At 38.7% G+C, this 67,783-nt stretch overlaps 2 protein-coding genes across 7 annotated transcripts; one reads left to right on the forward strand and one right to left on the reverse strand.

The window, feature by feature from the left end:
- Positions 1-2,171: 2,171 nt before the first annotated feature.
- Positions 2,172-27,975, forward strand: LOC125241403 (mitochondrial thiamine pyrophosphate carrier-like). Of its 6 annotated transcripts, none has more exons than XM_048149869.1 (9): positions 2,172-2,335; positions 3,484-3,628; positions 4,124-4,224; positions 6,010-6,109; positions 6,644-6,739; positions 7,704-7,825; positions 10,977-11,083; positions 14,078-14,176; positions 26,927-27,975. In XM_048149869.1, exons 1-9 carry the CDS (start codon positions 2,253-2,255, stop codon positions 27,238-27,240), a joined length of 1,167 nt encoding a protein of 388 aa, XP_048005826.1. In that variant the 5' UTR covers positions 2,172-2,252; the 3' UTR covers positions 27,241-27,975. The 6 variants fall into 6 exon arrangements, with proteins under 6 accessions (XP_048005826.1, XP_048005830.1, XP_048005827.1 ...); XM_048149873.1 differs by having other exon boundaries at positions 10,977-11,079; positions 26,927-27,166; XM_048149870.1 differs by lacking the exon at positions 26,927-27,975 and adding an exon at positions 19,951-20,566.
- Positions 27,976-43,902: 15,927 nt separating this feature from the next.
- LOC125241873 lies at positions 43,903-66,511 on the reverse strand. Its single transcript, XM_048150557.1, has 4 exons — positions 66,436-66,511; positions 65,215-65,273; positions 47,477-47,785; positions 43,903-44,855 (listed from the first exon to the last, which is right to left on the reverse strand). The coding sequence occupies exons 1-3, from the start codon at positions 66,451-66,453 to the stop codon at positions 47,506-47,508; spliced, it is 357 nt and encodes a 118-aa protein (XP_048006514.1). The 5' UTR covers positions 66,454-66,511; the 3' UTR covers positions 43,903-44,855; positions 47,477-47,505.
- Positions 66,512-67,783: the final 1,272 nt, after the last annotated feature.

Genomic DNA, 67,783 nt, shown 5'->3' on the forward strand with positions numbered 1-67,783 from the left:
TTTTTAGTTTCTCCGTGTTTTGTAACACGCTTTTTTTTTGAAGGCGGTTTTATTTTTTATTAAAAAGTTAATTTATTTGTTGATTTTTAGTGGTTCAGTACAGTAGTGAAAGAATTGTCCTTTAACTCCTAACCGTTGAGGAGTTGACCTTCCATCATCAGCTCAGCCACATAAAATTATTACCACCAGGCGCAAATACTGGTGCACCTTTGAAAAATACACAAAAAACATTACATGTGCCTATAACATTTGAAGAGTTCCCTCGATTTCTCCAAGATCCCATCATCAGACCACGACTTGGTGCCAATGGGACCATCTCGGGGTTATACCCGTTCGATCAAAAAAAAATTTTGAAAATCGGTCTACGATTCTCGGAGATATCGAGTAACATACATACAAAAAAAAAAAAAAAAATTCAGTCGAATTGAGAACCTCCTCCTTTTTTGAAGTCGGTTAAAAAGTACTTAAGATATGACGTGTAAAAGTGCCTCTTTTTTATACCACGTCGGTGGCACACAGGTATATACGGTCATGGAAAGTGGTCACCGTAACCTATGGACGCCTGCAACTCAAGGGGGTCTCACATGCGCGTTGCCGACCCATTAGAAACTTGTACACTCCTTTTGGCCCCTGTGGCCTATTTGCTGAATAAATTATTTTGATTTTGATTTTTAACCCCCGACGCAAAAACGACGGGGTGTTATAAATTTTACGTGTCCGTCTGTTTGTCTGGCTATCTGTCTGTGTGTGTGTCTGTCTGTGGCATCGTAGCTCCCTTTTTTTTGTCTGAAAGCTAAGTTATATTATACTGAATAAGAATGGAATCGATTGGCATTAAAATTAATGTGAAAATAAAAAATATTTTTTCGTGAAAATAAAAGAAGTTTTTCTCGATTTGTGGATTTTCTAGCCGGATTTTTTTTTGGTTCCATACAAACTTTTGATCCTTGGGGAATGGGATCATTTGGCATCAAAAAAAAAGTTTTTGAAAAATGACTTTTTCTCACGCCCTGTAATGTCAGTGCGGGCAAGACCGGCATAGTTTATTTAAAATAAGGTGGTGGATAAAACTCTATAATTAATGTAGTCTGGCGTAATGCGCATGGTCCTATGGGATAGCAAATATTATATTTTACAAAGCTTTCATAATATTTTGGTGAAATAAGGTAATTTTAAGTGATCAAAATCACATTTTTTAAGGCTCGGCGGGTTGACGAGTGTCGGGAGTGTTCTTAGCCATGTTTCATGAAAATCGGTCCACTATGTCGTGGTCGGGGGTTTTTCAAAATTTTAATTTTGTGGTTAGGTTATTGATATACATAAGTAGTGTGTATTTCATGAAAGTTTCTATGAATTTCGTCAACCCGACTCGCCCGCTCCATGCAACCGCGCTAGCAAACTTTAAACCTGGAACGAGACGAAATGAAAACGAGAGTGACAGACATGACCTAGGACAACGTTACACATTCGTATCAGCGCGTTATCTGAGAGGTCAGTGACCCCGTATCGAGCGGGATTCGTGGGAAAGCCGTGCTTACGTTGATTTGATGATTTGAAAAACTTACTTCGATTTGATGTAGAATTTCAAAGAAATTGTCACTTAATTTTAGGTAATTTCTGAAAAAAATTGAATTCGCCTTAGGCTCGTTTACTCTTTTTCAAAACCTTAAAATAAAAATCTAGTCTGAAAAGATTGTAGTACAGGATATACGAATTATAAATTAACCCGTTTTAATATTCAAAATTGTCCAAATTTTACAAATGAGATCGACTGATTCAGCTCTATACGTGCGTTTTTCTAAACGTGCATTAGAGAAAAATTCATAATTAATTTAGTGAGTTATTTTTTAAAAATCCAGTCTTATAAAAATCAAGATAATAAGATGCTCTAACTAGAACTTGAATTAAATAAATCTATTGGATAACGGAAAGTGTAGTATTTCACCGACTAAAACTATCAATTTTACATTCTTTTGACGTTTTTTTTTTAAAGCAGCCTTAAGTTGTACTTCTTGTTTTTAATAAATAAATAAACATGTATTTCGGCCTTCAATCAGTTGCATCTTTATGCCGGCAACCTTCCGTCAACACATTACCATAAACAAAAATTAAAAGCAAATACCTCTTGTCAAGTCCTTACTGTCAATCACCATTGACACTAAAAACAAAACTCCGTCTGTCATTTAAAATTATCAGTATGCAATAGTAAAAAGCAAAATGCGCGTACGGTACGACTATGGCGTGGAAGTGACATGGTTGTCGGCTTTAGGAAGGACGAAACACTCACACCTAACCAGAAGCTTATTGCTGGCGTGATTTCTGGAATCACCACTAGGTATAGTAACTACGAATCAAATAGTTTGCACGCCTGCAGATCGTACAGTATGGCCACTCCTTGTATCCCGCTGAAAGTGCCGTCCACCCTCTGTTACCTCACAGATACCGTCTGTCAAGAACGCGACCAGTCGATATATTTGCCTACACGAGCCTAGACTGTGTGCGTACGAACGGGCCCTTTCATATATTTGATAGCTATTTTCCGAATATGCCTGCAGCGTGTTCACGTGCCATGCTTCCAGTGAGCAACATTGAGAAATAAATATCAGGCGCAAACCACTCGTAAGTAGTATAAGTGCCATTCTGCCACAAGTTGATAGTCCTGTAATATCAGATGGAGTCTCATAGGAGTGTTGTGTCCCTTATTTATAGATAGATTAATAAGTGGTTTATTGATATGTGACAGCCGTTCAAGTTGAAAAGCTATGAATATTTGAGATGTTTTAATTGTTTGTTGACTTACCTTCTAATAACTGTGGTATCCAGGAAGTTCCTGGATCTTTCCAGAATGTATGGAACAGAACAGTTCATTTTAGCGGCAGATCATGGCTGCATTCGGCTCAGCATAATTACTTGATTTTGAACAGTCCAAACGGAAAGTGCCATGCATGAGACTCGACCCTGAACCGCTATCAAACTTCCTTTAGTATACCTAAGGTCTGAGTGCACGCTCGGGCGAGCGGCGGCCTGTGCGCGGTACAAGTGTCCTGAGTCGACGCTGCATAGGGTGGACGCACGCTCGCCCGCCCCGCTGCACGCCACGCCGAACGCTCCGCTCCGAGCGTCCACTCAGGCCTTACACTTATGGTTGTAATAGGGTGAATCAACTTTTTTTTGCCTGTTATTGCCATGATTACGGTCCCCTGTGTCACGCTGGTTTTATGCAAAATTATGCTACTTAAACTATGCAAACATGCATTTTTCTAGTGTTAACAATCCCTTTCCTTAATTTGCGACCTACAAACATGGACTACATGCATGCCTGCAAGGGCCCGCCCACCTGGGGGGCATACACCTGCCGCGTATGTGGACGCGGGATTCTCCCTCGAATTGGGCTACACGGTTACGAACATCGTGTCGTTCGAGTTTGGATGCTGTTTAAATCATCTGTCACAGACGTAAAGGCCTGTTATTGTTATTGTTCAGGTTTATAACCCAACCGCTGGACATCGTGAAGGTGCGCACACAACTGCAGCCAAAAAACAAAGGACGAACATGGCTCAGTCTATCCTGGCGAATCCTCAAGGAGGAAGGCTTTACCACCTTCTGGCATGGGCACAGTCTCGGACAAGTAAGGACATATACGGTCTTCCCAAACATATCGATCTTATGCGCACTGCCACGGAGTGGAATCCCTTGCCGGTGGCTATATTTCCGAGCTCATATAACCCGCAACCTTCAAATCAAGAGTGAACAGGCATCTTCTGGGCGAGCTTACTCCATCGTAGGCCACGTCTTTGCCTTTGGCTAATCTGTGGCCAAGAGTAAGCCCATTTATAATTTAAAAAAAATATATCGATGTGGAATCGGCTTTCGCCGAATGGATGGGCTTACTCTTGGCCACAGACTAGCCAAAGGCAAAGCTGGTGGTCGTGGCCTACGATGGAGGGAGCTCGCCCAGAAGATGCCTGTTCACTCTTGATTTTGAAGGTTGTCGGGTTATATGAGCTCGGAAATATAGCCGTCGGCGATATTATCGTATATTAATATTATCGTTCAAGCATCATAGATGTCGCTTTTGGTCAGACTTTTCTACATTGTAAAATGCATTGTTTTTTTTTTTCAGTTACACTCCATCCTGTCCGTGGCCTCGCAGTTCCACGCTTATGAAATAAGTACCAAGTTTGTTGAAAACTATGCAGCCCCGTACACAAGTCCTAAAGTAAAGTAAGTATATAAACACTAGCTTTTGCCCGCGGCTTCTCTCGCGTTAGAAAGAGACAAAAAGTAGCCTATGTCACTCTCCATCCCTTCAACTATCTCCACTGAAAAAATCAGGAGCAAAAATGCTAAAATAGAAAAGAGAGCCCCCTTTCAATTTGGGAATTTTAGTTAAATATACTAGTGTTGTTAATAAGAGCTATCGAAAAAAAATTGTCCACTCAGAATAACTCATTTAAAAGATATTGCTAAAAATTCTTTAAAATCGAGGTTCCGCTCTCGACTGTTTCCTCTTTCAAAACTTAATCAATCGTAACGAAATTTGAAAATCTGAATAACAATGATATTATCTGTGTCGGACCGTTTAGTTTTTTTTTGCTAATTGTTACCAATTTTGAATACCACACCTTTTTTGCGTCATAATCAATAAGGCCGTTGTTTAAAATTTTCGATAGGCTCTAGCGTCTTTCAAAATAAGATTATCAATAAAATAAAAACAGACGATACAGATAATAATAATATCATTTCCGGTTGTTCTCATCTTGCTAACGGCGAGTACTTGCACAGACATAATCTCGTAGCCAGGATTATTCACCAGCAACTTGCTCTTCAATACGGCCTTGTGGACCGCGAAGTACCGTACTACAAGTACTTACCTGCACCCGTTCTCGAAAATGGTCGTGCCACGCTCTATTGGGATCGATCTATTATCACTGACAGGACTATTGTAGCCAATAAGCCTGACATTGTGATAATAGATCGACTGCAGTCTGCAACGCCGGGCAGTGCTCGTTGACTCATCCAGTAAGTACCTAGACTTGGCTCACGATATAACCGCCATGTGGGATGTTGAATCAACGATCATTGTTCCGTTAGTCGTTTCAGCGAACGGTCTCATAGCGAAGAGTCTCGACCAACATCTTAAGAGACTCTCGCTAGGTGGCTGGATCAAGGGCCAGATGCAGAAGGCGGTGATCTTGGACACAGCGCGGATAGTTCGATGGTTCCTCTCTCTGCAGCCCTAACCACCGGCAGCTTGGGCCCTGCCCCGCTGCTGGCGGCACCCTAGGTTAGGTTTTTTATAATGTGTTTATATGTGTTTTATATTGTTTTGTATGTGTTTTTGTATTTTACTTTTATATTCATATTATAAACAGCCTAGCCTAAGAAAGAAAATAAATACTGAGAAAAATAATAATAATCTGTGTTAAAAAAATCAGTGTTCTATCCTCAAAAACCAGGGAGGAAATAGTCAAGAGCGTTTGTATGGAGAATTGACCCCTCCTGCCGTGCCAGAAGATATTAACTCCCTTATTCATAAACGTACTCTAAAGTTATCAAGCCGATAAAGTTCGTTTGTCCTTTTCTATCACACAAATACGTCGAAAAGGGACAAATAAACTTTATCGGCTTGATAACTGAGTGCGTTTATGAATATCAGAAGTTAGACGAATATACCGTAGTGAAAGTTGTCGCTAGATGTCACTATTACCACTGCAAACTGGCTAACGACTTGAAGTCGTAAAATGTATAAGTATTAATTTTGATGTCCAAATTTTTCGCTAGATGTCGCTGTACCACCGCAAACTAGCGAACGACTTTCTATGGTTAATTACATTTTATCTTCAGGCATTTGGTCCCATCAACAGCGAACTATATAGCGAAGATAGCGAGTTATCTAAAGTTCGTCTTTTATTTACACGGGAGCGATTATCTTTTGTTCGTTTCTATCACCGATAAAATATGTAAAATTCTTAAATTGCAAATATTTATAACTATATTTTCTTACAGGAAAGTGCTCCTGTTCATGTGTGGCATATTCGCTGGGTGCGCGAGCGCAACCCTCGTGTCACCAATCGAAGTGATCCGCGTACGACAGATGGTCGTCAAGGTATTATAATACAACGTGTTTTATTGATTTCCGTTAATAGGCGAGACGACTAAATAAACTATTTAGTCCGTCAGTTAAGCCAGGTTTAGACGAGCAAGTTCTTGTTGCACGTGTTGAAACAGAAGTATTTATGCAGATATTTGCCACTCACTCTTACTTATAGTTTTGCATCTCAAAACTTGCAACAATAACTTGCAGGTCTACTCAGCTTTAGACTATCAAAAATTTTTGAACACAATTATTTCATTTCCTGGGTACAATTTTTACTCAAAAGTTACGTCACAAGCCCCCACTCGGAACTTTGTATTTTTTTTTTCATTAAAAAATATTAGAAACATCCGAAAAATATGTGTTCGGCAACCAATTGGAACCCTAGGCCACTGTAGAACTATTCGTAGTGACGTTATAAATCATAATGTATTATAAGAAATCTCTTACTGCTTGTTATTTTGACATGGTTGTAGAGTGGCCTACGATAGAATCGCCCCTGCTTTTACGAAGTTGTGTATGTCTTTGATGATTGTGTTTGTGTAGGCGCAATATGGCGGGATGCTGCAGGGTGCGCGTGAGGTGTACCGCCGTGGCGGCTTCCTGGCCTTCTACGAGGGCCTCACCGCGTCTGTCTTGCAGGTATGACCTGTTAGAAGCTGCCGCGTTTTCACTTAGTGTTCTGAACAGTTCTGAGCGAGCATTCGTTCGATGGTGTACCGATAAAGGTATGGAAGTCAAGTGTTGTCATCTGCGCACAAACGAATGAATGCACGTTCAGAACATCATCATCCTCGTTCCTTGCGTTCCTTGCTTCCTTCTCAGCGGAAGCTCGAAAGAAGTTTAAGCGGCTACCATTAAATTGGAGAGTGGTGTGATAGTGAACCGTCTCCATATAAATACATAAATATAATCACGCCGGTATCCCATAAAGATGTAGGCAGAGCACATGAACTATTAAGTTTCAGTGCCACTCTTGGCAAAAAGGGGTTGACAGAAATCCAAATTGTGACAGTCATTGCAGTGACAGGTTGCCAGCCTCTCGCCTACGCCACAGTTTAACCCAAATAAATAAATAACTTGGATTTTGGTCACTTGAAAAATGTTCTAAGTAAGATTTTTCAGTTTTTTTACCTATTTCCAAAGAAAAAGTGATATTTTCGTGTTTTCTACCAAAAATTCAGATTTCTTACTATATTTTGTAAATCTAGAGCATAGTTCATTTTTGTGCAATGTATCACTTTATATTTTCAATGGGCGCAACCTCTTCCAATTCCTTTGAAAATTAAAACAGATAGTTTATAGGGAGCACCAATTTGTAACGCCGTGTCTTGCGTGGGCGACGGTCGCGCGTCTCATCGCATCGTCTACTTCCATATCGATAAGGTTTGATTTCGTATGCGTCGCATCGCCGTCGCGCGACCATCGCGCGACCGTCGCCCACGCAAGCCACGCCGTAAGCGAAGTCATGAATATTATCACAAGTTTTTTTTTCTCCATACAAAAGTGAAACACGCATGCCCGCCCGCCCCGCTGCACGCTCCGACGAACGCTCCGCTCATCCACTCAGGCCTCACACTCTAACATTAAGCTGTGTTGTCCCCAGATGGGCCCACAAGTGGGCATCACGTTCGCGGTGTTTCGTTTCGTCCAGCCCCTCGTTATGGACTACATGGCATATATAGAAAGCCCTGAGACGGAGGCAGAGAAAAAGGCGGCGCAGAGAAAGTAAGAAAAAATGTTGTTTGCTCACTGTTAATAACTATAATAGGCGAGACGACTAAAAAAAAAAATTAGTCCGTCAATTAGATTATCAAAGAATATTACTTATAGACACGTATTTTTCCTTTTTTTCTCGTAAATGAAAAATGCCGACGGTGCGTTGAAGTTTCGCGTTACGTCACGCCTAGGTACAATTTTTACTTACGCCGTGTCTTGCGTGGGCGACGGTCGCGCGACCGTCGCCGTCGTGTCTCATACTTCCATATCGATAAGGTTTGATTTCGTATGCGTCGCATCGCCGTCGCGAGACCATCGCGCGACCGTCGCCCACGCAAGCCACGGCGTTAGAAGCGATGTCACAAGCCCCCACTCCGGAACTTTGATGCTCTATATCTTTGTATTTTTTCATTAATTAGAAAAAGCGAAAAATATGTGGTCAGTATTTTTGGACGATCTAACTGACGGACTAAACAGAATGCCATTTTTTTATGTAGTCGTCATACCTATTATGTATAGAGACACATAGGTAGTCAATCGTTGGAACCCGGTTACCCGGTTCTAAAGCAGCTCGTCGCATAAAATGCTTCACTCACAGAACTAAATCAAGATAGAAGGAAAAAGTGTATCTACTTCGCGTGCGGAAAAGTTAAATAGCGAGTAACATTGTTCGCCGCGCACGACAGTCTGCTCCCGACCGCTGCCCGCGAGTGACATACAGTGAAAAATACAAAATGGGTCGGTGTTCGATAATTAACTGTTCAAACACCACCAATAAAAGCAAGGGTGTTAAGCAAAGTGTTTCCTATCACCGGTAAGTACCATTTGACCTAAGATTTTCCTATTTTTATCATCAAAACATTAGCTGACGTACGGCCGTCAAACTAGTTTTCCATTGCGGCTTTAATTTGACGAGTCCGACTTGGCGTGCGATTAAAACAAGCGATATAAAAATAGGCTATTCAAACTGTCGAGACAAAGTGAAGGTAGGTTTGTTATTTTGTCCGTCGAACTCACGTCGAACTTAAGAATAGTGGTGCACCACGGAACTATATCGTCATGTACGCTGCGATTTCCTTATTCGATTTAAATCGATTTTGCGAAGCAGTGGAAATTATAATTATGTTTTTATATTGTTATGAAACTATACATATAAAGTACGAGTGAAAAGTAAATTTAACTTAAAAATAGGTTACAGTTACGGTATTAACGTTGAATTTGCTGTGGTCGGCAGAAAAACAAATACAAACATAATACGCTCTATATTTATTATGAATAAAAATAACTCTAAAAATGTGTTAATGGTTAATTATATTTATATATTACTAAAAGTTGTAACAAATAACATGAGGATAATGCTGTCAGTACATGGTCGACTTTATTAAAAATATTACGAAATATTAACTAAGTAGTATTAATACCTACCTACTAAAATCTTTGTTCCTGGTCTTAGGCAAATTATATACCTACTAGTGAATTGTTTGTCATCACACGAATATACAGGTATATACTTACTTCATTTCACAACGAAGATGAACATCCGATATTTTTAATTTCGGCGGGCAGCCCGCCGCACGCAACCTCCACAATCGATCTTTTTAAATCGTTTCCACGCGGGTTACGCGGCGACAACGTTCCCATCACTAAAGTACACTCGTGACGTCATAGGCTCGACACAAAACGTTATACACGCTCGGTTTCGCTGTTAATCGCCGAGCATTTTCCTTCTATCTTGATTTAGTTCTGTGGCTTCACTTGCTATGCATAATTTTTTTTTTCTTGTCGGTCTGCCCTGCTGAGGCGAATAGTTGTATGTGCGACACGAGACCAAAATGATTTACATTTGGTGATTTGTGAGTGCCTCACTGCGCTCAAGGTTCTAAATTAGAATCACGAGCGTAGCGCTAGCGAGTATTAAGAATATTTCGCTTCCTCGGGACACTCGATGCAAGTAGCCAAATATCAATACATTGTTGAGGTTGTGATACATATTTTTGTCCGCAACTAAGGGCCAGTTGCATCAACCACATTTGACAAACACATCATCGTCACGCAGTAGACGTCTATGGAACTTCCCATACAATAAAATTTAACGAACCCTTTAACGGAGACAGACGGTTTGGTGCAACCGGCCCGAAGTCTTATACTAGCTAAGTATTACCTGCAATAACTCCATCTAGACAGATAAAGTCTAAGAAAAAAACGTACCTCAGTACCATACAGAAAAAGGTACGGTGACCTAGATAGCGTTACACCTTTGGGGTATTACGCTCAGCTAGATAGCGCTAATATTAATATTTGACATTTTAACACATATCAAGCTAGGAATATGGGCCAAATTGTCAAAACTGAGGTTCAAAAGTTTTAAGCCTGTGTCAAGAGATGGCAGTCTACGAGTATGCACTGTGATTACACATTTTACTTCGACAGTAACTCTCTATAATACTCGATCCTCTTTGGTATATACAAAGACATATATAACTACGTATAGACAGATACAGTCTAAGAAAAAAACGTACCTCAGTACCATACATAAAATTGTACGGTGGGCTAGATGGCATTACACCTTTGGGGTACGCTCAGCTAGATGGCGCTAATATTAATATTTGACATTTTAACACATATCAAACTAGGGATATGGGCCAAATTGTCAAAATTGAGGTTCAAAAGTTGTAAGCCTGTCAGGAGATGGCAGTCTATGCACTGTGATTACACATTTTACTTCGACAGTCACTCTCTATAATACTTTCGATCCTCTTTGATATTATTAGCCTTATTTATTATTAACCTTATATTTTGTGACCTTATATTTTGTGACATGTCTAAAGAGTTTTAAATGATTCACGGCTAACTTCATTACTTACACTTATATTAACCGGGATATACGAGTAGACCGTGAATACAGGATATAGGCTGTTTCCCGTGATCATGATGCATGCAACTGCGTCGAAATATCGTCTCGTCGCATCGTCTACTTCCATATCGATAAGGTTTGATTTCGTATGCGTCGCATCGCCGTCGCGCGACCATCGCGCGACCGTCGCCCACGCAAGCCACGGCGTAACTCTATAATACTCGATCCTCTTTGGTATCTTATATTTAATACCTTGAATTGAATGTACAAATTTTCACAATAATCAATAATAAATGTATTTCACAGACATATCCTCATCGCATCATCCATAGCCGGTTCAACAGCTGGCTTCGTGTCCAAAACGGCGACCTACCCATTCGACCTGGCCAAACGGAGACTTCAGATAGCAGTAGGTAATCCTTCCTCTTCTACTTACGCCGTGGACTTGCGTGGACGACGGGCACGCGACGGCGATGCGACGAAATCAAACCTTCGATCAGGGGGGCGATTTTTGAGTCTCACTGTCACTAAAATGCCGGTTGAAAACGGTGAATTGCCTATTATTTTCAGTGACAATTTTCTGAATTCGAACGCCGTGAGACTCAAAAATCGGCCCCCTGTATGGAAGTGTCTTACGGCTCAGCCACGACATTGGTCTAAGCGCGACAGCGGTGAGCGGCGGCCATACATTGGAGCGAGACACAGCGATGGGACTTTTCATTCGCACATATGGCTGCCGCTCACCGCTGTCGCGCTTAGACCAATGTCGTGGCTGAGCCGTTATGCGGGCGACGTCGATGATAAGCGTTGCCATAGATTAAATTAAATAATATAAGAAGATCATACCATGCCATACATTAAAATGCGACCGCCTAAGAACGCGCTTACACTACACCACACATAGATGGCGCCACAAAAAAATACCTTGTTGCCATCGATTATTTGTAGATTGGCGTTAAGTGTCCCTTTCGAGCCATAAATCTATGTCAAAAGTGACACTTAACGCCATCTACAAGTATAATCGTAAGCTACGAGACATTTTTTTGTGGCGCTATCTATGTGTGATGTAGTGTATGCGCGTTCTTAGGCGGTCGCATTTTAATGTATGGGATGGTATGATTTTCATATATTTAATCTGTGGCGATGCGATGCGACGAGATGGCGACGGTCGCGCGATCGTCGTCCAGACAAGCTACGGCGTTAGCGTTATCACGGCAATATACCACGGTTCCTGAGAGTCCGGTGGCAACTAATCCCAGGACACTCTAAGTGAAGGCCCGAGTGGAGCGTTCCACCCTATGCAGCGTCGACTCAGGACACTTGTACCTATGAGCTTCAATGAGGAGGCACACTGACATTTTAACCCGCCAGGCGGCGCCTGTGCAACTGCCTAGGCATGTCACTGTCATTCCTAGAAAAAACATATCATCTTCTCGCTCTCACGTATGAAATTCTTTATCTGTACAATGGACTAATAGGGTGGCGCCATCTGTCATAACCATTGAGTGTGCCTCCTCATTGTTTGACATGCACGCCGCACGCCCGGCCCCGCTGCACGCTCAATATGAACGGTTTACACTAAATATTAAGGATGGCAGGGGGCGCCACGAGCCTTCGGAAATTGTTAATGTAATTATTAGCGGTTTATAAACCGAACTTAGACCCCAAATATGTTTCCTTTACATCCGTTTGTGGTTGATTTCAAAGATGGTTACCTACAACCGTAGATTAAAATATAATAATATCATACCATCCCATACATTCTAATGAGGCCGCCTAAGAACGCGCATACACTACACCACACATAGATGGCGCCACAAAAAATGACTTGCAGCTTTCGATTATACTTGTAGATGGCGTTAAGTGTCATTTTTGACATAGATTTATGGCTCGAAAGTGACACAACGCCAATCTACAAATAATCGATGGCAACAAGGCATTTCTTTGTGGCGCCATCTATGTGTGGTGTAGTGTATGCACTTGCACGTTCCTAGGCGGTCGCATTTTAATGTATGGTATGGTATGATCTTGTATAATTTAATCTATGCTACAACCATGCGGGTTAGTTATCGTCATTATGTGTTACGCACCAGACCATCTCGGCGAATGACAAAATGACAATAATTTCACAGTCAACTTCATGGCTCGGTTCCGGCGGCGTAACCGGTTACGTAAAAATAAATGGAGTCATGTTCCGTATATCCGTAATTGTATTTATAATGGGACTGATATGTCGGACGATTGGAGATTGGATTTAAAGAAGCGCTGGTATCCTAGCGGTAAGTACGTGCGACTTTCGTTCCGGAGGTCGCGGGTTCGAACCCCGTCTTGCACCAGTTTTGCGGAACTTATGTGCGAAATGTCATTTGATATTTGCCAGTCGCTTTTCGGTGAAGGAAAACATCGTGAGGAAACCGGACTAATTCCAATAAGGTGGTCTAGTTAACCTTCGGGTTGGAGGGTCAGATGGCAGTCGCTTTCGTAACACTAGTGCCTACGCCAAATCTTGGGATTAGTTGTCAAAGCGGACCCCAGGCTCCCATGAGCCGTGGCAAATGCCGGGATAACGCAAGGAGGATGATAATGTCGGATGATTGGAAAATCTGACCGATTGAATGTTTTGAAACTTTTCAGAGTTAGTCCTATATTTTTATCTGTTCTTCCTGGAATGCCGCCCACCCTCGGTTACCTCACAGTTGTCGCCTGTCAAAAACGCGAACAGTCGACCTGTCATATTTCACCCATACAAGCATAGTCCGCGTTCACCTACCCGAGCTTCTAGACTGTGCTAGGAAGGCGCCTCTTTCATATATTTGATCGCCAGTGTCCGAAGTGTGCCTTAACCCTTAAATCTAGCGACATGGGAGTCTGGTATGATCTATTCTATGCATTACCAAAGAGGATCGAGTATTATAGAGTTACTGTCAAAGTAAAATGTGTAATCGCAGTGCATAGACTGCCATCTCTCGACACAAGCTTAAAACCTTTGAACCTCAGTTTCGACAATTTGGCCCATATTGTTAGCATGATATGTGTTAAAATGACAAAAATTAATATTAGCGCCATCTAGTCGAGCGTTCCCCAAAAGTGTAACGCCATTAGGCCACCGTACCTTTTTCTCTATGGCTTTGAGGTACGTTTTTTTCTTAGATTTTATCCGTCTATACGAGATTTCCTAAACAACTGGCCGGAAGTAAAGGAGAATCGGGAAATATGGAGAGCCAGGGAAGAGGCCTTTGCCCAGCAGTGGGACACTCTAATAGGCTAAGAAAAAAAAATACGGAGTTACACAATATGTCATTGGCATTACTTAGTTTTATAATCATACTATATGGTCTTCTAATAACAACTTTTGCACAATATTTTCCATAAATGCCCCAATTTTCAAATGAAGTTGCCCATTACAGAGCCACGTGGCGGACCCCACAGTGAAGACGCCCTCGATGACGAAGAAACTCATCAGATGCAAAACGCTCATCAGCTGCCTGGTCGACATGATCCGCAAGGTGGGCGTCCTTTTCAAACTATATATTTATTAAGACTTATACTGACCGGGATATAGACCGTGATTACCTTTTTGATTTTTGTCGAGCTCCCGATATTTCGACGCAGTTGCATGCATCATGATCACGGAAAACTGACGAAGGCGGGTGGATGTTAAAGTTGCATAGACAGCGCGCGATCTACGCTCCTTCGCGCGCGTCGGCTGCGTTCACTTTCAGCGTTACCACTGGTCGCATTCACACTCGATGGTCTGTCCAAACACACTACACTCACAGTGTCACTACGTTTGTTCAATTCTGACTTCACCGGTCCTTTCACGGTCTTTATCCCGGTCAATATAAATCTAATGAAAATAACCGTGAATCATTCAAAACTCTTATACATTTATTAAGTAAGGCCGTGGTCTGAACGCAAGCGACGCGACGCAACGAGTGACATAAAGCCTTTAAGACGCTACAGGAGTGAAAATGCTAAAATAGAAAGCCCCCCTTTCAATTTGGGAATTTTAGTTGAATACACTAGTGTTATTAACTAGATTTATCGAAAAACTTGTCCATTCTAGAACATTAAAAGATATTACGAAAAAATCTTTAATGTCGAGTTTCCGCTCTCGACTGTTTCCTCCTTCAAAACTTAATCAATCGTAACGAAAATTGAGAATCTGAATAACAATGAAATAATCTGTGTCGGACCGTTTAGTTTTTTTGGCTAATTGTTAACAATTTTGAATACCACACCTTTTTTTTGCGCCATAATCAATAAGGCCGTTTTTGGAAATTCTTGATCGGCTCTAGCGTCTTTAAACAACAAAAATCAAAACGGTCCGACACATAAAAACAATAATAATCTGTGTTGAAAAAATCATTGCTCTATCTTCAAAAACGAGGGAGAAAATAGTCGAGAGCATTTGTATGAGAATTGACTCCTCCTGTATCGTCTTAAAGTAAGAGAGACCGTTCATACCGCGTTGAGCGTCGAGCGGAAAATATAAATCGTCACCACTTTTAAAAACCGGCCAAGAGCGTGTCGGGCCACGCTCAGTGTAGGGTTCCGTAGTTTTCCATATTTTTCTCAAAAACTACTGAACCTATCAAGTTCAAAACAATTTTCCTAGAAAGTATTTATAAAGTTCTACTTTTGTGATTTTTTTCATATTTTTTAAACATATGGTTCAAAAGTTAGAGGGGGGGGGACGCACTTTTTTTCCTTTAGGAGCGATTATTTCCGAAAATATTAATATTATCAAAAAACAATCTTAGTAAACCCTTATTCATTTTTTAATACCTATCCAACAATATATCACACGTTGTGGTTCGAATGAAAAAAAATATCAGCCCCCACTTTACATGTAGGGGGGGTACCCTAATAAAACATTTTTTTCCATTTTTTATTTTTGCACTTTGTTGGTGTGATTGATATACATATTGGTACCAAATTTCAGCTTTCTAGTACTTACGGTTACTGAGATTATCCGCGGACGGACGGACGGACGGACAGACAGACATGGCGAAACTATAAGGGTTCCTAGTTGACTACGGAACCCTAAACATCTCGTATCTCACGCTGTTCCTCAAAGTTAAAACGCAGTAAGTCTATATGCATTCCATACATACTTACTACAATTTTCTTTTCATTGACAGACGAAGATACGTTTTTTTAAAAGTAGTGACGAAATGTAAGGCCTGAGTGGAGGCGGGACGTGTAGAGGGCGGGTGAGCGGGCATCTACCGTATGCAGCTTCGACTCAGGACACTTGTATGAGCTTCAATTGTTTCATTTGAACGCCTCACGCCCCGCTTGAGCGTGCACTTAGGCCTTACACTAATATTTACCACTAGCCGCACGGTTTTTGTTTGGTCCGCGGCCGAATGGACGGAATGCTACGGAATGTCGGTCGATTTCAGAGCTGATATGATATGAAAATGTCAGCGTTTAACACAAAATGTTGCTTTTTCGGAACTATGCGTGCAGTTCGTGGTCTCGCGTTCGAGGCATTAGAGAATTAGGTTTATTTATCCATGCTAAATAAGATTGGGACGACATTTTTAATTATATTTGGCCTAGAAATTAGGGGCAACTACAGCGCTAAAATTATTGACAATAAAAACAATAAACGTCATGTGGACCAATTTTGTGTCCTACCAACAATTCACACAAAAAGTGGCGAAAGATCAGAAATCGGTATAGGTGTACACCTACTCTAATTTTCAAATACTCAGACTTTTAGATCGTTGAGCCGCAATATTTGAATAGATTTTTTATATTATTTATATTATTCTCTAAGCAAACAAAGTAAAGCCCCTCTTTTTTGTAGTTGAACTGTATTGTGCTCTGTATTTTTTTGATATTGGCATATGTTTATTATTTTTAAGCGTCATTTAATTTTAAATATAATAAATGTGTATATAACTAATGAAAGAAAACGTCGCTTTCTTCGTATTACTTCCCGTGACCGCGCACAATAATCCTAATTCTAGCTGAAAGACGAATGGAAAACTTAATAAATTTGTACAAGTAAAATCATGTAGTTGTCATGAAGTCAAAGTCATGTTTCAAGGGCGTTCCCTGCGCCAATGACCTACGATTTGAATCCATTGATATTATGATAGTTTCTAAAGCCTATAAGATCATATTAACATCATCGTCTTGAAACAAAATTGTTTTTCATAATTCCTTCAGTTCATTGTTTCTGTGATATTTGGCATCAAAGTTGAACAATTTTAGGGTCAAAAACTGGTTTTATGGTCATAACTTTTGTTTTAATTGATCAAATTTCGATAAAAGTGTTTTTAGACCATGTTAAAATAAAAATATGTATGTTTTTTTTTCTTCAAAATATGGCTCTTACAAATAGAGATAAAAGATTGAAGAACCGATAGCCGTTGGTCTTATAATCTTACTTTTTAAATCCTAAATTTAGGAGTTTCAACTCAAAACTTGTCAAAAATAAAACATTTTTTTCCATTTTTTATTTTTGCACTTTGTTGGCGTGATTGATATACATATTGGTACCAAATTTCAGCTATCTAGTGCTAACGGTTACTGAGATTATCCGCGGACGGACGGACGGACGGACGGACAGATAGACAGACATGGCGAAACTATAAGGGTTCCTAGTTGACTACGGAACCCTAATGAATGAAAACCGTGTGGAGTCCCTTAAGTCCTACCTATGTCTACCGTCAAGTCTGCGCTTTAATCTGCAAATTTCATATAAATTGCATACATTTGACTACTACATACAAGAGTGGCTTTACTTTTCAGGAGGGCATTAATGGCCTATACGCCGGCTATGACGTCTCGAACTTTAAATCGCAAGTGCACTCCGTGGCAGCTTTCACTACTTACGAGATGATATGCTTGGCCCAGCGCGAGTACTACAGTCGTCCGGTGCCGGACTAGTGTTGGCGATGTTGAGCCTTTGGAGTGCCTATTTCTGTGGACAATAGATGGACGCTTCAAGCGTGGAACTGATAAGACTGATGAAGCGATGATTATCGACCTAATTCATGACCAGTCTCATTTGGCGCTTGTAGCGCCGCGCGTCGCGGCACGCGTGAGTCCAGTCTACGACCTTACGCAGCCTGACGTCGACCACCATTTTGTTTTAACCATTCTAAGGCGGTCTGTATCGCCTTTGAGTGTACTTTTGTGACCGTACGCGCACGAATCTATTAAAGAAGATTTGTAGTGTCATTTGATTATCGTAAATGACAAAGCTTTTTTATTATAACAATAAAAGCTTATTGCATTGTATTCATAAAAGTAATTTAATGTCAAAAACACGCGACCTTTCTTCCTTTATAGCATCACGCTGCTTCTATGGAGTGAAAAAGGTTCGATTTCAGTTATATTAACACTCCAGTTTTATCAAAGCAAATGTTCAATTTCGTTCGTATGTTTTGTATGGAATTGTATTTTTGTCTTGTAATAAAATGTTTTACTACTATTACTTGTTTGGAAATTTAACCCATTGAAATTCAATCATAATATTTAAAGTAATGCTTTACAACATTAGTAATAAAATATTATATTACTTATAGTACCTATTGTATAATACAGTTAGGAGCAAAACTAAGTCAGTAATTTGACGACAATCAATTTACTCAAAAATGCTTTACGCAGAATTTTACTCTTTGATTGCCGCTACAATTAAGCCTTACAAATTATTTTCTTCAATTAAAAAAAAAAATATTGTTTCATATTACCGAAAACTGTAAAATGTCGCCTAACTTTTTTCCCATTATTATTTTTTTCTTCCCAATTCAGTTGGTAAGTCATTTAAGGTAAGGAATTATATGCCCATTAATATAGTTATCAATCATTTAAATCAAGCTTATTTTTATAGTTAGCTACTGACGTTGTATATTCCGGCGCAAAATTGAGTCAAATCAAAGGCAAATCAATCAACATATCTGTCGTTAGTTCATTTTTGTAGCGGACTTAATCTTAAGATAACAATAAAAATACGGTATTGATATAAAAAAAAAACATAACTTATTTTAAAGGGCATGTAATGACTACTACATATTGTCTGTCCTGGTTGGATGAAAAAATAATTTTAGGATAAATATTTAAAAAAAGTTCTACAGTTTTTGGTGAAAAATATTGCATGCATGAAAATATTAATAATGTAAATGCAGTGAATGGGATGAAGTATGGTGATTCAGTTATGCTGTTAACTGTATATAATTATGTAGTAGCAATAGCATATCTTATTAGTACTTATAACTTCTTTCTGGAGCTAACATGGGAATAACAATAAAGACGAAAACTAAAAATATATGTCTTAATTTCCGACTCATACCACAACCTGATTCTTAAATCACTTTAGCGTCTTGTTCTAGACGCAAGAAAGTTTACACAAAAAACTCAATTTTCACAAGAACTTACACTTACCCATATAAAACTGAGTCTATTAAAGACGAACTCCAAAGCCTCAAGTCGTTACCAACACTATTTTGTTATTCATTTGCATAAATCACTATACAAGCATGCAATCTTAATAGGTATAATCGGAACATAGTGTAACACTGCTCTTGCTTCTGACGCTGGTCGCCTTTTAAGGCCATGGACTGTGCGCAAGCGGAGCGCGTCAAGCGCCGCTGTCATTCAAGGGTTCTCTTTAATTATATACATTATGTGTACTTGCCGCCCGGAACCGAACGCAACGCGGCGTTGGTTTGCACGACACGATCAAACTGTATAGAATTTAGTAGAACTGTTTAAACTACGCACGCCTCATTCGTTCAGTACATGGCCTGCCGCTTTTAGGCTGGTTTTAGTGCCACACGGATCGACAGCGCGGAGGATCCACACCGGACTAATAATATGTATTAAGTTCAGTTCAGGGAGCGCTTTAGAGTGGTGCGAGCTGGTCCGCGCGGATGACAACATCGACTTCACACAAATTGGTCGTGCGTCGTGCGGTCGGTCCGTGTGAAACTATGGCACTGGTTCCACCAAATGCGAGTAAACTATGAGCTGTGGCTATAAAAAGAACAAAAGATAGTCGTTCCCGTGTAAATAAAAGAGAGAGCGAGCGATTTGTAGCTCATATCTCGGCTGCGAACTATCATCGCGTCTCCTTTATTTGTGCGGGAGCAACTTTCTTTTGTTCGTTTTTACAGCCGATAGCTCATAGCTTACTCATTCTCGGTGATACCAGTGCCTATAACCAGCCTAAAAAACACCTCTAGTGATAGGAGCATGAACAGGCGTTTACAATATATCTATTTGGTCTATTAACCAAAGTAAATTGAAACGTTTTCTCCAGGATGGCGTACGTGGCATGTTTACCGGCTGGTCCGTCACTGTGTACAGGGCGCAGATGACCAGTCTAGTGACGTTTACCACGTACGAGATGACTTGCTACGCGATGCGCGAGTACAACGCCCGGAGCTAATCGTAGTGTTGGTAATGTCGATGCTGGAGTATTTAATACACTCAGTTTTTATAGCTAAAATTGTATCTGTCTCATGAGTATTATGCATTCCAAATCGAAAGTTGTTTCATTGCACCAATTCCATTTTAGCCATTTATTAAAATTCCAAATCGCCTGATTCTCGGAATGCCTATTTTTTTCACTCGACGCATTCCCAAAATGCCTAAACTTCATAGTGATTTAATGCCATAATAACCAAGTCTCAAAAATACCTTATTTATTTTGTGCTAAGATATTTAATATTATCGTGTTTTCCATTATTTGAAAAAGAAAATCCATACTAAATATGGCTTTTAATAAAACATCACTTTTTGACATTATTTTATTCATTTTGAAACTTGGACGATATGAATAGGTATGTAAAAGCAAAATTTGATAGGCTATTTCAAGACTAGAACAATTTGGAATTTATTTATTTTGAAATTTAGGACAAATAAAGACAATGGCGATTTTTATTTATTATTTATTCGTATGACATGCACTGAGTCGCTTGTGAGTTATGATACTATTATTGATTATAATACTAGATCTAAGTTTTTTTTGACAATGGCGATATTTAGGTTTTACGAAGCTAAGAGGAAACTTGCTATGAATTTTTTTAGTCTTTATAGATAATACACATACAAATTTCACGTTTAATCGCATCATTAAACTTTGTATAATGTACGTTGATCAAAAATAAAGACTAATAAAATAACTTCCAACACTAAGTAGTTTTATTTTTATCGCACTAAGGAATCCCATTTTTGTTAAGAGGGCATTCAACGAAAACGTCGTAATAATGTAAAATTGATAGTTTTAGTCGGCAAAATGCTACACTTTCCGTCATCTAAAAGACTTATTAAGTTCAGGATTCGATTAGGACATCTTCTTAACTTACATGTTGTGAGACTGGATTTTTAAAAACTAACTCACTTAATTAATTATGATTTTTTTTCTGGTGCATGTTTAGGAAAACCCGCGAAAAGTGCTGACTTAGTCCGTCTAATTTGTAAAATTTGGATAGTTTTGAATGCTTCAAGTGGTAAATTGTATTATGTATATCCTGTACTACAATCTTCTGAGACTACTTCTTTGTTATAAGGCTTTAGAATAGAGTAAATGAGGATATGATGAATCCAATTTGTTTCAGAAATCACCTCAGAATAAGTGTCAATTTCTTCGAAAACTTACGTGTTTTTGAAGTAGTTTTAATATAAAAATAATCTGCAACGCTTACTCAAACAGATTTTATGCAAAAGTTTTCTATTAATTGCAATTTAATATTTTTGACGATTTTTTAAAAATGCCTCCTTATTACCGGTTACGCGCGCTTGCGATGTCAGTACCGCGGCAGAGCTTGTAGAGGCAGGACGTATGTTAGTCCGCTCCGCACGCGGCTCGACGATCGCGAAGTTATTTTGTCATTGTGTGCGGCACCCGCCGTGTCCAAAACCGCACTTGTGTGCGTGTTTGGCTGTACTGTTGCATGTATACTGCGACCGAAAACTTTGATCCTTGGGTTGACGACTTTGGTATCTAACTAATTAACTTGACTAATATTTTTAGTAAGTATTATTTATTATTGAATCTCATTTTAGGTTACTGACTCGTCTCAACAAAATCTTTGACAATAGATGGTACTCAGGATCTGATGATGAAGTCAGATGGTAGTCATGAGTTCTCATCAACCAGGTCTTGAAACCATTTCGTGTTTGGGCTCGTTTGATTCGCCTCAACAAGATCTTTGACAAGAGGTGATGGTACCCAGGATCTGATGATGAAGCCGGAAGGTAGTCATGAGTTCTCATCAACCAGGTCTTGAAACCATTTCGTGTTTGGGTTCGTTTGATTTGCCTCAACAAGATCTTTGACAAGAGGTGATGGTACCCAGGATCTGATGATGAAGCCGGAAGGTAATGAGTTCTCATCAACCAGGTCTTGAAACCATTTCGTGTTTGGGCTCGTTTAGTTCGTCTCAACAAGATCTTTGACAAGAGATGGTACCCAGGATCTGATAATGAAGCTGGAAGGTAGTCAAGAGAATTCATCAGCCAGGTCTTGAAACCACTCCGTGTTTGGGCTCGTTTGGTTCGTCTCAACAAGATCTTTGACAAGAGATGGTACCCAGGATCTGATGGTGAAGCCGGAAGGTAGTCAAGAGTATTCAACAACCAGGTCTTGAAACTCTTCTGTGTTTGGGCTCGTTTGATTCGTCTCAACAAGATCTTTGACAAGAGATGGTACCCAGGATCTGATGGTGAAGCTGGAAGGTAGTCAAGAGTATTCCACGACCAGGTCTTGAAACCACTTCGTGTTTGGGTTCATTTGATTCGTCTCAACAAGATCTTTGACAAGAGATGGTAATCACTCTTTTATACTCTGGCGCATCCACTGTCTCAGTGTGTCAACAGTCAACTAAAGCAGGTAGGCGTAGCGTAGAGTTGTATTTCCTTACAAAAAAACTAATACATAGATGTGGACCTTCCTGTGCTCCATGCAATTAAAACAACATAATATTTAAAAACCGGCCGAGAGCATGTCGGGTCACGCTCAGTGCCTACACTGAGCGTGGCCCGACACGCTCTCGGCCGGTTTTTAAAGCCGCGTTGGTAAATAGCCGCTCAGCTCTTCCGTAGTTTTCCATATTTTTCAAAAACTACAGAACCTATCAAGTTCAAAACAGTTTTCCTAGAAAGTTTATAAATAAGTTCTACTTTTGTGATTTTTAAATATTTTTTAAATATATGGTTAAAAAGTTAGAGGGGGGGACACACACTTTTTTTTCCTTTAGGAGCGATTATTCCCGAAAATATTAATATTATCAAAAAACGATTTCAGTAATTCATTTTTAAATACCTATTTAACAATAAATCATACGTTAGGGTTGAAATGAAAAAAAAAATCACTCCCTACTTTACGTGTAGGGGGGGTACCCTAATAAAACATTTTTTCCACTTTTTATATTTGCACTTTGTCGGCGTGACTGATATACATACATATTGGTACCAAATTTCAGCTCTCTAGTTCTAACGGTCACTGAGATTATCCGCGGACGGACGGACGGACGGAGGGACAGACAGACAGACATGGCGAAACTATAAGGGTTCCTAGTTGACTACGAAACCCTAAAAACACATTTTAAATATAAAAAAAAAACTACTTAAAATTAAAGAAAACCGATCTTAGTTCCATTATATATATGTACCTAGAAAACATCATCATCTTCCTTGCGTTATCCCGGCATTTGCCACGGCTCATGGGAGCCTGCGGTCCACTTTGACAACTAATCCCAAGATTTGGCGTAGGCACTAGTTTTTACGAAAGCGACTGCCATCTGACCTTTCAACCCAAAGGGTAAACTAGACCTTATTGGAATAAGTCCGGTTTCCTCACGATGTTTTCCTTCACCGAAAAGAACCTAGATAACATATCATATACAAAATGAAATAAAACTAAGAAAACGGATTATATTCATTATACGCGATATAATCTGATTCCATAAATTTATTTCATGAGTAACTATCGCGGTGACAGAAGACAATATTATATACACAATTTATTATATTATAAAAGTTTTTTAATTTATTTCTTCCAAGGCTACACACGTTTTAATAAAAAAAACTGTGATAAGTTTAATAATTAAACTAAAAGGTCAAGTATTTATGCACGAAATCATGTATGCAAATATGTAATATATATGGTGGTGTTTTTACGCAAGTATCAATAATGGTTAGTCCGCAACGCTACTGACGGCGTGGCGGTACCGACCATGAATGCTATCCCTTTCGCTCTAGCCGCACGTAAGGTTGGTTTGAAGAGGATCGCACGCTATGTCTGTACCGCAGGCTACAATCGTTATGCTTCTGGTTATAGTGTGCGTCTGCACACAGGCGCACGCCAGCGCCGCCGGCGTCGAAATGCGAGCAAGCAGATTTTTTGAAAGCGCTCTTAAAACTGACCAACAATAAATGTCGCGATGACAGGCAAGCATCTTATACTAGCTCGTAGGGCCTACCGCAAACCACCACCAATATTGCATCTCTGTTCCACTTGTAAATGCGTACGTAAGTGTGACAGGGTCAACGTGTCGGTGTTCGTGGTAGACCCACACATTCTTCAGAACACACTTCTCAAAACAGTGGAATACTTGACGCTGCACGCTCTTCCGCTTTGCTCCGCTTGACGCTTACTGTCAACATTGAAGCCATAGCCTTAGTTCTTTGTACTCTAGTAAACTCGACAATTTTTGATCAAGTTAAAAGGTTAGCGTGCTTACTCTTTTGTGAAAAGTAAAGAAATTTCGACTATTCAATTTGCAACGAATTCGAAATAACGAGGTTCGATATAATAATTGTGTTTGTAATCTAAATTTTACCTATTTTTCGGTTTTCGACTAAACTAAAAATGCTATATTAGGTATGTACTCGTACAGTTACAGGCATAAATAAGTGATAATTTCTGTACCTTGTCACTTCAACGTAGTGTCTAAAATGTCATATGAAATTGTCAAACGATTTAAAACGACAAGGTACAAATCATCACTTATTTAAGTCAGTGACTGTACTATCTAGGTAAATGGAAATATAGTATTTTAACTTATAACTTATTCTATAATAAGCGTGATGACGTTTACGTCAGTGAATACGTAATTTTTGTTTCTCGTAAAGTACAGGATGTAGTGAGAAAAGGGTTTCCTTCGTAATTTTTCGGAAACGTTCGTATTTGTCATGCTAGTTCAGCCAATGTCAGTACATCTTGTACTGAGACGTTTCCAAAAAGGTACAAAAGGAACCCTTTTGGTGCGACTCTGTCCGTCTGTCACATTACTAAAAATATCGAGAACTGCTTATAGACGAGGCTCGTATACAGCGCGTAAACCTAATAAGGGCGATAAATGAAACCAGGCATATAATTCAATATTGTTATCATTAATTAAGAAGTGTTTTTGAATTACTCTTAATTTTCACCCCATAATGAATTTTTGAAAAATTTCCCAGCAGCAATGTACTGTAAACGTGGTTGCGATGACAATCAATGACAACTGTCAACGAGCGTTTAACGCGAGTGTGTTTGCATTACGTTCCGAATTAATTTGTATGAATAAAAAACATATTTCAATTTTAAGTAAAAGTTATCTAATTCCATTTTTGATGTCCTATACTCACCACTAGCACAGTATAATAAAGAGTACTATCGTACAGTATGGCCACTCCCGCTCCTCGCTGAAAGCGCCGCCCACCCCCTCTCGGTTACCTCACAGTTACCACCTGTCAAAAACGCGAACAGTCGACCTGTCATATCTGACTCATACAAGCATGGTACGCGTTCACCTACACGAGCTTAGATTGTGTGCTAGGAACGCGCCTCTTTCATATATTTGATCGCCAGTGTCCGAGGTGTGCCACTAGGGTTGCAAAAAAACGGTTTTTTTTTCTGGCTTGAAAAAAAAACATGAAAAAATACAGTTTTTTTCTGGAGTATGTTTTTTTTCTAAAGTACGAAATCTCAAAATTTGCAAAGTAGTTAATACTTTTATACGGTTTTTTAGACTTAATGTTAACTACAAAACGAATTTAATCAAATAACTTTAATTTCTGGTCTTATAAAAGTAACATTTACGAAATCTGTAGTTAGTAGTTATCACTATTTACTGTTGGCAACACCACCGCCTCTACACCCTACACGCAGCATCGGGGATTCCCCAATAAACGTTTGTATACTGAATGTTAATTGAATTAAAATATACGTTATTGTTATTGAAACACGTTACAACTCACGAAAAACCGTTATTGTCGTATTATTTGTTCATCTGAAAAAAAAAACATATTTAGAAAAAAAACCATGGTGCTCGGTTTTTTTTCATGTTTTTTTTTTCATAATTCTGAAAAAAAACATTTGGTTTTTTTTCTATTTACAACCCTACTCACCACCGTTGAGAGGTTCGCCCGTATTAGGTTTACATCCTGTATTAGGATTGTATATTCGTGATCTACTCAATAAACCCTTTCATTTGGTACTCCACACGGCATGGTTTGATGAAATTTTATTTTTAACCCTCGACACAAAAACGACGGGGTGTTACTTATATTAAGTTTGACGTGTCTGTCTGTGTGTATGTCTCTCTGTCTGTGTGTATGTCTCTCTGTCTGTCTGTCTGTTTGTCTGTCTGTCTGTCTGTCTGTGTGTGTGTGTGTCTGTCTGTGGCATCGTAGCTCTCGAACGGATGAACCGATTTTGATTTAGTTTTTTTGTCTGAAAGCTGAGTTAGTCGGGAGTGTTCTTAACCATGTTTCATGAAAATCGGTCCACCTTGTCGCGGTCGGGGGTTTTATTCAATTTTTTTTTCTTTGTATGTCATCTTTAATAGCCGAGGTGGGGGGAGAGGGACCACAAAACTGGTTGGTAATATCTGTTTATAGGATGTCTGGGATCTATACAATATATATCAGAAGATTCAGAAGTCAGAATGAGGTGCGCTATTTTTGCAAACGAATATCCCCTTGGAGCCTGCACTATTATCACAGTATACTAAAGACTACTATCGTACAGTATGGCCACTCCCGCTCCCCGCTGAAAGTTCCGCCCACCCCCTCTCGGTTACCTCACAGTTACCGCCTGTCAAAAACGCGAACAGTCGACCTGTCAATATCTCACTCATACAAGCATGGTACGCGTTCACCTTCACGAGCTTAGACTGTGTGCTAGGAACGCGCCTCTTTCATATATTTGATCGCCAGTATCAGAGGTGTGCTATCGATATGAAATTTGGAATAGTTATGAACATTGTCAACCTTTACAAATTGATTTTACCTATTATTTTTTTCAGAACGGCATCTCGGGCATGTACACTGGTTGGACCATCACAATATGCAAGGCACAAGTGACGAGCGTCTTAATTTTCACTACATACGAAATGGCTTGCTATGGTATGAGATAGAAGGAAAATATTACGCCGTTGGCGACGGGAACGCGACGGCGATGCAACGCAGTGCGACGAGATCAAACCTTCCATCTCTATGGAAGTGTCCTAGGTGGGCGATGTCGATGGACTATGGATGCGGTGCGATGCGACGCGATAGCGGCGGTCGCACGTTCGTCGAGCGACAAGCGGCAGCGTTACACAATTTTATACATATGTAAGAATAAGAACGAGACTCCTTCATACCGTAAAACTATGCTTCTTTGCTCCAATACTTCCTCCAATTTTATAAACTGTTGATTAAATAATCTTTCTCTTTTTAGAGAACCTCTTAATTTGGAGCTCGTAATCTTCAATTATATTTTTATATGAATTTATAGATAAACTCGGAAATATTTGAATATATTACTTGTTATAGTCATAATATTAGGATTCGCTAGATTGATTTTATAACAAATTTTAAATGATATTAATATTTGAAAAAAATCTATTTAGGAAGAAACTTTTCGTGATACATTTTGGAAACCACGACACGTCATAATTTTCAAGTTGTAAATTCAAATAAAGCTATAATCAGAGTAACTTTAAGTACAATATTGGACCTATTTCATATTGACAAGTGTTTATTGTGACTCGTTGAACGTAGTACTTTGTATACTGTATAGTCTATCAAACGATTTTCGTCAGTAGAACAAAGCGGCAAAATTTAATAAAGAATGTGAGAAGTGTCTCTTCTCGCGAATAATAAGAGTTTTGCGCATTTTTCTACTGATAAACTTGTTTAACAAACTATAGTAACTGTGCACTGTTACATTTTAACCCATATCAAAATTGGACTCATTTTTTCCTATAACGGTCTAGAGATTAAGGGGCTGACAACACCCAATTGCGCAAAATTGATGTTACTTGCGCAGTTTTTTAAGACATACTATTATTAGTTTTAGTAAAGTTAGTAAATTATTATTCACTAGCGACCCGCCCCGGCTTCGCACGGGTACTATACCTACATGTAAACCTTCCTTTAGAATCACTCAATCTATTAAAAAAAAACCGCATCAAAATCCGTTGCGTAGTTTTAAAGATTTAAGCATACATAGGGACATAGGGACAGAGAAAGCGACTTTGTTTTATACTATGTAGTGATAGTGATTATATTTCAACGAACGTAGACACGATTTAATGAAATCGGCTCGATAGAAAAAAAATTGCAAAGATTGGTCACGAGTTCGTCATTATCATCAAACGGTTCTATGTCGTTCAATTATTCACTTAGTTTTCTTTAATTAAAATTACAATAACAAAATATACATATCTAAAACACTAACGAAACATATTGCAATAAAGCATTTTACCTATATTAATATTTCTCCGTACTTTTCGTACCTTTCCGCCGTCTTTTAGTGACATCGCGCTCTCACTTACTCCCATACGAATAGACAGTGTACGCTGGCGTCAGGGTCATCGGGTGTTGTCAGCGTTTTACTAAGATATAGTATTGTATTGTATACAGTATTTTTTCCATAATGCTAACATTTAGAGATGAAAATTGGAATTATGTTTTGTATTTGTATGGCACAAGCGTCATGTCATGTAAAATGTGTAAAATAAATTATTTCACTTATGATAATGTTTTTATTAGCCCTGGGGCCCATTTCTCAAAACTGAAAGCCACAAGTTATAAGCGGAAGTCTCTTTCCAACTTTTCATAATTATTAGACATTGACAACACAACCAATTGTACATTTGTACATTGTAGCTTTGAGAAATGGGCCACTGGGGTCCGCTTTGGTAAGGAAAGGAAATATCAAAGGCAATATATTGTCCTCAGATTTCAGCACTGTCGCAGTTTTTTTTTTGTATGAATAGGTAGACCTTTGACCACGATCTCACCTAATGGTAAGTGATGATGCGGTCTACGGTGGAGCACGCTTACCTATGAGCCTATGAGATACTGCTTTAACAAAAAAATTGTCATTAATATATTAGTCATAATAACTACATGTTAAAGAAACAATATGGAGCAGATCTATCCATAAGCATACGAGAAGTTAACCTTAAAACCTAATTTCGTAAACCGTTCATTAAAACCTCGAAAAGTTTGTGGAAAAGTTAAATTTGTTTTTATTAATTCCTATTTTGACCAAGATTTTGTTGAATGAGATTTTATTAAGTTTTATTTCGTCGACTATATTTTCATTCGATTTCCTGTATATATCTTACGAAAGTCGAATTATATTACTAAATGTTGGTAACAAAATAGGATCAATTAAAATTTGCTGACGTGGCATTGTACAAAGTTGACGGGAATTGCTGACAAATCGAAATCGAGTAGTCTAATACCACTAGTTAACCCCCGACGCAAAAACGACGGGTGTTATAAGACTTATAAGTTTGACGTGTCTGTCTGTCTGTCTGTCTGTTTGTCTGTCTGTGTGTGTGTCTAACTGTGGCATCGTAGCTCCCGAACGGATGAACCGATTTAGATTTAGTTTTATTTGTCTGAAAGCTGAGTTAGTCGGGATTGTTTTTAGCCATGTTTCATGAAAATCGGTCTACTATGTCGCAGTCGGGGGTTTTCTCAAAATTTTAATTTTGTGGTTAGGTTATTTTAAAATTACTAGCAGTCCTTTTTCAAAAACAGCGTTTCGTCGTTATCCAGAGATTTTCGAACGGTGAATTCGTGCGTTCAAAATTCAAAAATCGGTCCCCTGGTCCCGTAACCGAATGGCACGTCGCAGAAATGCAGGCTGGCTCTGTCGCGCCAATACGCAAGAGCGATAGAGATAGATCACATTTCTGCGGCGTTTGGCGTCGCAAAAATGCCATTCGGCTACGGTGCCTGACCAGAAATATATGTGCCAATTAACAATGTGCCAACGGTGCCCTCTGCGTAGAGATTTACGTAATATTCTCTATTAATTTCATTTTTCCATTTATTCCAACCAATTCAGGACATAACTAGTGTAACGGCTCAGCCACGACATTGCACTAAACGCGACAGCGGCGAGCGGCAGCCATACGTGCGAATGAAAAATCGCTGCGTCTCGCTCCAATGTTTGGCCGCCGCTCACCGCTGTCGCGCTTACGCCGTGTCGTGCGTGGGCGACGGTCGCGCGACCGTCGCGAACCGTGCATACGAATTAAACCTTATTGATATGGAAGTATGAGACGCGACGGCGTTAGACCAATGTCGTGGCTGAGCCGTAAGGCTTGAGTACACCACGGAAGTATAACTAAAGCAGAGTGCACGCTCATATTGAACGTGCAGCGGGGTGGGGCGTGCGACGTGCACGTCAAACAATTGAAGCTCATACCAAAGACATATTATGTAACTCCGAAAGTCTAAGAAAAACGTACCTCAAAGCCCTAGAGAAAAAGGTACGGTGGCCTAGATGGCGTTACACTTTTGGGGAACGCTCGGCTAGATGACGCTAATATTAATATTTGATATTTTAACACATATCAAGCTAACAATGTGGGCCAAAACAAATTGTCAAAACTGATGAGGATCAAAAGTTTTAAGCTTGTGTTGAGAGATGGCAGTCTATGCACTATGATTACACATTTTACTTTGACAGTAACTCTCTATAATACTCGTTCCTCTTTGCTCATACTAAATGTTTTGAGTCGACCACAAGTCGACGCTGCAAAGAAATGTCTTGACCTTTTCAGTCCGACGAAATCAGCCTAGACAAAAGAACGTCTAATGTCATGTCACGTCGCTAATCATTGAGCGAGACATGCGCTCCAAGCGGAGAGATTTGTAACTGCAATTAAAGGGCCTCAGTCGGTCATTTTTGCTACTTTTCTACTTCCACAAATTTTCCTCCTTACCTCTATTCTCCCTGCGCCGAACGCTCCGCTCTAAGCGTCCACTCGGACCTCAGCCCACCTCAGCCTTACACTCAGAGTTGAAACGTTTAAAAAAAAATGTAGGTAGTCTATGAAATCTTGTCAAAATTGACTTTTAGTGACGTTGAAATGTCAGCCAAGTACCGTAAGAGGATAATAATGAGAAAATTAAATTTTAAGTGTGAATAATTTTAGCCCCAACGAACACCGAAGAGAAATTCAATGTAAAATGGCCAGGTAAGTTACGAATATAGGTACATTATACAAAATTATAAGGTGCTGAATTAATATGATGACATTGATAGCATGCTAGTCGATTCGCTCTTAATTTTCAAGATCATATTTTGGGTGAATCCACGTAAAAGTAACGCGAGTCACGACTTCATTGCGTGTTTATTTGAAGCAGCAGCAAATTATGCATATATCGAGAAAATAACAGTTATTTAGAGATAGATTATCATTTGAACTTGCGTCGTGAATAAATGAAACATGTCATAAAATCGTGACTCATGTTACTCTTGCCGCGGATTGACCCCTTTCTCATTTCCAGCAGCAAATGAAAGGATCTATGCATATATCAGGAAAGTAACACTTATTTTCGAGATAGTATCACTTGAACTTACATCGTGAATAAATGGAACATGCCATAAAATCGTGTCTCATGTTACTCCACCGCGGTTTGACCCTTTTCATGTTTTAGGTATTGCTTATACTGCCGCCGAAGGAGCTCCTGCCTAAAGAAAAGGTACGTTTTATTAATTTAATTATTATTTATATTTTCTTCGCCTTTCTAACCTTAAATTTCGCGAGACATGCAACTTTGTTCTTGTGTTATTTTTTTTCGTAATCAATATTTTTAGATCAATATACTTAGTGGCATGAATAAACATTTAATTAATTTTATTGTCAAATTAACTATGTCACAGGTCCGCGTCTCACAGCTGCGTTTGTGAAATCGTGACCAACAAAATGGTCCCGACGGAATACCAGCGCTGACCCTCGGGTTAGCATTTTATGCTGAGTCGGGACCATTTCGTGGTAACTTATATATTTAATTTCTTTTATTTGCTGTTTCTGTTTTCTTACTTGTGTATTTTGTAGTTATCACGAATAAATAATTGATTGATTGATTGAAATTGTAAATCCATTTGACAATTATATAAAACAAACAGAAATATGTATTTGTCTAGGTACTAACGATGCACTAATAAAATAAGAAAATTCAATACAAATAAGAGTATTCTTTTTATCGTAGCAACACTTACTGTTCTCATACAAAAGTGACTCAAGAATGCAAAACGATTTACATAGACAGTGGCGCTCCACTATTAATTTCTACTCTATTTTGCTAGGCTTTAGGACAGATTTTATCAACCATAGTAACTTATTAATAATCTGTGATATTAGTTTGTATATTGGTTTATATAGTGATTATACAAGTATTATTAGTATATTTAATTCATCTCTTCATCATCACAGAGTTATCGCATACAAAAGAAGACGGGACTACAAACGGAAAGTGCATAAGAAAAAAAAGGTGCCCACTCGGAGGTTACTGCAAAAACTGAGGTTCGAAGACACAGGAGGTATGTAAATGTATTATATTCTTTTATACTCCATTTTATATACGAAGACCTGGCCCCGTAGCCGAATGGCATTTCTGCGACGCTTCGTGTCACCGAAACTCCGCAGAAGTATAGTCTGGCTCTCTCACGCCAATACGCAAGAGCGATAGAGATAAATAGCTACGAAAGAGATACTATCGTACTACTAGCGTTTGTACATTCGGCTACACACACTGATAGTTGAAACTTAGAAGAAGGGCTCATAATGTTTGCCTTTTGTTATTTAATTAAGAGCACTTCTTTCGACACTTCTTTTTGATTTATACTAATAAATAATGCTTATATTAATGTCTAGATATATTAAAATAATCCTCTCGATATGTGTACCTACAGAGGTCACTTCGCAAAAATGCAACGACCAGCAAGAACATCCCCCGGTACGCTATAAAGAGGTAATCATTTTATTTCCTTTGGGTGAATCCACGTAAAAGTAACGTGAGTCACGACTTCATCGAGTGTTTATTTGAACTACAGCAGCAAATGAAAGGATCTGTGCATATATCGGGGTAGTAACACTTATTTAGAGATAGATTATCACTTGAACTTGCATCGTGAATAAATGGAACATGCCATAAAATCGTGACTCATGTTACTCTTGCCGCGGATTGACCCCCTTTGTCATTTCTTGGTACTAATTAATACAACGAACTAAGAAACAAATCAAGTTATTATAGTCTTTTATGCAACCGGTGTTCAACCTCGTCCTGCCCATCATACACAGTTTGAGCTATAGAAATTAAAACCAAATTATTGAATAAATAAGGTTGATTTTCCTTTGTATCACGATTAAGAGAATACAGGACGAGGGAGAGGTCAAAAAAGGCGAGTGGCGTGTGTAACAATTTGAGGCGTAGCCGTAAATTATAAATAAAGACGTCACCAGAATGATTATACCGGCGATCTCGGAAACAGCTCAAACGATTTCGCTAAAATTTGTTATTGTGGGGGTTTTCGGGGGTGAAAATGTATCTTGCGTAGTCTTAGGTCACAGGAAACGCGAAGTTTCGAGTTGTCATGCGTTTATCTTTATAATAAAATAGAACTCCGAGCGAAGCTCGGTCGCCCAGGTACTTTCACAAATTTTATACCTATTAATGCAAGGTTTATGCATTAATAGGTATGCAATGACATTTTACACAATTTCAGGTGACTCCAGAAATATTATATGAAAGCCTCCAAAGACTGACAGAGTGGCGGGAAGCAGTTTCCTTCAGCGAGATTTTGGAATATATAAAGGTATCAACACAATATGTAAGTAAGTCAAAAGTCTAAGGGTCTCATCGTAACTGGCCCCACCAAAAATGAGTAAGCGATGAGTTATCGGGCGATAGAAACGGACAAAAGATAGTCGCTCCCGTGTAAATAAAAGAGAGAGATTAATCGCTACTATTTATAGTTCAACGCTCGGCGATGAACGAATCTCAATATTCTCAATGTAGTGACTCAAAAGTGTCTCTCAAAAATCTGTTGCTTCACCAACTGAGCTACCGAGACTCACCCGTTGACAGCTAAAATATAACTGAGCAGATACTTCTTTCAGGAAAATTACCCAGTGACTCCTAACGCAACGGCATTAAAACATGAATTGTATCAGAAACTGGTCATAGCGCATAAAGCAGGTAATAAAATATAAACTGTTGTTAAGTTACACATATCTCTATTCCTGTCACTTTTTCATAAGTCCATGCATGTTTCATGTGCAATCAAATGAGAGGCAGACAGAAAAACTCTTTTGCGTGTTGTAGTACCCTCTCAAGAAACTGCCTTGATGCATCAATGTCATAGTGAAAACTTTTATGAGTTAATCTACTATTAGTGTAAGTGCGTTTTCATAATATCCCATCCGATATCCCATACATTACAGGCGCCATCTTGGATTTTTTTCATTGAAATCTTTCCCACATCCGATATCGGATTGGATAATGTGAAAACTGACTAAGGCTCGCCAGAGACAGTCTTATAATTCATAATCTGGGTCAATCAGCGGCAAAAGTAACATGAGTCACGGTTTTATGACACGTTCCACTTATTCACGATGCAATTTCAAGTGATAATCTATCTCTAAATAAGTGTTACTTTCTCGATATATGAATAAATCTTTTCATTTGCTGCTGTACTTCAAATAAACACTCGATGAAGTCGTGACTCACGTTACTTTTACGTGGATGCACCCATCTGAAAAAATAGTTGTATACAATCTGTTAGAACAATCTGAAAATTATGTCAGACTAGCTTTTGCCCGCGGCTTCGCTCGCGTTAGAAAGAGACAAAAAGTAGCCAATGTCACAATCTACCCCTTCAAGTATCTCCACTTAAAAAATCACGTCAATACGTCGCGTCGCTCTTTTTTGCCGTGAAAGACGGACAAACAAAAAGACACACACACTTTCCCATTTATAATATTAGTATGGATTGTATTCAACTCTTTTTTTTTTTTTTTTTTTCAAATTATTAATTTTTGACTGACTGTCTGTCTATGTCTTATGAAGGCCTGAGTTGCATCAACCTCAGACGTCAACGTCACGCAGCAGAAGTCTACGGAAATACCCATGCAAAAATTTAGCGAACGCTAAATTCGCAGACTGACCATTTGATGCAACCGACACCAAAGGTCTCCCCAAACATATCGACGCGAAATCGGCTTTCGCCGACCAAAAATCGCTCGTTTGTGTGAACATGTGTTTGGATGCGTTCAGCGACGACGCTCTGGGGCCCGTTTCTCGAAAGGTACAAACCTTGTATTACAAGTGCGCGAACTGTCAAATCGTTTGGGTTGTCATGGAAACACACTTGTAATACAAGGCTTGTACCTTTCGACTATGAGCTAGTTAAGCATGACTATGAGCTAGCTATCGGCTATAAAAACGAACAAAAGATAAGCACTCCCGTGCAAATAAAAGAGACACGGCGATATTGATAGCTCACCGCTGGGCGAGTAACTATAAACATCGCCGTGTCTCTTTTATTTACACGGGAGTGATTATCTTTTGTTCGTTTTTATAGCCGATTGCTCATAGTATAGTTAACTAGCTCGCGGTGGGACCAGTGCCTAAGGGGATTTTTGACAAGTTTTGAGTCGATACTCCTAAATTTGCACTAAAGATACTTAGAATTAGAAGACAAACGGCTATCGGTTCATCAATCTTTTATCAGTATTCGTAAGAACCATATTTTGAAAAAAAAATGAATACTTATTTTTTTATGATTTTTTAAACATGGTCTGAAAAGATACCTTTTTTCGAAATTTTATTAAAGTTCTAAGGTCGTGTAGGTGAACGCGTACTATGCTTGTATGAGTGAGATATGACAGGTCGACTGTTCGCGGTTTTGACAGGTGGTAACTGTGGGTGAACCGAGAGGGGGTGGGCGGCACTTTCAGCGCGGAGCGGGAGTGGCCATACTGTACGATAGTACTCTTTATTATACTGTGGTTTGGGGAGGCCCTAAGTTTTTCCGTGTTTTCAAGGTATAGTCGTCGTGGACGAACGAGGTCTGTTCCGTCTCACCACGAACCTCGAACGGCTGCGGCAGGTTCCAAAACCTGTGCTCACATTGTTTTGGGAGCTGTACTGCGATACTATGGACCCTCTCACTTTAAAGGTACATTTAAACATGAACGTATGCCGACGGTACCTACCAGTATCCACTAGAACATGATTTTTTAGGCATATCATTAAATCGGTAAATCATTATTCAGTATCGCCTTTTATGAGTCGACGAACCCCCGCGACGCGGGTCTCCTTTTCCTCAACTTCTTAAAAGGTACAGCTATCTTTGCAGATAATATTTTCACGGTGTAGTATGATGTAGTAGTCAACAACACAGCTGTAAATACAGGCAAAGTGTCAAGAATATATATGACACATCTTAATGTACAGGGAATAAAGTTCTGTATACATCACAGGTATACATATATTTGGCACTTTGTCGTTGACTGTACTAAGGGAGCATCTTACTACGACGTGAAAATATAAGAAACTAAACTTATAATATTATAAGACATATTTGTGACATTATCTGGGTAAAGAGACCTTATTGTCGATGGCGCTTACAGCGTTATGAGTGATGTTCGTGTACAAATACGACGCAGCAGGACGTAAGCGCCATCGACAATAAGGTCACTCTACCCAGATAACGTCACATTTTAATTTTACATACATACTATCACGCCTGTATCCCATGAAGGGGTAAGTAGAGCACATGAAACTTCTCAAGTTTCAGTGCCACTCTTGGCAAATAAGGGGCTGAAAGAAAACGAAACTGTGACATCGCAGTGACAGGTTGCCAGCCTCTCGCCTACGCCACAATTTGCCCCATATCCCACAGTCGCCTTCTACGACACCCACGGGAAGAAAGGGGGCGGTGAAATTCTTATTATCTATATCTATATATATATATTTATTATATATATATATTCTTATTTTATCTTTATATAGGTATAATAGGCGAGATGACTAAAAAAACTAATTAATCCGTCAGTCAGATTATCAAAGAATTTTAGACACTTATTTTTTATGTTTTTTTTTGGCACAGTGCGTTGAAGTGACGTCACGCCTAGGTACAATTTTTACTTAGAAGTGACGTCACAAGCCCCCACTCCGGAACTTTGATGCTCTATATCTTTGTATTTTTTCATTAATTATAAAAAGTGAAAAATATATCTTCAGTATTTTTGGACGATCGATATCTTTTTATGTAGTCGTCATCCCTATTTACAAAACATTAAATAAAATGTATTTGTTAAAGATATTAATTAAATTTACGTTCAGATTTATGATGCAGTTACATGGTTCCATTGTTGGCGTACCCCGAATCTGTATACGCGGCATTATACGAGTATTTGTATGGGATCGGATAGTTCATATTCTAGCAAACAGCACAATAGCTTGACCTGGATATTATACTCATATTTGGCTTGCATTGACGAATTCGGTAAACTTAAAATTATTTATTAATATTAAATGGACGTAGTTACACAATAACGTTCCAAAATCCATCTAAAATTGTCATTGAAATGAAAGACTTTTGTTTTTCATACAAGGTCTAAAACTTAATGACAATTTCATGTGGATTGGAACGTTATTGCCTAACTACGTCCTATTAACGTTCGAAATGTCGGTATTATATGGATGCTGATAAGCAACAATGTGTCAACCCACACGCCAACCATTTTGAGAAAATGGCGTCTAAAGATTTTTTCTCATTTTTTTGTGTTTCTCTTAAAAAAAATTGTTTTTTATATAGATTGTTGTGTTTTTCAGCTATAATACGTTCAGTAGTAGTGATTATTGTAGCTTAATTTCAAAACAAACTTCAATTTGACGAAATAATGCCCTTTTCTTTTATTGCGAATTGTTCGACGACGTCAAACTTTTTCAAGACTGTGTTATGATACTTAACCCACTTTTGCTAATTGTTTAAAAATATCTATGAGTCTTAAGTAAACATGTTAAAGCACATAAATTGTTATTGTAAAATACTCTACCTATGCATATTTTTAACTTTATAAGTGTTAAGTAACATATCAGTCATGGTCACTTATGTTATTAGGTATAAATAATAAAATAATAATAAATATTATAGGACATTCTTACACAGATTGACTGAGACCCACGGTAAGCTCAAGAAGGCTTGTGTTGTGGGTACTTAGGCAACGATATATATAATATATAAATACTTATATACATAGAAAACATCCATGACTCAGGAACAAATATCTGTGCTCATCACACAAATAAATGCCCTTACCGGGATTCGAACCCGGGACCGCGGCGTAGCAGGCAGGGTCACTACCGACTGCGCCAGACCGGTCATCATGTAGGAATCAATACATTATTTATTAATCAAACCTTTTAATGATTTTTCTACTCCCGAACTGTTATTCGTCATTTACAGGATTGTGCGTATCGAAAAAACTGAAATTGTTTGGTTCTGTAATCATGGCAACGCATTGCATTAACGATACTGCGTGCGTGCGCGGGAAGGCTTTGGGCAGCTGAGCTGACAGTGCAAACCTTTGCAATACAGGAAACAGTGTGAATTTCGCGAGAATTATTTAAAAAAAAACTATTAAAAACTAAGTGCATGGTCTTTGTAAAAGTATTGTATGCAATGGTGTTTAACTGACTCCAAAATACTCGTGGAAAGTACGCCACTCATATTTCTTGACCTCCTTTAAACGCCTGTTGAATAAAATACTATAAATTAACTATTAGAGTAATGATCATTTCTAGACACATTTATTTAAATTATCTGTGCTTTTTCAACAAAAAATCGTTACAAAAACCAAATAATCATCTTTAAAAAAAATAAACTACTTATCTAAAATATAGAACAAAATATTTTTTTACGCTAAGAAATAGACTAAGTCATTTAAATTATGAATAACTCATGACTTGTACAAGAACAAAACATAAAATATCTTTAACAAAATAATAAACTACCATTCAGTAAGTATTCAAAAATCAAACAATATTTTTATGCATACATTAACACGTCTTAATGTAATTAGTAATTATAAAAAAATAGTAGCTTATATTAGATTTTTATATAAACACGTACTTGTAAAAAATGTTTGCAAATTATAATAACGAATATGTATATTCATGACTTAAAATGTTCAATTTCGTACTGAATTTACCATTCATGTGCAAAAATATACTAATGGACTAAGTCATAACTTATTCAAACATAAATTAATATGAACAGTTATATTTTACAATATAGTGTCATGGTACTTACACCAAAAACGAACAATTTATGACCCGAATATAATTTTTTCTACTCCCGAACTATTATTCATCATTTACAGGGTCGTGCACAGATCTTTAAAACCCTACATAAATGACTATTCCCCAAAGCCAGCGTCCGCCGGCTTTCCGCGCATGCGCGCAGTATCGAAAAAACTGAAAACGCATTGTTTGGCTCTGTAACCATGGCAACGCCTTATAACGACACTGCGGGCGTGCGCGGGAAGGCTTTGGGCAGCCGAGCTGACAGTGCAAAACCTTTGAGTCAAAGTACAGGAAACAGTGTGAATTTCACGAAAGTTATGCACGAAAACTATTAAAAACTAAGTGCATGGTCGTAGAAAAAGTATTGTATGCAACGGTGTTTAACTGAGTCAAAAAATACTCGTGGCGTCTCAATAACAATTTTCGGCTTCGCCTCAAATTGTTACCCACGCCACTCGTCTTTTTTGACCTCCATTAAACGCCTGTTGCATAAAATACTATAACAATAATGACTTATGTTTTATAACACGGGTCGTAGCATAAAACAACGAATAAAATATCATTTTGCAATAATCATTCAAGTCTCATAGTGGGTAACTATGTCATTTTTTGCGTTTTGCAAGAATGAGTCAAGTGTAAAAAAATCGTTAAGTCAACCCTCATAACACATTATTGTAATTTAAATATGTCTTCTGCCAATTACTATAATAAGTTAAGGTTCTTGACACATTAATGCAAAACAGGCAACACACGATAAAGGATTTGTGTTAACCTATTTTTTTACTTTTGGGATAGTAAAAATTTTCAAAATGAAAAGGTCATTTTTGCAAATAGAAGTTTAAAAATCCAGCTATAACATGGCATTAAAATCTCATTTTTTTAGTTTTTGTGGGTTGACACATTATTGCTTATCACCATCCATATATTTAATGCATTGTACCTCCGCGATTTAATAAAAAAATAATGCAGTAGGGGACAGTGAGCAATAGGCTAGTTTCCTACTAGTCAAATCAAGTTTTTTCAAGAACTGTCAAAACCATTTGCTAATATGGAATTACTATGAAATACTGAGAAGTGACGTCACGGTCAATTCATTTACTTTATATCTTTCTTTTTGACTGATTAAATATAAATTATGTTCAAACATAACTACTGCCCAAATTTTTCTTTTAATTATGTGGTGCTTTATTTCGTGCACTGCATAAAATATTTTATTTTAAATATAGGAAACTAGCCTATTTTGATTAGGCGTGGCCCCACCAATCTCAATTGATCGATTTTTTTCAATATTTTACACTATTATCTTGTTTTCCATACGTATCCACTGAACACGCCTTCCATATATGACCAGTGGATAGTGTAGTATCCACCGGATACTTTAGTCACACCTCGGACACTGGCGATCAAATATATGAAAAAACCGACCAAGAGCGTGTCGGGCCACGCTCAGTGTAGGGTTCCGTAGTTTTCCGTATTTTTCTCAAAAACTACTGAACCTATCAAGTTCAAAACAATTTTCCTAGAAAGTTTTTATAAAGTTCTACTTTTGTGATTTTTTTCATATTTTTTAAACATATGGTTCAAAAGTTAGAGGGGGGGGACGCACTTTTTTTTCCTTTAGGAGCGATTATTTCCGAAAATATTAATATTATCAAAAAACGATCTTAGTAAACCCTTATTCATTTTTAAATACCTATCCAACAATATAGCACACATTGGGGTTGGAATGAAAAAAAATATCAGCCCCCACTTTACATGTAGGGGGGGTACCCTAATAAAACATTTTTTTTCATTTTTTATTTTTGCACTTTGTTGGCGTGATTGATATACATATTGATACCAAATTTCAGCTTTCTAGTGCTTACGGTTACTGAGATTATCCGCGGACGGACGGACGGACGGACGGACGGACAGACAGACATGGCGAAACTATAAGGGTTCCTAGTTGACTACGGAACCCTAAAAAGGCGCGTTCCTAGCACACGCGTACTATGATTGTATGAGTGGAATATGACAGGCCGACTGTTCGCGTTTTTTGACAAGCGGTAACTGTAACGAGAGGGGGTGGGCGGCACTTTCAGCGGGGAGCGGGAGTGGCCATACTGTACGATAGTACTATTTATTATACTGTGCTTTAGATAATAATGTATATAAAAATTATAAAACATGGAAAAAAAATAGTTGAAATTGCTTCCCAATCGAAATTGCCCCTCCGTATCTTATGTAAAACTAAAAATATTTTACTTTTGCAGCGCCGCCGTCCTCCAAAACCAAAAGTTGAAAATAAAGAGACCGGTAGCGACAGTTCTTTACCATCGGATTAGGTACAGTCAGCAGCAGAAGTGCCGTAGCGGGCAAGGTGTTTACAATTATCCTAACACGCTCTTATTGTCTTAAAAATAAGATCGTGTCAAGTTCATTTTGAACACCTTGCCCGCTACGGCACTTCTGCTGCTGACTGTAATACTAAGTTTTGGCGCAAAAGGTAACTGTCAGAATTTGATTAAGCTGTACGTTTTCACATTATCCGATCCGATAACGGATGTCGGACCGATATCCCATATATTTAGTAGTAGTAGTAGTAATCACTTTATTGTGTACAACAGTTTATATACAATTTGTAGGAATAGAGATATGTACAAAGGGGGAGGATATTTACGCCGCCATCTTTGATTTTTTCCCTTAAAATCCTTTCTACATCCGATATCGGATCGGATAATGTGAAAACGCCCAAGCAGGCCCAGCTGAAGTGACAGACTAAATCATAACACCTAAGATAGTTTCAGAATACTTTTCTCAATAGCAAGAAATTCACTGAATGTAGGTATGAAGAAAGTAAAGGTGAAGTCATATTTATCAGCATCGAGCGGCACTTTATGTATGATAAATCGCTCGCTACTATGAAAACGCTTACGGCTCAGCCACGACATTGGTCTAAGCGCGACAGCGGTGAGCGGCGGCCATACATTGGAGCGAGACACAGCGATGGGACTTTTCATTCGCACGTATGGCTGCCGCTCACCGCTGTCGCGCTTAGACCAATGTCGTGGCCGGGCCGTTAAGCGTCGGAAAGCTGAAAACATGCGTACGCATTTTAATACTATCGAGCGATTTCTCATACATAAAATGATGATAGATGTGACTTCACCCTAAGTTCGTTTTCTCATTATCCGATCCGGTATCGGATTTCGGACCGATATCCCATATATTACATCGCGCCATCTTCGATTTTTTTCCTTTGAAATCCTTCCGAATGTGAAAACGCACTTAACCGCCACAAATGGTAATTAATTATAAGTTACGTTAAGGGTAAGGCCTGAGTGCACGCTTATACCGGACGTACAGCGGGGCGAGCGGTGTGCATACTGTCAAACAATTGAAGTTCATACAAGTGTCCTGAGTAGACGCTTCATAGCGAGCACAAGGGCGAGACCGCTCCGTCGAACGCTTCGCTCCGAGCGTCCACTCAGGCCTTACACTATGAACCATAGAGGGAAGAGTTGTAACTCCAATAAATCAGTAAATGCGGGTTATTTGTATAGGCATAGTTAAGTGACATCTAGCGACAATCACGCGTCAAATAGCGTGAATTATCAGTACCACTACTCGATACTAGGTGGCAACAGTGTCTCGTCTGCCAAAAAATTAATATTAGAACAGTTTACAACTTATATTACAAGCTGAAGGAATTGAAAACAGAATACTGATTAATACTATTGTAAATATTAGCTAAAAATTGGTGAGCATTACTTTTCGTTCGTCGCGACATCTATTGACGCGTGATTGTCGCTAGATGTCACTTAATTATGCCTATGGAGTGTATGGAGTTAACACTCTTCCCTTACTTATTCCTCTATGGCTCCAAGCGTCCACTAAGGGCTTCCACTTAGAACGAAAAAATACTTTTGTTATACAACGTGTTTCCGGTATCACTAAAAACCTCAGAAACCCTGATTTTTATTTTTTTAAACTCATCTAGGGTATTCATCTTTTTATATGATGGTTACTTTTTTTAAATTGAATTTTTAATTTTCTGAACAGCTCTACTTGACTTTTAGCTCTACACTCAATAACATAATTGCTAACTACCATCATAAACCATAAAACTATTTATTTGTGTACGTTACTGCAACGACATAAGGTTTACCAATAGACAGATAAGATGTCACTGTAAAATACTTTAAAGCTTTGTCACAGTCAACTTCAAATTGGACAGGTAATCGCAGTAAGCCAATTTAAACCCAATATTCAAAATGACAAGGTTGTAATTACGTATGAGTTCAATTTGTTATGACCTGACAAACAACGTCAAACTTGTAGCGGAAAAAATAATCGTCCAAGTAACCAACCAGTATTAATACTCCCAAATACTGAAAAAGGTAAACAACCTCTAGCAATGCGATATACACAATGTTGTATTACGAATACAATAGAATAGGCACATAAAAAATAACTAATAACACTAATTTAAATAAAAATATTACCCCCATCAAGATATAGCTCAATCGATTTTACTCTCGATTCTGAACAAACGGTTTTTAGGTTTTTAGTGTTAAGTGAAACACGGTGTAGGTACGTTGGTGCATTTGAACATTAATGCCATAGAGTATTCTGCAGTAACCACATAGGTTTGTGTAATCTAAGTTGTTTTGTCAAATAAAATACGTTATTGTTTTGTACAAAAACTCCTTTTATTTCTTTGGCTCTTAAAACTAAACAAATTATAACAATATTGTAGGTAGTAATGGTAACTCATACATACTTGGCGTAATAAAATATACATTTTCTATTACTAAGGAGATATTAAGGTTTTAAAAATGTGATATTGGTTTGATATTCTCAATGTATCTCGCACTTCGTGATAATACTGACTAATATCAAAACAGTATCATAATTCAAAAACCTTAATTTGTTTGTTTGTTATGTTGTAATTCATTGTCATTTAAATACAATGTATACACATTTTGTGTGTAAGTTTGAGGTAAAAATGTGTAAGTTTAAGGAAAAATGTGTAAATTGATAAGCAGGTATACCTACATACCTACACATGCAGAGATGACTAACCCCCTGCAAAGATTTTAATAAAGCGTTAGCAAACTCTGCATTCAGTGTACTTATGGTAGTTTTAAAATAGTATATTAAGATACAAGTGCGTAAAAAAGGTAGTTCGAAACGAGTGTCGCTAAAATAAAACACGACCTAAGAGAGTGTTTTAAATCGACACTCCCTTCTGTCGTGTTTTAATTTATCGCCACTCCTTTCGCTTCCTTTTTTACGCACTTCTATCGTATGTACTATTACAACGACTGTTTCACATAGTTCTACGAAGGTATGTGCAGTACAGCTAGAGTTCAAGTAGCAAAATGAACTACAGTTATGTCCAAAAGTATACAGATCAAATGAACCGTTAAAGCTGTGCTTCTACTAGAGCTAAGCTCATTAAATCTTCCAGCATTTGTCTGGTGAAAAAGCAGCCTTAAAGCGGCTTGAAATTTCGCAGAAAAGATATTTGAAGTGGACGCTGAGTGTAACCTATGTCTAAGGTTTATATTAGCTTGTACTTTTTCTCCTGTTTATTTCACCAAGTGTGCAGTTTTTCTTATAATCTCTTCGCATTATTCATACCTGTGAACAATAAAAAGTAATACTTTAAAAAACACTAGAAAAACACGCTTTGTCTTGAAATCTAACCGTGGTCAAAGTTCATTACAAGACTTTTCTAAAAAATCCAAAAACAGCTATGATACGATGTCCCATAATGAAGTACTAGTTTATATCTTCCGGCTCCATCATCAGATCAGTTCGACAGTACCATAATTATGCAGCTGCCAATGACGCTACGATCCTTAGAAGATGGTTAAATTAATTAAGGTACAGTGGGGCAAATCTCGACTGGGGGGCAAATGTTTTTTTTTTTTCAATTTACATGTTTTACAATGTTTGCATTATTAAATAGTGTCCACTGGTTATATATGGTAGGCGTGTTCAGTGGATACATGTAGAACTCAACATCATAGTGTGATAATGGAAAAAATGGATTAGTTACAATTGCCCCCCAGTCGAGATTTGCCCCGCTGTACCTTACGTTAGATTCCATTACATAGATACAGCTCGAGCTAATAAAAACGTGTTAAAGTTAATAAAAATGATCTCTTTTCCGTGTACAAAATTTTATTACTCCAATATCACAATTTTTCTCTCAGCCCCTTAATTGCAAAAATTGGGACTGAAACTCGAGTACTTTTATTTGCTGAGCCTATCCCGGCAATACAATGTCGGCAGTTTTTAATGTACTTATTTCTCTTCACATCATGCATTCTAAAAAATGAAGACCAACTAAGAGCAGTTTTCTCTTAGTTGACGTTAAGTTAATTACTACAATTACGATCTTATATAATTCAAATAAAGCTGATTACTAAAAACAACAAGGGAATGTATGATTGAACTAATAACTTAGGTGTTTTGTTATTCCTAACCATTGTACACCTTGAATCAATTATGAACTTGTTAGGCATAACTATGTAACATAGGTTGATTCAATCCTTAGTTGAACTTACTAAGGTAATTTAGTTAACATAATTATTTTTCATGGAATTATTGAACAAGATCTTAATCGATTCAGTTACGTTGCAAAAGTAAGAGCAATCAAAATTACCTTATTCGATTTGTCTAAGATCTTATCAGGCTCGTATGGAATCAAGATGCTTGACTACGACTATCAAAATATTGATAGGAGCAACCAAATTTTTTTTAGAGTGTGAGTTTTGATGAAAGTGCTTGTGAAATTTATCAGGCGTTTGGCTCTGCGAATTTTAACCACTCGCAGAGCCAAACGCCTGATATGATAAGGCTTTGACAAACTTCGTAGAATAAAAATATAGGGTTACTGCTCAGCCACGACAATGGTCTAAGCGCGACAGCGGTGAGCGGCGGCCATACATTGGAGCGAGACACAGCGATAGGACTTTTCATTCGCACGTATGGCTGCCGCTCACCGTTGCCGCGCTTAGACCAATGTCGTGGCTGGGCCGTAATGCTTTCATCGAGAATCCAGTAATTTCTTTAACCTCTCATACGCTTAGGAGCCGAGCTGCTCCATATCGTTTCAACTTGAAAATATGTAATTATTATGATTGATATATAAATAATGCTTCGAGAAAAGGATGGTACGGCCGTGCCTCTTTTCGCTCGACTTGGCGGGGGCACTGCCGTGCCCCCAGATAAATAAATAAATATTATAGGACATTCTTACACAGATTGACTGAGGCCCACGGTAAGCTCAAGAAGGCTTGTGTTGTGGGTACTCAGACAACGATATATATAATATATAAATACATAGAAAACATCCATGACTCAGGAACAAATATCTGTGCTCATCACACAAATAAATGCCCTTACCGGGATTCGAACCCGGGACCGCGGCGCAGCAGGCATGGTCACTACTGACTGCGCCAGACCGGTCGTCAAAATATTATATATGCACGAGTATCTGTTGTTTTACGAATTGTGTAGCACGCCAGCGAAGCGTGCACGTGCACGTCTTTGTGAACGCCCAATTTTAGCAAGTTGAAAGAGTAAATTGTGATGTAGTGACACGTTACATAATGGAACCCATGATACAGTCTACTTCTAACCAATAGGTGGAAGTCGAAAGGTATTATTATAGCTCTAAAATGCAAAGGAATTTCTGAAAGATTGTAACTTAAACGCAGACAAAGCTAACTCAAGACACCTATTTCTACTAAATATAGTAACCAATTTCTATAATTTTGAGGGCTTTTTGAAAGCCTTGTAACTTTCTGTTAAGAACACAGTAGCTTAGAAGACTCACCTATTTCTACTAATATGTAAGTACCTTAAAATAAACGTCTATAAAATGTGAATCTTTCTCACTTGATGGTCTCATCGGATGATCAGCGTTGCACTTCATCCCTTTTTGTTTTGTTATAATTAATATGTAATTGGTCTTGCCTGTGTTCTTGAATAAAAGATATTATCCATACTAATATTATAAATGGGAAACTGTGTGTGTCTGTTTGTTTGTCCGTCCTTCACGGCAAAACGGAGCAACGAATTGTCGTGATTTTTTAAGTGGAGATAGTTGAAGGGATGAAAAGTGACATAGACTACTTTTTGTCTCTTTCTAACGCAAGTGAAGCCGCGGGCATAAGCTAGTATTCTATAATCCGAAGCAAGCCTTTTGAAAGCCTTGTAACTTTCTGTTAAGAATAGCTTAGAAAACTCACCTATTTCTACTAATACACTCGCGCCCCAATCAGTTCCAGCCGTGAGACAGCGCCTCGCTCTCCCAGCCCTTGGATTCCTCCCACCCCTTATGCTCCTCATGGTGCACGTGCACAGGCACGATCTTCTCAACCACCACCTTCTTCTCGACCGGGTACGGCACGTGCTTCACCACGGGAACGTGCACCTCTTTGTACACGGGCACCTCTTTGTACACGGGCACCTCTTTGACGACGGGCACGTGCACTTTTGAGACGTGGTGGTGGTGGATCGTGTGGACTTTGTAGGGGACATGGATTGTTACGTGCTTGCTGTAACAAGAGATATTATAATTTAGCGAATGGTTTTTAATGTTTAAGGCAAAGGTACTTGACTGTAGTTCAAATAAAATATTTTATACCGTGCACGAAATAAATCATCAGATAAATATACGAAAAACATGGACAGAAGTTATTTTTAAATACAATTTCTATTTAATAAGTCTGGTAGAAATATAATAAATTACTGAGTTGACCGAGACGTCACTCAATTCGATTTCATATAAATTCCATATTAGCAAGTCGTTTAAATTCGTTTTGACAGTTCTTAAAAATAAGCTGATTTGACTAGGAGGCAAATGACATTTCGCATAGGTACAAAGTCTCGAAAAACTCATTGGTACGAGCCAGGGAAACCCGCGACCTCCGGATCGAAAGTCGCACGCTCTTACCGCTAAACCACCACTTTTTTTTGTATATAATCTGTATGTAACTATGTAATATATTATGCACAGCTAGCGCGTGACTAGAGTCAGTATTTCATATTAGTCAGTATACATAAAGATTCGCATTAATTTCTTTAGTCAGACTTGATTATTTATTACTATTAAATGATTAAAAATATAGTTTCTTTATGTAAACTGTCTTACTTATGTAAACTTACGTAAATTGAAGCGTAATGTTAGTGTGCATTTACGAAATACCTAAGGTAATATATCAAAGAGGATCAAGTATTATAGAGAGTTACTGTCAAAGTAAAATATGTAATCACAGTGCATAGACTGCCATTTCTCGACACAAGCTTAAAACTTTTAAACCTCAGTTTTGACAATTTGGCCCATATTCTTAGCTTGATGTGTGTTAAATTGTCAAATATTAATATTAGCGCCATCTAGCCGAGCGTCCCCCAGAGGTGTAACGCCACCTAGGCCACCGGACATTTTTCTCTATGGCTTAGAGGTACGTTTTTTTCTTAGACTTTATCCGTCTATACGGAGTTACATATGTCTTTATGTGTTAAATTGTCAAATATTAATATTAGCGCCATCTAGCCGAGCGTCCCCCAAAGGTGTAACGCCATCTAGGCCACCGTACCTATTTAGGTATAATTATATGTTTCTGAAGTAGGGATGTTACGAATATTTGCATTCGCATTCGCATATGCGAATGATTCGCATTCTTTTAAACATTTGCATTGACATTCGCATTCGCTTCAAACGATGCGAATGTTTTGCGAATGCGAATGTGTGCAAGTCGCAGCTTGTTCCTCGCCCGCACCGGCCGCTCCAATTGCTACTTCAGCTCGACTGTCGACTCGCGCATGCGCAGATAGGTCAAATTCGTACGGCGTGAAGTTCGTACTCGGCATTTTGACCAATAGTAACCATTTTAAATTTTTTACCTAGCGGGTTGTTGGTGATTGCTTGGTTTTTATTTTGGTTTTTTATGAAATTCAGCGGTTTTTTATGAGATTCGCATTCGCACATTCGCATTCTGAATATTCGCATTCGCATTCGCGAATGTGACACATGCGACATTCGTGACATCCCTATTCTGAAGTACGTTTTTTAGGGTTCCGTAGTCATTTCTTAGACTGTAGCTGTCTATACGGAGTTATATGTCTTTAAATATATGAATATGGTACGAGTACATTATGCCAGTCCAGTTTTCTCAAATAAAACAGTATGTCGTAGCGTTTCGCAAGACATGAAGTCCACTCCACAACGCTCTTCCGCGTATCGTAACGTAACTTTATAAACGCAATATCTTCTTACGAAATACTTACACACATACGATGTTTCGTAATTAAACTAGTCTGGATAAACGTGAGCTTTATATAAACTAGCTTTTGCCCGCGGCTTCGTTCGCGTTAGAAATAGACCGCTTTCGTAAAACTAGTGCCTACACCAAATCTTGGGATTAGTTGTCAAAGCGGATCCCAGACTGACATGAGCCGTGGCAAATGCCGGGATAACGCAAGGAGGATGATGATGATGATGTTCATTATTTCTGAGTAGGTAAGTACTTACCTAACTGTCGCACTAACCGATATCACAACATGACACTTACACTCATAATATGTGAGTGTGCACGGGAAAACGTCCCACTTTGTCGATTGCTATAAAGCCGCTTTGTCAGTTTATTCATATAAAGGATACAAGTATATCTCGCCCTTATGGTAACCGACAAAGTGGGACGTTTTACTAAACACACACATATTTTCAGCTATCGTTATGTTCGTTTAAGTGAGTATAGATATCAGGCTCCGTAGCCGAATGGCATTTCTCCGACGCCAAACGAAAGCGATACGCCGCTGGCTCTGTCGCGCCAATACGCAAGCGCGATAGAGATAGATATCTACTAGCGCTTCGTTTCGTGAGCGTTTCGTGAGCGATTGTGCCATTCGGCTAGCCACCCTGATAGTAACTGAACGCGACTGATTTAAACAAAAAATCTCATATAACCTATCAATTTTGCATCGAAAATGAAATTCCCGCATGGGAAATGAAATGTCCGAAACATATTTCTGTAACACAACACGAAATATTTTTACAAAAACTAAATCGAAATCGGTTCACCCGTTCGGGAGCTACGGTGCCACAGACAGACACACACACAGACAAACAGACAGACAGACAGACAGACAGACAGACAGACAGACAGACAGACATACAGACAGACAGACACGTCAAACTTATAACACCCCGTCGTTTTTGCGTCGGGGGTTAATAAAGAGGGAATTATTGCCGACGCACAGTGTTTTTTTGAACCCCATTTTTGTTCCATCTCTTTTTTATTCTAAAAATCGTTTCTTTTCATCATTTTAAACACTAGACTAAAACTCCAATTTCAATAAAAATAAATCTAAAGTTGGCCGAATAAAGGGTCACCAGGATCAAAAAAAAAATCAAAGCTCTTAAACTGGACTACTTAATTAAAATCTCATTATATTTTATGCTTACACTCTCAATTAATAATATTCTGACCATTTTTGAACTAGGTGTCATGGGTAGTTTACGAGATAATACCAATTTTATCAATTTTCTGTTTTATTTTTTAGATGGCGCTTACAGCGTTATGAGTGATGTTTATACTTAGATGTTTTTCTAGCACGAACGAAGTGTCTCTAGTGACTTCCTTCCGATATTTAGTTCATCGATAATTTACATTATAATATGTCCATACTTACCAGTGGCGGCTGGTGAAAATTTCTGCTAGGCAACACTGAGCAAAAAGGAACCTACCTTAACATTAGGTACTTTACTAGTAATCAATTTTAGACAAGCCGGTGGGAATCGGCTTGTATGGACCATCCGCTTAGTTATTAATGTCATTAATCATTGCCGTAGCACTGAATCTCGAGTAGTTTCATGTGCTCTGCCTACCCCTTTTAGGGAATATAGGCTTGAATTTATGTGTATATAACATTAATGTTTACTACAAATGTCACATGTTTGAAAATAAATGGACAATAATAAGAAATCGAAACATATTTTTAATACTCGTAGTTTACAATGTAATTATGTCATAATTTCTTACGTGATTATTTAAGATTTTAGAGATTTATTATTAGGGGTAATTAATAACCTTATGTAAGGCTATTTATCGATAAAAGGATTGTCGATGTGTTTATTTGGTCAAGCACTAACAACTTGACGTTCGTGCCAGAAAAATATCTAGGTATAGTGATGTTTAAATACAAAGCGGCGGAACGTAAGCGCCACCGACAATAAAGTCCATTTACCCAGATAACGTAACATTTATTGATGTACTTTTGGCCGGCCTAATAGCCGAAGCACAAGCAGTGCAGTGGCAGTGCCGTTACAAGATGTAATTGTCGGTAGATGGCGCTAGACGTCACCCCAAGACGTGTGTACATAAGGAAAGGCATGGAAAGATTTGCGATGTCCGGCGTGGCTTCCGTAGCTTAATTGGTTAAGAGCCTTGCACGGATTGCAAATGATGCGGGTTCAAGTCCCGCCGGAAGCGTAAATTTTTCCATTTTTTCCTTTAATATAAAAATGTTTAGAATCGTTAGCAGACGTTTCTGCTTGTTAAAAATAAAGCCGAAGCACAGTATAATAAAGAGTACTAACGTACAGTATGGCCACTCCCGCTCCCCGCTGAAAGTGCCGCCCACCCCCTCTCGGTAACCTTGCAGTTACAGTTAAGAACTAAAGATCACTCACGATACGATACTATTTAACTGCGTTTTCATTTATGTTACTGCTGGGAAAATGTTTCAATCAGGATGTCACACTATCATTTAAATTTAAATAAACCCTTTCATTTAAATTTAAATACGTAAGGTACAGCGGGGCAAATCTCGACTGGGGGATAAATTTAACTAATCCATTTTTTCCATTAATTACACTATGATGTTTAGTTCTACATGTATCCACTGAACACGCCTACCATATATAACCATTGGAAACTCTATTTAATAATGCAAACATTGTAAAACATGGCAAAAATGGACTAGTTACATTTACCCCCCAGTCAATTCGTCGCTCCGTTTCGCCGTGAAAGACGGACAAACTAACAGACATACACACTTTCCCATTTATAATATTAGTATGGATAAAATGCAAGTAGACTAACTGATAATCTAAGCTGTACCAAAAAAATCTTATAAAACTGTAAGCAATAAGCAATACCTTCAAAGGTAAGCTAATAATCAAAAAGGATCGAGTATTATAGAGAGTTACTGTCGAAGTAAAATGTGTAATCACAGTACATAGACTACCATCTCTCGACACAAGCTTAAAACTTTTGAACCTCAGTTTTGACAATTTGGCCCATATTCTTAGCTCAAGATACGTTTTAAAATGTCAAATATTAATCTAGCTGAGCGTACCCCAAAGGTATTATGCCATCTAAGCCACTGTACCTTTTTCTGTATGGTACTGAGGTACGTTTTTTTCTTAGACTTTATCTGTCTATACGGAGTTATATATGTCTTTGCTAATAATGAATATTGCCTGCCTGCGGCGTTGCCGTAGGACCGCAATTATATTTCCCGGTCGGTATGTAAAGAAAACTGTAAAACTCGTTTCATAAACGAAAGGTTTAATAAACTTTTTCAGGGGCAACTTTAAAACTATATTATAAATGGGAAAGTGTGTGTGTCTGTTTATTTATCCGTCTTTCACGGCAAAACGAAGCGACGAATTATGATTTTTTAAATAGAGATAATTAGTTGACGGGATATAGACTCATACTTTTTGTCTCTTTCTAACTTCCCACTTCCCTAAAATGGGGGGTGGAAGTTTATATGGATCATTCCGCAATTTTTGAATTTGACTCGAGCGAAGCCGCGGGCATAATCTAGTCTACAATTATAGTTTTGAAAAAGCGCTGGTGGTTCGAATCCCGGCTCGTAGCGATTCGTTTTTCGGAATTGAAGTACGTGCGAAATGTCGTTTGATATTTGTCACTCGCTTTTCGGTGGAGGAAAACATCGAGAGGAAACCGGACTAATCACAAGGCCTAAGGCCTTCGGGTTGGAAGGTCAGTGGCAGTCGCTTTCATAAAAACTAGTGCAATCAGTAACTATCTTTTTAACCGACTTCAAAAAAAGGAGGAGGTTCTCAATTCGACTAAATTTTTTTTTTTTGTATGTATGTTACTCGATATCTCCGAGAATCATGGACAGATTTTCAAAATTTTCTTTCCTTATCTTAAGTCTTTTTTAAGTGTCTCCCCAAAGATCCACTTTTACTTTAATTTTAAACAATAATATCTTTCAGATATAGTTAATCACATCACGATTAACTCATTTCATCCACATATTTATACGAATCGGAAGCGTAACGCCATCATATCGCGATCTCTCATTATAATTAATTGGCTGTTTTAATGTATTCCACAAAAGAACCAGACGGAGTTATTTTTATAAAAGCAATATTACACAGATCTCAGAGATAATGAGTACAAAAACAAAACATTCTACGTTTTCTATACTTCGTAAGTTTTTCTATACTTCGTTCTGTCCCCCCATATTTACACGTTTATAAATTTTCTTCCCGTGGGTGTCGTAGAAGGCGACTATGGGATGTGGGTTAAATTGTGGCGTCGGCGAGAGGCTGGCAACCTGTCACTGCAATGTCACAGTTTCGTTTTCTTTCAACCCCTTATTTGCCAAGAGTGGCACTGAAGCTTTAGTAGTTTCATGTGTTCTGCCTACCCCTTTATGGGATACAGGCGTGATTGTATGTATGTATAAATTTTGTCCAAGAACACGGTAAACTAAAGCCTCCATGGAGCCTCCATGTATGACTCCTGAGTACACGCTCCTATTGGGAGAACAGTGCATTGTCAAACAATTGAAGTTCATACAAGTGTCCTGAGTCGACGCTGCATAGGGTGGACGCACGCTCGCCTGCCCGCTGCACGCCCCGCTCCGAGCGTCCACTCAGATCTTAGTCCGTTTCACATTTCATCACATGTCGGAAGGATTTCAATGGAAAAATCCAAGATGGCGCCTGTAATGTATGGGATATCAGCCCTACATCCGATCCAAGATGGCGCCTGTAATGTATGGGACAGCCCTACATCCGATCCAAGATGGCGCCTGTAATGTATGGAATATCAGCTCTACATCCGATCCAAGATGGCGCCTGTAATGTATGGGATATCAGCCCTACATCCGATCCAAGATGGCGACTGTAATGTATGGGATATCAGCCCTACATCCGATCCAAGATGGCGCCTGTAATGTATGGGATATCAGCCCTACATCCGATCCAAGATGGCGCCTGTAATGTATGGAATATCAGCTCTACATCCGATCCAAGATGGCGCCTGTAATGTATGGGATATCAGCCCTACATCCGATCCAAGATGGCGACTGTAATGTATGGGATATCAGCCCTACATCCGATCCAAGATGGCGCCTGTAATGTATGGGATATCAGCCCTACATCCGATCCAAGATGGCGCCTGTAATGTATGGGATATCAGCCCTACATCCGATCCAAGATGGCGCCTGTAATGTATGGGATAGCCCTACATCCGATATCGGATCGGTTAATGTGAAAACGCGCTTACTAATGAGTTTATAAGTACAACTGTCAGTCACTGTTACTCATGAGTTACGTAAGCTGTGTTATACATATCAATCTGTCTGTTAATGAGAGCGAGTTGAGTAATTAATAATTGTTTACTGTTAGCGTTATCTTTGCGATTGCTTGTAACAGTTGTAAGACATAACAGATCTTTGCGAAATCAGGTTGTATTGGTCACTGCTTTAGAGACTAATGTCATATTGTAAGTGTACGAAAAATTAAATGGAAGTAGTTATTTGACATGAGTTTGATATACTTAATAGTTATGCTTATAACTTACTAGCTTTTGCCCGCGGCTTCGCTCGCGTTAGAAAGAGACAAAAAGTAGCCTATGTCACTCTCCATCCCTTCAACTATCTCCACTTAAAAAATCACGTCAATTCGTCACTCCGTTTTGCCGTGAAAGACGGACAAACAAACAGACACACACACTTTCCCATTTATAATATTAGTATGGATTTGGTGTGGTACTGTCACGGACTTTAATATGCTAGTTTCCTACTAGTCAAATCAGCTTCTTTTTAAGAACTGTCAAAACGATTTGCTAATATGGAATTACTGAGGAGTGACGTCACGGTCAATTCATTTACTTTATATCTTTCTCTTTGACTTATTAAATAGAAACTATGTTTAAACATAACTACTGCCCATATTTTTCTTCTAATTATGTGGTGCTTTATTTCGTGCACTGCATAAAATATTTTATTTTAAGTATAGGAAATAATGTTGAACCAATTCTAGCTCATTTTATACTGGAGATTTCAGAGTTAAGCATAGTTTAAGCTATGACGATCCAGTATAAAATGAGCTAGAAGTGGATCAACAATAAAATTAAAGCGCGTGACTGTACATCGGATTTGCTTTCCCTGTATAATATTGCGTAAAAAATTAAAATCAGGTGATTAGGTATTTGAGCATTTCTTTTTTTTGCCACTTTTATGAAATGTGATATTTTTGAAAAAAAAATGCTATTTCTACTCAGAATTACTAGCCTTTTCAATCCTAGTAGTTAAAAAAATTGTCCCATACGATTTACCGTACATTTTGTATGGGGTAACAAAAGAGGAAAGTAACAAAAATGTATTGAAGTACTGGGACACTTTTTGTCTCCCAGTGAGATTGAAAGTACTCGTGATTCTGAGTACTATTGACCTAAAATTCCCTAAAACAATAAAAAAAAATTATTGGCAAAAAAAAAAAAGAAATGCTCATTTAATAATTATAAACCCCTGATCAGTACATACTCGTAGTTACATACCTACCTATATCCTAATCTACAAAAAAATAATTAATATGTGCCTTTTTTTATTTATTTTAAAAATTGTTCAAAAGATAAACTGACTGTTCAAAAAACGGACTTAGTGCCATAAGCATTTTAAGGAGAATAAAATATGACTACGCGCCATCTTGCGGAATTACATTAGAACTATATTCTTCATACTAAACTGAACTGTCACTCCATACATCAGAATAACAGCGCCCTCCTGACAATCCATACTAATATTATAAAATGGGAAAGTGTCTGTTTGTTTGTCCGTCTTTCACGGCAAAACGGAGTGACGAGTTGACGCGATTTTTTAAGTGGAGATAGTTGACGGGAGTGAGAGTGACATAGGCTACTTTTGTCTCTTTCTAACGCGAGCGAAGCCGCGGGCAAAAGATAGTAGTCATATATTTCTGATAAGACTTTAGTAAAAGAGATAAATCAAAGATATCGTTCTACTCACTTGCACCTACTGATGTGCCGACGAAAAGTTTCCAAAATTCTGAAATTTTCACATAGGAAAACTTCGGAAACTTTCCATACTTTGTATGGACAATTGTATGGATGGAAACTTTCTATTTCATAAATTTAAATTCCCTTTATTTTTCGTGAAAGTTTTGTGAATTTTTCAAGAAATTTAAGATTTTTTTGGAAAGTTTCCGCAACTTGCACTTTACTATTTGCACCCACAGATGACATGCATGACATGCATCCAAATGACATTGTCATGCACGGGCATACACTAACTACATTCAAATGTAATCAGAATGACATAAAACGAATTTCACTTGATTACGGAGAAAGTCCACTGCTGACCGAATTTATACCTTATTGAAAGGACATTAGCGAGAAAGATGATGAGATGAGTATCTAGCCAACATCATGATCGCTTACGCTTTTCTTAGCTAGCTGTCCCTATCGCTCTTCTGTTCGCGACAGAGCCAGATTGCGCTTCGATCGCCATGAAAAAACGTGTTTTTGTCTAATTTGTATGTTATTTCTACTAATAAATAAATATTGTAGGACATTGTAGTGTAGTGTTACACAGATTGGCTGAGGCCCACGGTAAGCTCAAGAAGGCTTGTGTTGTGGGTACTTAGACAACGATGTATATAATATATAAATACATACATAGAAAACATCCATGACTCAGGAACAAATATCTGTGCTCATCACATAAATAAATGCCCTTACCGGGATTCGAACCCGGGACCGCGGCGCAGCAGGCAGGGTCACTACCGACTGCGCCAGACTGGTCGTCAACACTCATACTCATAATCACTAGCTTTTTCAATTTTAATAGGTCTAATCTAAACGTATCTTACATGATACACGTTAAACTTTCTAGAGACATATTCAAATAATTACTGAACTGTTACATTTGTACGGGTCTAGTTTAGCCGTCGCGTGAACTCCTATATGCCTGAAGAGGGGCCTCCGAATTGGCCCAAAACATGTGGCAGCAATAGCGATATAATAACGTGAGTACGTACAACCGTAGATTCATTAATTATGTGTGTTACTTGTTCTGTTTCCTATTATGTTATCATTTCTATATAGTTTGTGTAGAGCAACAAAAGAGGAATGTATGAAAATTCTCAGACGTGATCCTGATCACAGAATTTCTATCTCAATAGGAGAAAAAAAGCGTCTCGTATTTTCCATACATTACTCGTTTGTTACTCTTTATAATAGAACTAACCAAAAATTCAATTAAAAATATAAAAATAAAAACAACGCTGGAAAAAAACACTCGTAACGTCAACGATGGTCACATCGGCTAGACTTAGCTGTTTCGTAAGAGACAAAGGATTAAAGTTCCTAGAAAACTACTTGTGTAATCTAATTTAGTTTAGGTTAAGAGAGAGGGACGGAGCTATGTAACTGCTATAGCTGTGTCCCTTTCTCTCAACCTAAACTGAACCTCTTTAGTACGTCATGGTAACCCCCCTGTTCTTACTACGAGGCAGTAAAGTTTCCTTTTAGCGAGTGAGACGCATATAAACTACACTTACTGTCTAATCACTTTCTATGCCTAAAAATCAAAAAGTGGCAGCATTGTAGTGTCGTTCCTTTCAAATCAATACTCCTGAGAAAGCGCTGGTGGCCTAGCGGTAAGATCGTGCGATTTTCGATCCGGAGGTCGCGGGTTCGAACCCCGGCTCGTACCAATGAGTTTTTCGGAACTTATGTGCGAAATGTCATTTGATATTTGCCAGTCGCTTTTCAGTCAAGGAAAACATCGTGAGGAAACCCGACTAATTCCAATAATGTAAAGGCGAAAATTCCCGATTCGAAAAATATTCGAAATTCGAAAAATATACCTACTCCAGAAAATGGCTCTAGTTACGACTTGGATCGGATATGACCAAGCCAAAACGCCGTTTTTGTTGGAATAATTAATTTCTAGTTAATAAGTTGGCACGATTTTGATATCGCCTTTGTAAAAGGTTAACTAAATGTTATAATACTTATAATTGAATATAAATTTGACGTCTAAAATAACATTTGCACCTGCGAATCTATTAATATCATTGCAAACTTATGTTGGACGGGCTCTAAGTTTATCTCATTATAGCTCATATCTATATAATTATAGTAATATTACGTAGTATATGCAGTACACTGTATGTGCGGATTCCGGAAACTGATTGTGCGGTTAGTTCGCGTAACTATTATTTTATTTCCTAATAAACGTAAACAATTGAAAATGAATCACATTATTATCAGTTATACAGTTTTAATAAATGCCCGCATGGTGGTATCACACTGTATCAGAGTTCAAATCTATTATGCTTCCAATTTTATCACTTTAAGACATCTGTTCTCACACTGACATACTTGAGAAATGTCTTATCCACGTGGAAAAATTGGAATGTTAACTGTTATATGAGAAAACAAAGGAATTTGAAATGGTCATTTTTTTCAAGCGCTGGTGGCCTAGTGGTAAGAGCATGCGACTCAATCCGGAGATCGCGGGTTCGATTCCCGGCACGTAACAATGAGTTTTTCGGAACTTATGTGCGAAATGTCATTTTTAATTTGCCAGTCGCTTTTCGGTGAAGGAAAACATCGGGAGGAATTCGACCTAATCCCAATAATAAGGCTAGCTACCCTCCGGGTTGAAAGGTCAAATGGCAGTCGCTTTCGTAAAACTAGTTTCTACGCCAAATCTTAGGATTAGTCAAAGCGGATTCCAGGCTCTCACGAGCCGTGGCGAATGCCGGTTTTTTTTTATTTTATTATAATGGGCTTACTCTTGGTCACAGACTAGCCAAAGGCAAAGACGTGGCCTACGATGGAGTGAGCTCGCCCAGAAGATGCCTGTTCACTCTTGATAACGCAAGAAGGATGATGAGTTGATGATTAATTCAATTAAAATAGGTGCTCACAGTATTTTTAAAGAGCTATCAAAGCGCCTCGTCGATGCAACAGGAGACATTTTTTTTTATTGCCATCCAACATGGCAATGCCGCCAATTTTTTAGCGTATATTGAAATTGTTAATTTATATTGTAGTAATGTAGTAATTGTTCCTTCATGATATCACGTCAAGATACACATAAAAAAAACAACATCGTTTACCATTTCTATTACTTAGAAAAAGCCGTATTCTTTCCGCTAATGTTGCACTAATGATATTCAACGAGGTTGTTTGAACTTATTAATAAATATGAATGTGTTATTAATAGATTACACATGGTTTTGTAATAAGATTATAGCGGTTTTCGTAGGCCTTGACAGTTTTACGTAATCTTCGAGAAGGTTCGATGGTGATCCAGTTTTCGATATTGCACATCCCTTTCGCTTTTAATTCCCGTTCGGAAAATACCTATTATTCTCTCTTTATATTTGAGATTGTTTAATGTTATTTTTATTGAGAATAACAATTTTTTTTTGTTTTTTATCATGCAGAAACGTCTGCGAGCGATATTACATATTTTTAAATTAAAGGAAAAATGGAAAAATTCACACCTCCGGCAGGACTCGAACCTGCGACCTTTGGCCTTGCCGGGGCCATCGCGCTTACCAACTGCGCCACGGAGGCCTGCTGGATGTGTGCGAATTTATCCATGCCTTTCCTCAATTCTCAACCGCCTTAGGGTGGCGTTATAGCAAACATCTACCCGTAAGAATATCGCAGGTTCGAGTCTTGCCGGAGGTGTGAATTTTTCCATTTTTCCTTTAATTTAAAAATAAATAACAATTTTGTTATCCTTATATAGGAAAAAGATGGACAATTGATAGTTTTGACACGGACAGTTATATGGAGCATTCCCGTACAAACGCATCATGTTTCGTGTGTTGCGATTTTTTTTCGGCGATTAAAGAATGCAGTCGGTTTTCTGTGCATAATTCTGCTCATTTACTTCAGAAGGGGTCTTCTGAAAAAGGGTTTTTACCCCAGCCAATTCGGGGAAAATAGGGATGACGACTTCATAAAAAAAATGGCATTCTGTTTAGTCCGTCAGTTAGATCGTCCAAAAATACTGAACACATATTTTCGCTATTTCTAATTAATGCAAAAAATACAAAGATTTAGAGCAACAAAGTTCCGGAGTGGGGGCTTGTGACGTCACTTCTAAGTAAAAATTGTACCTAGGCGTGACGTCGCGCGAAACTTCAACGCACCGTCGTCATTTTTCGTGTATGAGGAAAAAGAAAAAATACGTGTCTAAAATTCTTTGATAATTTAACGGGTTAATTAGTTTTTTTTAGTCGTCTCGCCTATTCGCGTTTGTACGGGACATGGGTAGATTTTTTCATGGAATGCTCCTATGAGTATTATTTATTGTGTTTTTAACACCTTGGTACACTAAACGCGTATAGTCGTAATCCCATTGTTCTTTCCATTGTGTCTGGAGTAGTGTCCTGCAAGTTGTTAAATAAGCTGTGTTTAAAAACATCCAACTTGTCTCGCTGTTCAAAATAAGGCTAACCGAAACGTATAACGACACTTTTTCGAATCTTTCGGCCCCAAAAGCGAGTGAGCGATGACAAAAGATGAAACAAAAGATAGTTGCTCCTGTGTAAATAAAAGAGAGAGCGAGCAATCTATTTTTCCCTCACTAGCTCGGAAACACGTGTTTTGTCCTTTAATACCAGCGCAGCGGGTAAAAACGCATTTTATCCACTAGTGGGTAAAGTAATTTGACCTTGAATAAAGTCAAATTAACTGCTTTAAAATTGATAAAAGTAGGTGAATCTAGTAATAAAGATGATTTACCACCTGTAGAACTACTGGAAGCAGTGATAAACGCATTTTTTGCGTTGTAGTTTCCTCGCTATAGTGAGGGGAAAAGTTTTGTGTTACACTCGGGTGCAAATGTATTTTACTTCTCGTGTGTTAAAAAAACTCGCAAGTTCAGGATTCTATTCTCGAACCACTCGCTTCGCTGTTGGTTCAACTATAGAATCCTTTCACTTGCTCGTTTTTCAATTCCACACTCGGCGTTAAAATACAACTTTGCACCCTTTTATAACAAATAACTACATATTTCATCGCTCGGCGCGGTGATGAACTATAAACTATAAACACGGGACTACGTTATATTTTGTTCGTTTCCATCGCCAATAGCTTATCGCTTGATGTAGGATCAAGTAGTGCGAAAAGATTTGCCTTCGTACTATTACGGAAACGTACGAACGTGTCATGCTAGTTCAGTCAATGTCAGTACAAGATGTACTGACATTGACTGAACTAGCATGACAAACATGAACGTTTCCGGAAAAATACTAAGGAAACCCTTTTCGAACTACATCTGTATACGCTTTTTGTGGGACCAGTGCTTACATATACTGCTAATATCTGGGCAACCGAGCTTCGCTCGGTTCTGTTTTGTATCCTTGACATGTGTCGCCATCTAGTTCAAAAATGAATAGTACCTACATCGAGCGAAAGAATTCTCAGCCTTAACAACACAACTACTCCACACGAGATGGCGCGCATTTCGCCACAAAAACTCAAATAGTGTATTTTCTATTCGTTTTAGCCTTGACCTGTGTCGCCATCTAGTGTTTGCAATAAATAGTACTTACATCGACCGAAAGAATTCTGTCTTAACAGTACAGCTACTGCACACGAGATGGCGCGCGAAGAAAAACGCATGAAAACTCGAAAATTCGCGTTTTCCGGGACCTAAGGATAAGTTAGACCGATTTTTCACCTCCAAAAACCCCCACATAACAAATTTCTGCGAAATCGTTAGAGCGGTTTCCGAGATCGTCAGTGTAAATAAATATATATATAAATAAATAAATAAATAAATAAATAAATATACAAGAATTGCTCGTTTAAAAGTATAAGATTTACTAAAGACATAATGTAACTCTCAACTCAAAATCATAATGAAAAAGGTACGGTGGCTAAGATGGCGTTACGCCTTTGGGGAACGCTCGGCTAGATGGCGCTAATAAAAATATTTGACATTTTAACACATATCAAGCTAAGAATATGTATGTGTATTTTATTTATATATTTGTATTATACTAATATATATGTAGGTTTATTTATTGTATTTGTGTATGTTTATTTTATAATAGTAGGTATCGACTTGTATTTAATCATTACAATCTCATACAGGCTCTATAATATTGTGCACCAAACTAACTATCTCTGTTTTGCCCAATGGTTGACTGGTAGAGAATGCCTTAAGGCGTTAAGTCCGCCATTTGTACTTTTTATTGATAATTTGTGCAATAAAGTTTAAATAAATAAATAATAAATAAATATGGGCCAAATTGTCAAAACTGAGGTTCAAAAGTTTTAAGCCTGTGAAAAACTACAAAACACCCTTAAAACAATTCCAAAATTTAGTTTTAGGTACCAACTTATATTTATGTGTTGTTATATTAATAGTATTTGATAGTTAATACATCGACTTGATGTAGGTAGACGTAATGAATGTAATGATTCCAAAGTTACAACATCTATATGATGAACTATTCCATAATCTCCTCATAAATATGTACTCATATCATCTCAAGATTAAAATTAACTAAACTTTTTATGTTCGAGACTTTCCTTCCATTTCTAAAAATTCTGTCTAAGGAACAGAACTGTCACCGTCACGAAAACAAACTTTTGCTAGAAAATTGGGTTAGGTTAGGTTAGAACTGCGACCCTCACGGAAACAAACTTTTGTGAGAAAAGTGGGTTAGGTTAGGTTAGAACTGTGCCACCCCCCTCCCGAAGGTGCCCACCTTGCCGTGGTGGGGGCTTAGTAACCGTGGACTGGTCACCCACGGCGAAGCTTAAGAGGTACCCAGGGCCGGCTTGTTGCTGGGCGAGCTGGCCCGAGGAGGATGCTCCAAATGGGCTTGTAAAGCCCACTTGAGACGCATTTGGGAGGACTGCCGTGGGAGGAAGATCCGGCAGTATGGGATGCCGCTCTGTGCCCTCCCACGGTAGCCGAGGTGGGATCTCAGGAGGAGAGGCGTGATGGTATAGCGGTGCGCCACTCTCCCTACCCCTGCGACCTTGGCGGGGCCGCTCCGCTGTAGCGGCATTGGTGGGGCCGCAAGGGAAGAGGAGTGCCGGTATTACGGTGCGCCGTTCTCCCTATCCTTTGCGGCCGACTAGGTTAGCGGTGGAACCAAAGACCATGTCCACCGCCGGGCGCCGGAACTCTTCTGGCGCCCATGGAACCTGCGGGTGATGGATCGGGAGTCCCATCACCCACCTAAACGAGGTTCCGAGCTGGAAGGCCCTCCCGTGTTCCGAGGGCCTTCAGCGGAGTAAGCTGCCTAAGCAGTCTTCGAGAAGGGCCCGCAAGGGCAACGCTGACGGGGTATCGGAGGCCTGCAACCGAGTGCCCGAAACCCCGTCCAAAGAGCGAGCGGCGGAACGCCCCAGGGGTTTAGTCCGTGCGAGTCGGACATGCCCACTGGCTTCTCCCGGGCCAGTGGGATCCATAACGGATTCCCCTGGGTCGAAAAAAAAAAAAAGGTTAGAACTGTGCCCAAGGAGGCGGCCATCGTTGAGTCTTGGGGGCAAAGTAATGTTCAGTGGACGTTAGGGTTGAGCATGAGGTGGAACAACTCGGAGCTGCGCTGATTCGCATCTGCGACGCAGCGATGCCTAGAGCAAAACTTCTTTCGACGAAACGACGGGTGTACTGGTGGATACCAGAACTCATTGCTAGAATTCACTGCCAGAATCAATTGCGAAACGCTTGCGTGGCTGCGCGCCGTCAATACACAAGAAGTAGAAGAAGGCGCATCCGAGTTCAAGAAGAGGAAGATGCTTTTTACGAATTGTACAGGGCCGCTCGTAAAACGCTGCATAATGCTATCGCGCAGGCCAAAGAGGCCAGGGAAGCGCTCAACAGGGATCCATGGGGCAGATCGTATCGGAGCGTAAGGCAAAAGCTCAGGCCCTGCCCCCCCCCCCACTGACCAGCAGTCTCGAGCCAGATCTTTTGGAACGAGTTGTCAGTGCTCTTTTCCTAGACAGGGGCGGCTTTGTGCCACCAGCTATGGCATCTGGTTGTGCCATACCACCAGACGTGGTTAGAGAGGTACCGCCAGTCACGGAGGTCGAACTGAGTGTTGCTGTCTTGAAACTCCGCTCCAAAAAGACAGCACCCGAGCCAGACGGCATACCTGGGCGAGCCCTGGTAGTCGCGCTCAGCGAGATGGAGGAAAGAGTCAGAAACCTTTTCACTGCGTGCCTAACCCAGGGCGTTTTCCCGATAGGTGGAAAACAGGCAAGTTGGTGCTCCTTCGGAAGAACGGGCGCCCACCTGATCAGCCGTCAGCATATCGCCCCATAGTGCTGCTTGACGAGACGAGCAAGGTCTTCGAAAGTATAGTCGCCGCCCGTCTCGTTAAGAGCATGCAGCCGGGTCTGAGCGATTGCCAATATGGCTTCCGTCCGCAGCGATCGACACTAGACGCAATTGCCCACGTAAGGGACTTCGCAGAAGAGGAGATCTCCCAGGGTGGGACTGTGATGCCTGTGTCACTAGACATTTCGAATGCATTCAATACCTTACCCTGGGAGACAATAAAGGCGGCACTCAAATATCACAATGTGCCCAATCATCTACAAAACACAGTGGCGGAATACTTTGCCGGGCGGCTTGATTTTCCTTCCATTTCTAAAAATTCTGCTATCCCAAATATTTTTTTACTTATAATAATGTTACTCACTGGTGATGACCACCGGGCACCGGGGTAGCCACGACGAAAGCAACCACAAGGGATACGAGCTGGAAAGAAACAGTGTTTATTACGCACTAGAACCACAGTATAATAAAAAAGTACTATCTTAAGATCGTGCTAGAGCTATACAGTAGTGCGAAAAGATGTTTGTACTCAAATAGGCTAACAAAAAAAAATTGTTACGGAAACGTACGAACGTGTCATGCTATTTCAATCAGTCTCAGTACACGATGTAACATTGACTGAACTCGCATGACAAATACGAACGTTTCCGGAAAAATACGAAGGAAACCCTTTTCGCACTACATCTGTACACGACTTTCTTGCTTATGCTGTATGGATGTGGATACATATATTTAATATAGACGGTCAACCAAACCACGGTACTAAAAAAATGGCGCGGAATTCAAATTTCCTATGGGAATCAACCCTTAGCCACACATTTTTGAGTGTTATGGCTTTGGCTCGTCAATAATTCCGCCAATGTTAAAGTTTAGGAAGGCACGTGTTTTATGAAGACGGAGAATCCTACATTTTTCAAATTTGTCAAGTTTTGGTTGACCGTCTATACTTTGACTATAAATTGATAGATAGATAGCTTCATTAGCATCACATTCAAATCAACTCGTAATAATAAGTGATTTAAAGTATTATGTTTAGAACACAGTCAGTGGGTCACTAATATAAATACTCAGAGCGCTTGATATGATAATGTCTTCTTCAAATTTTTGTGAGCATATTCATCGCTCTGATCTGATCGAGAAGACCGCACGGTAAAAAAATGGACCAAAATGTTTATAACATAATTATAGCAAATTATACATATGGGTATTTTATACCAATAAATAATAATAAACAATCGCAATGGTCAATAAAATAATATATACAATGTTGAATGGCAATGCCTAGTAAGAGTTTTAAGAGCCTTTTTAAGGTGAGACTAAAAAACTATACAAATATAGAATACATTTTAAAATAGGCTCGTGTTATCACTTTTAGTTTGTTAAATATAACTGTATACTTGTATAGTCACTTATTATTTGTTTAAAACAAAACACTTCACTTATTAAACCAGATAAACATTGCCAATTAAAAAAAGACACTAGAAAAAAATTTTGCGCAGCAAAATAGATCACCGTCCACATATTTTTGAGCGTAAAAAAACTTTTTTGCGTCGTTTAATCACTCACTAATAATCACACAACTTACAGCGAGTTTCGCGTACATCTTGTCTGATGCTGGAATGATTGTGTGTGTTCACTGAAAACTTAGAAGTAGGTATGCCTCACAGTCAGACGGACGGGGCATATATACTTTGGTTTACGTAAGGCCTCCCTCCTTGCAAGCGGGGAGTGACTCTCGCGTTTGCGTTCGGGCGCGAACGAAACATATTCCACTTAGTGTTTGTTTGTGTTCGTAGAGGGCGATTTTTGAATCTCGCATACGGGATTTTGTCACTAAAATACCGGTTGAAAACGGTGACTTGTTTATTATTTTCAGTGACAATTTTCTGAATTCGAACGCGTGGGACTCAAAAATCGGCCCGCAGGCATTATCACTGGATTTGAATTTTTTTAAAGGTATATTTAAAAAAACATCATTTGGGTTACTCGTATTTTGATTTAAAACAACGACATTTAATACACAAATTATATTGCACAAATTTCAGAATATTTAATAGAAAATTAAATGATTAAGGTGTATTCGGGTAATGCCGTTAATCGGATAATTTTGAAATTCAAATGATAATCACCCGTCATTCCATAGTAATAAGGGTCCCTTTTCGGAATTTACCGACGGTTTTTGACGTTCGGAATTACCCGAGTACACCTTATTTTACTAATAGGCCATACTACTTAATTAATGAATATTTTGCTAATGCTCTTAATTAATCTTTATTGACTTTTTTTGTAATTATTTAGTTGTAACTTGTAACATGACATTATATGTAATATTCATTTAAACAAGAAAAATGCATCCTCTTGTGCGTGACAATATCGTCCACATTTTAGAACGTAGTCAAAAATAAAATAAACTAATAAGTAAAACAAAACTAAATGGTACATTTTTGACTGAAAGGGTCTGTATTGTTTTTAGGAATAGGTACCAAATCTTTATATTATTAATCTGATATTTTGTGACATGTCTAAAGAGTTTTAAATGATTCACGGCTAGCTTCATTACACTTATATCAAAGTCATATTATAACTCCGTATAGACAGATAAAGTCTAAAAAAAACGTACCTCAAAACCATACTGAAAAAGATACGGTGACCTAGTATAGATGGCGATACACCTTTGGGGGACGCTCGGCTAGATGATGCTAATATTAATATTTGACATTTTAACACATATCAAGCTAATAATATGGGCCAAATTGTCAAAACAGGTTCAAAAGTTTTAAGCTTGTGTCAAGAGATGGCAGTCTATGCACTGTGATTACACATTTTACTTTGACAGTCACTCTCTATAATACTGTCGATCCTCTTTGATATTATTAACCTTATATTTTGTGACATGTCTAAAGAGTTTTAAATGATTCACGGCTAACTTCATT

This window comes from Leguminivora glycinivorella, chromosome Z (assembly GCF_023078275.1).
Source record: "Leguminivora glycinivorella isolate SPB_JAAS2020 chromosome Z, LegGlyc_1.1, whole genome shotgun sequence".
Taxonomy (NCBI): domain Eukaryota; kingdom Metazoa; phylum Arthropoda; class Insecta; order Lepidoptera; family Tortricidae; genus Leguminivora; species Leguminivora glycinivorella.

Bases quoted from the DNA above. Each gene is read 5' to 3' on its own strand.
- LOC125241403 (XM_048149869.1), top strand. From the start codon at position 2,253: ATGGTTGTCGGCTTTAGGAAGGACGAAACACTCACACCTAACCAGAAG. The intron at 2,336-3,483 runs GTATAGTAACTA...GTTATTGTTCAG, and splicing joins ATTTCTGGAATCACCACTAG to GTTTATAACCCAACCGCTGG. The intron at 4,225-6,009 runs GTAAGTATATAA...ATTTTCTTACAG, and splicing joins TACACAAGTCCTAAAGTAAA to GAAAGTGCTCCTGTTCATGT.
- LOC125241873 (XM_048150557.1), bottom strand. The intron at 47,786-65,214 runs GTGAGTAACATT...CTCTTGTTACAG, and splicing joins GTGCCCGGTGGTCATCACCA to CAAGCACGTAACAATCCATG.